At 44.9% G+C, this 72089-nt stretch overlaps 1 protein-coding gene across 1 annotated transcript; it reads left to right on the top strand.

Annotated features, from left to right (window-relative positions):
• The first annotated feature begins 15594 nt into the window (after positions 1-15594).
• On the top strand, positions 15595-49454 carry LOC141110565 (urokinase plasminogen activator surface receptor-like). Its single transcript, XM_073601967.1, has 7 exons — positions 15595-15752; positions 22251-22370; positions 24377-24523; positions 26675-26818; positions 42524-42670; positions 47514-47624; positions 49072-49454. The coding sequence occupies exons 1-7, from the start codon at positions 15704-15706 to the stop codon at positions 49236-49238; spliced, it is 885 nt and encodes a 294-aa protein (XP_073458068.1). The 5' UTR covers positions 15595-15703; the 3' UTR covers positions 49239-49454.
• The last annotated feature ends 22635 nt before the right edge of the window (positions 49455-72089 follow it).

The following is a 72089-nucleotide window of genomic DNA, read 5'->3' as shown; positions in this document are numbered from 1 at the left end:
CGCCAACCAACTCCTCACCCTCCTGAAATCTCTGGCTTGGGCAATTCAAAAAGTTTAATATAACAGAAGCTTATAGGCCAGAAGGGGGCAGTGTGGGTTATAATGAAATCAGGGGTGTGGTGAAGGGAAGGCAGGGCCTTCCCTTCTTAGGACTGACACCCAGAGATATACCCCGGAGATTCCCCATGCCAGCCGAGAAGTGGAGAGAGGCAACACAAACACATTTACTTCACCGCCATCCCCCTAACTCTTCACCATCCACCCTCCATAACCTGCATCAGCTACTGCTGCCAACCAACTCCCCATTCTCCAGAAAGCTTGGGCACTTCAAAAAGTTCCCAGGTATGCTCACACAACCTAATTATTGGTAGCTCTAAATAAGATGGTATAATAAGATTGTAATGTCTATGGTCAACTTAACATCAGCCTGAGCTTTGCCCATGAAGGTTCCCTTAACTGCCAAACTCCCTCCAGCAGCACGAACTTACCTTTCCTTCCTAATAACACAGCATTGTAATTTTTTATCGGTCTAACTAGTCTATGTTACAGAATCCATTGTGTTCATTTATTTATATATGCAATGTCTATAGTGAATTTAACTTGCAAGCCGTGTAACTGTTAAAGCTATTAAAAGTGAAAATTCCACAAGAAACCATTTTGTACTTTTTTTTTTTTCCATTATCCCAGAGGGAAAAACACAGTTATGCAGAGTCTCTGTGTAGATTGCAGTTTTTAAAGCGAGTAAGCCATTACTGGGTTGGAAAAAGTGAACCCTAAATCCCATGGCCCCCAACCTTGGCTGATCCTAATGCTAAACCCTCCCCTCAACTAAACCCTAAAATGTAATCGTGCCATGAATTGGAATGTCCTTTGTCTGAATTCTGTCTTGGCAGCTAGGCTGTAGCCATCCTGAGCTTTATATACATCCAGGGTCTCCATATTTCTAAACAAAGGCCTGTTTACTGTCCTTCAGATTTTAGGGGGGGGTGGACTAGGGCCAGGGAGAGTAGAAATTTGGTGTCATCGGGAGGACTAGTGCCTAATTGTTGATGTCAGTTGGAGGAATAGTGCCCCATCGTTGATGTTAATGGAAAGAATTCTGCCCCAATGCTGATGTAAGTGGGAGGAATTCTGTCCTTTTGTTGGTGTCAGTGGGAGGCATAATGACCCATCATTGGTATCAATAGAAGGAATTATGCCCCATCATTGGTGTTAATGGAAGGAATTGTGCCTTTTTAATGGCGTCAGTGGAAGGAATTGTGCCCTTTTGATGGTGTCAGTGGGAGGAATTGTACTCCATTGTTGGTGTGGTGTTAGCAACAGGAATTATGCCCCATTGTAGGTGTCAGTGGGTGGAATAGTGCTCCAAGGGCCAGATAAAGGCAAGCAAAGAACCGCAGTTTGGAGACCACCGGTCTACATTATCTAGGTTTGTTAGGTTTTTACCTAAAACCCAAGGGCATTGGTTGCTTCTGCCTGCTCCTGGGGTTCCAGTAGACAGTTCTGCTCCTGTTCTCAAGTAGACAGAGTAAAAATATACAAAGTATTGGGTTGTGAATATTTATTCTGCTCTGGTCAATTACTAAGGGGTTAATGCCAGTGATGTGGGGCTAAGTAGAGGATAAATCTTTGGAGGGACATTCTTGAAGGTCCCTGGCCTCCTAGTCTTTGGAGGGACATTCTTGAAGGGCCTGTCTGCACAGGATGTCTGTGTGAGAGGCATGAAGGTCCTTGCCTCCCAGGACTGCTGCTTGGGTAGGGTGTAACTGCATAAATGTCCAGTCTGTGCCTCCCATACTTTTGGCTTGGGAAAGGAAGCTCAGGTAATTGCCCATCCTAAAAGCTGAAGCTTTAAGGTCCACAACTGGCCTGTGGGAGAGGTCATTAAGCCTCCAGGTTTACTTTTACGTTCAATAGTTTGTTTGGGCCTAGCTGGCCTAAACAAATTATTTGCTTTACTAATTACCTTTCCTTCCTTTACTAATTGCTGTGGCTTCTGTCAGTGAACATGAACTTGAAGGTAGCTGCCCACGTGGGCCTACAGGGTTTTCATAAACCTGTCGCAGAGGGAAAAGAAACTAGCAGATACCACAAAGCAGAGAGAAGTTTTTCCGGCTGTTTTTGGATACCCTGTACCCCTACCCCTGTCTCCCATAGGCAATCGAGCCAATATACAGTATTTTGAAGAAATAAAAACATTAGAAGCCTTGGAACCTGACTGATGGTCAATGAGTTTCTGGGTGCAACTCCAGTGCAGGTCACTAGTAGGAAAAGCAGGGGGAGGGGGCTGTAAAATCCAGCAGCTCCAATAGTAAATATATGGTATTCATTAAATACGTACTGTATATACTTTGCCTGGGCTGCAAAGTACATTACAAGATAACGTATCAAATGTAAAATGGTGTGACTGGAGATCATTCAATGCCCATCCCAAAGGAAATATAGACCAAAAAATGTAGGATGGCCAGGATGTTAAAGGACAAAAACAAATACATGATTATAAAAAGGAACTACTTTATTAAACTTGTATTAAGCTAAGAACACATAGAAAAGGCTCATAATTTAAATGTGAACAATAACCAAAGGCTCACACAGAGCCAGTTGACCATATGATGTAATTTTGAACCCCTTAACAAAGCATAGGTTTGGGAATTGGTTATGGTCTAGATCGTGTAATGGAACCATAACCAATTCCCGATCCTATGCTATATTAAGGGGTTCTGCATTACATCATATGGTCAACTGGCTCTGTTTGAGCCTTTGGTTATTGTTCACATCTTAAATATGAGCCTGTGTTTTCAACTTAATACATGTTTAAAAAAAGTAGTTCCTTTTTATAATGATGTGTGTGTTTTTGCCCTTTAACATCCCTGCCACCCTACATTTTGTGATCTACAGGATAAAGTAAAGTACAGAAAATATGAGAGTTCCTAACACATTTCCTGGCTTAACATACAATTCTTCAGAGGAACAGGAACAAGCTCAGCATGGTTAACAGATGTCCACCTTCATAAGCATCCAACCACCCCACAAAAAATATTGAGGTGGTGAGAAAATAGAAAAGCCCAAACCTGCAATTACAGAAAAATATCTGTTGATCTGCCAGAAATCCAGTGAGCTCCTAACTTTCTGTAGTGAGCTGACAACGCTGGTTCTGCTGCACTGAAATTCCAAGCAGTGTTGTCAGCCTTGACTGAGCTCCTCCATGCTGGACAACAGAACCCCCCCCCATGTTATGGAAACAAGTGCAGGTGGAAGTTATACTGTAGTCCAGTTGGGGAGAATCCAGGCAGGGATGGCAACACTCCTCTGGATTCTACTGCAGCAGCTTGCCAGCTCACTTTAACCTCTTCCCGCCCGGCAGTCATTCTGCTATAGGCAGGTGGTTCTGTTATCCTGACTGGACGTCATATGATGTCTTTCAGGATAACACACCAGCGGGCGCCCGCGGGGGCACGCAGCACGGCGATCTGTGGTGCTGTGTGTCACTCTGACACTGCATCTCCGATCGTGGCAAGGAGCCTCTGTCCAATCACAGCTGATCACATCGTGAACCAGGAAGTGTCGGTAAATGGCTTTCCTCGGTTCGCGCTGACAGGGAGAGTCGATCAGCGGCTCTCCCTGTCAGAGGTGGGGGGTCTGCACTGATAATCAGCACATTGATTATCAGCGCAGCCCCCATAAGAGGTGTCCATCAGCTGCCAGTCTGTGCCCCATTAGCAATGCCTGTCAGTGCCCATCAAAGTGCCAATCAGTGCCCCATCAGTAATTCCTGTTAGGTCCCTTCAGATGCCAATCAGTAATGCCTGTCAGTAGTTCCTCATCAGTGATGCCTATCCAGTGCCATCTATCAGTCCCGCCTATCAGTGCTCATCAGTGCTGCATATCTGTGTAGCCTATCGGTGCCCATCAGTACTGCATATCAGTGCTGTCTATTAGTGCCCATCAATTCTACATATCGGTGCCCATTAGTGCAGCCTCATCAGTGCCCGTCAGTGAAGGAGAAAACAAAATTGTATAACAGAAACGAAGAAAAACGTTTTCTTTTTCAAAAATGTCAGTCTTTTTTAGTTTGATGAGCGAGAAATAAAAACCCCAGAGGTGATCAAATACCACCAAAAGAAAGCTCTATTTGTGGGAAGAAAATAGTAAAAATGTAGTTTTGGTACAGTGTTGTATGACCGTGCAATTGTCATTCAAAGTGCAACAGCGCTGAAAGCTGAAAATTTTCCTGCGCAGGAAGAGGGGAAGGTGCCTGGTATTGAAGTGGTTAAGAAGTTAGGAGCATACTGGATTTCAGGCAGATTTCTGGAATCTCTGCACTCGGAATCCAGTTGGGTCAACATTATGAGCCAATTAGGCTCTCTTCCATTACACAGTGCTGCCATTTTAGCACTTGACCACCAAAGAAGAGGGCTGTGGGAGGACAGTGACAATACCATAAGCAGGGTGATGCTTCTTCATAGTCTAAACAGCAGCCTGGTGCAGGTAGGTAACCAAGATGTATTCCTTTAATGCCAAGCAAAAAAGTGTAGTCGCTGCCCTGACTGTGTTGTTTTAGCAGGAGGGCCTGGATCATAAGAATGGTTGAACTGAATTCCAAACCTTTTGTCAGGTAAGACATTTTTATAGCTGTTTTAACTGTGTATTTAGCTTCTAGCTCGGAGTTCAGCTTTAATTTGAACTCTGCTTGTATGTGCAGCGCATCGTTTTTAATCTAATTGTAGAAAAACAATAGCCAGGTTTGTATCTTTAGCTCCTCATTATCCAGACTTGTTCCATTCTCCGGAATCACTGATTCACTTTCTATCAGGGAAGATATGACAGCATGTAAGTGCTGCTGGGATCAAGCTGAATAAATAACAATAAGCCGACAGACTAGAACAAATCCACAACGAAATAAAAACAAAATCAAGCAAATAAAAGGCAGCAGGAGTGGAATTCTCAATGTGATATGTATTTATTGACTTTGCAGAAAGGTTACGAAGATATCTAAGATAGGGGTGATGTAGAATCGGCAACCTCCGTGTACAGTGCAATCCTTCATAAACCATGACTACACAAGGACCGTCAATCCGTCATGGCCATTATGTCTTCCGTATACTTTACTTTAGTCTTTACAAACACTTTATCCATCATACTGACAAATTATGTTTTTTCTTTCAATAAAATAAAACTGTAGATTACTGATGGAAATAAATGGGTTTTCTCTTCCGATGAAACATTGATGTTATTCACTGAGGATTTTTTTTTTTTTATATAAGGCAAAGGTTTTAAAGGGAATGTATAGTGTTTTTGTTTTTTATTATATTTATATGCTGAGAAGAACATATAAAGATGCCATTGCTGAGCTCTTCTGAAAATGGGATGCCGATTTTGAAATGGTCCAAGGCAGTGGTGGCCAACTTTTATGAAATAGGAGGCCTTGAATATGGTCCCTCACATCACCAGGGGGCTGCATATAATATTTCGTAGATGTAATACTTAGGGTTGTCCCGATACCACTTTTTTAGGACCGAGTACAAGTACCGATACTTTCTTTCAAGTACTCGCCGATACCGATTACCGATACTTTTTTTTTAAATGTCACGTGACAATGTTTTTTGGGTTTTTTTTTTTTTTGGTTTTTTTTTTTTAACAGTGCTTGTTTTGGGGGGGGGGGGGGGGGGGTGAATGGTGTATGTGTGTGTGTTTTGTTTTTTTTATTATCAACTTTTATTTTTTACAATAATATTTTTTTTTTTTTTTTTTTTTTTAATCAGCCCTTTTGGGGGGCTTTGGTGAGATATCAGGGGTCTTAACAGACCTCTGATATCTCCCCCTTGAGACAGAGAAAGAGACAGAGGTTAGAGATTCCCCAGTCCCTTTCTCTGCAGCCTCACCTGCACTGAGAATGAATGGAGAGAAGACAGCAGCTTCTCTCCATTCATAAACTGACACATCATAATCACAGGAGATTACAATGTTTCAGTTATGTGAATAGACAGAGTCAGCTGACTCTATCCATACACAAAGGAAGGAGGAGGGGGACTGAGGAACAGAGGGGGAGAACGGAGGGGACAGATAAGGAGAGCAGAACGGAGGGGACAGATAAGGAGAGCAGAACGGAGGGAACGGAGGGGACAGATAAGGAGAGCAGTACGGAGGGGGACAGCGGAGAGGCACAGAGGAGGAAAGAGGAACGGAGGGGACAGCGGAGGGGGACAGAAAAGGAGAGAAGAACGGAGGGGGACAGCGGAGAGGCACAGAGGAAAGGAGGGGGCATGGAGGAGGATGCAGTGACAGTCAGCGGTGAGCGATCACCGCTGTATGTCACTAAAGCTGGTGAAAGCCGCTGGGGGAGAAGCTTGTAACTCCCCCACGCGCCGATCACAGCTGTCTTCCAGGTATCGGGGGAAGCATCGGGAGCATTTGCCCGAGTACAAGTACTTGGGCAAATGCTCGGTATCGGTGCCGATACCGATACTAGTATCGGTATCGGGACAACCCTAGTAATACTATAAAAAAACTATCAGAAACTGCAGACATGCAACAGGAGATGGTCAGAAACTGCAAATATGGTATAGAAGATGTCAGAGACTGTGGACATTGTAGAGGAGAAGGTCTGTTGGTAGCCTTGATTCACCATCAGCTCCCACTGAACTGGCCAAGGGCACCCTACCTCTTCTTCAGGACACACACAAACCTGTAAAGGGAGAAACTCTACGATATTTTTACTCACACTCTTCTGATTGGCGGCCCACCTTCATTACAGTACTCCAATTCTTCTGGCTTGAGGCCCATCTCCATTGCATTATTTGCATTCTTCTGGCCTTAGGCCTACCTCAATTGCAGTATTTGCATTCTACTGATCTTAGGCCTACCTCCATTGCAGTACTCACATTCCTCTGGTCTTAGGCCCACCTTCATTGTAGTACTTGCATTCTTTTGGCCTTGGGCCCACCTCCATTGTAGTACTCGCATTCTTTTGGCCTTGGGCCCACCTCCATTGTAGTACTCGCATTCTTTTGGCCTTAGGCCCACCTCCATTGCATTACTCGCCTTCTGCTGACTTTAGGCCTACCTCTATTGCAGTACTTATATTTTTCTGGCCTTATGCCCACTTTCATTGCAGTACTCACATTCTCCTGCCCTGAGGCCCACCTTCATGAATGAAGGAATGTTGACATGAGTAGACTTTTAACATTTTACTGAAGAAATAACATTTCCATGACTCTGTACAGGAAAACCTTCCTCTTCATACTTTCAGTGAGTTGCAGTAGAACAGGACACAATAGAGTAATAATACTGAGCCAAAACTGTCCAGCCCTCTCTCCCGCACTTCACTGTAAGTTCTGCAGTGGGTCCTTATCCCGAGTCACTCTGCAGCCTAGTCTTTAAAGAGCCCTCTCCTTCCAGGTTACAGACCTACATACTTTATATTGCGGTATCCTATTCACCATGTTCCTTCTGCCTAAGACTCCTCTCACCAGATTATAAAGGGGCACAGGGTTCCTCCTACTAGCATCACCCAGAGGCGGGACCTCAGTAAAAAGGTTAAATAAATATTTAAAAATGAATGCTTCTACATCAGGGCTCCCAGGGCTGGACCTGTAGCAGAAGAGTCACCCACTGTGGGAGCCATGCTGTAATAAGAGCCCAAGGTTGGTGTTGCCTCTGCATTTCGGGGCCATCTCCTGCACTGTGCAGGACTGAGCTGTCATACCGATAGCTCAGTCCCAGAGATTTTATTGGGAGATCGCAGCTGATGCAGCATGTCACTCTCTGCCCATTCTGACATGTTGCACTCCCAAGCCGTCACCGATCGCTAGGCCCTATACTATCACCTGGGACCAGAGGAAGAGTTCTTAGCCTTGTGGGAGCTGTAACCTGACCCGAACTTACACAGGGATTCTTCTCTCCACTCCTGTGGGCAAATGAGGGGCAGGATAGCAGGAAAGGAGCACAGCCAGGGGCGTTGCTAGGTCTACAAAAGATCTGGGCCTAGAGCCCATAGCAACGTAGTAAAGAAAGTCATACGCGTGGGCGGGCATACACATGTATAAAATATACGTGTGTGTGTGTATATATCCCCAGAGAGCCCCCCTTACATTAGGATCCCCAGAGAGCCTCCCCCTTGCATCAGGGTTCCCAGAGAGCCTCCTCCTTGCATCAGGGTTCCCAGAGAGCCTCCCCCTTGCATCAGGGTTCCCAAAGAGCCTCCCCCTTGCATCAGGGTTCCCAGAGAGCCTCCCCCTTGCATCGGGGTCCCCAGAGAGCCTCCCCCTTGCATCGGGGTCCCCAGAGAGCCTCCGCCTTGCATCGAGGTCCCCAGAGAGCCTCCCCCTTGCATCAGGGTCCCCAGAGAGCCTCCCCCTTGCATCGGGGTCCCCAGAGAGCCTCCTCCTTGAATTGGGGTCCCCAGAGAGCCTCCCCCTTGCATTGGGGTCCCCAGAGAGCCTCCCCTCCCCTTGGGGACCCCTGCAGAGACTCAGGGCTATGGGCCCCAGATTCGGGGCTGTAGCCCCAAAAGCCACCCCCTAGCGACGCCACTGGGCACAGCCAATTGATCCAAAAAGTGATCTTGTTGCTTTGGACAAAACTCAAAATGCTAAATTTGTGTCACTTGTGGCAGAGCAAGGCTCTGTCCCTATGAAAATGGGGTTAGAGTGGACACAGATTCTGCATATCGGCTGAGTGCAGAGCTACAGAGCATAAATTTGAAATAGAGAAAACTGCTCTGGCAGTTTTCTCCAGGTTTTGCTAGTTCCCTATGGGGCTCTGTAGTGTGGAGATACTTCAGAGTCTTGGGTGGGACGGGATCTCCAACCCTTTGTCCGGGTCTTGTGGACAGCCAGCAGGGTGTATGCCCAGGTGCACACAGCCCATATAACGAAGGGCTGGTGAGAGCAGAAGAAGGAAGGTGGAGTTGGAGCAGTGGCTGCTAGTAAGTGTCTCTGTGTGTGTCCAAGGAGCCCAAAGCTGTGTGCGTCCAAGGAGCCCAAAGCTGTGTGCATTGAAGGGCTTAAAGCTGTGTGCAGCCAAGGACCCTAAGACTGTGTGCATCCAAGCAGCTCATTTGAGGGGCCTGTACCTATAGCAGCAGTACTGCTGAAGAGTAGCCAGGTGGGCTAGCATTTTCATTTGGATTTTGTGTATTTAATTGAAGCTTGGACCCCTGCCTGGGATTCCTGGATGGACTTTTGTTTTGTTTTTCTCTTTAATAAACGTGGGCTACCAGGCCCTTAACTATAAATGCCTCTCTGATGTGGACTCACTGCACCAAAACGCATCTATCCACTTGAGCTGAATAATCCCCAATGCCACACACTCTATATTAAATAATTATTTGTAAAACAAACAATTTTATACATGATATCAACTAAAAAAAATGTATAAACTAAAAAAAAATTATGGTTTCACTTAAAAATATCTGAAACTTCCAAAAAAATATTATTGTAGTTATTGTGTAGCCTAGTGCCCCATGTAATCAGCAGCGGAGAAGAAGCCGACATGTTTTCAGTATGAATACTAGACATCAAGTCGAATGTGTTCAAAACATATCTCCCCTGCGTATTAGAACGTTATCTCAAATTCATACCACGATAAACGTCAGAAACTTATTTTTAATAATCCCAAATAAAACGTGTTTACTGCTGTTGAAGAACGGAAATGTCCCTGTGCAGATGTATGGAGTATCTCAAACCTTCACATAAAAAAATTGCAGGAATGGACCCAGGCAAACAAGCATTCCCCTGCGAAAACCTCCAGTGAGGTGATAATATATTCCCTTTTACAAGAAGAGGCTCATTAGAAAGGAAAGAACGTGTGATGATGATGCTTTAAAATATTTATTCTTATCCTTAGCTACATGTAGAGGAACCAGAAAACTTCTAGTGCTCTGCTAAAAAAGTATTTTTATGTATACATAACAAGCACGGTAAAATAGAAAAATTAAAAAAAAAATTTTGGGGATCTCTATTTTTATGGCAATATATTCTTTGGACCACAAAACAATCCACTCCCATATCCAACACTCTCATTGCAGAGTGATGGTCTCTTGCCCACCTTTCTTAAAAAATAAATTATGGCCTCCCAATAAAAAATATGTACTGTAGCACTTCGTTATAAGTGCATCCACTCTCATAGGTTACTTTTAGTCACCATACCTAGGAGATTTTGAAAATCAGTGGGAATGGGAATGGGACATAAAGTAGGGCTGAAATGTGGATAATGGTGCAAATAGTTATAAATGCTGTTGCATCGTTGGGAATAAAAAAATGTTGCTGCATTGATGATAGTGGAAGGTAACAATGCTGCTGCATTTGTGGGAGGGTAAAATACTGTTTCAGTGTCAAGGGAAGTAAAAACTTCTGCTATGTTGGTGTCAGTGGGAGGAAAAATTGTTACTGCAACAGTTTCAAAATGCTGCTGTGACAGCGTCAGCGGGAGGAAAAAATGCTGATGTGTTGGTGTCAATGGGAAGAAAAAGATGCCACTGTATCTGCATCAGTGGGAGGTTTAACTGCCTCTATGTCAGTGGAAGTAAAAATTGCCGCTGTGTCGGTTTTGGTGTCAGTAGGAGGAAAAAATGTTGCTGCAACTGTGTCAGTAGGAGGTTAAAATGCCGCTGTGCCGGTGTCGGTGGGAGGAAAAAAATGTCGCTGCATTGGTATCAGTGGGAGGTGACAATGCCACTGTGTCGGTGTAATTTAAAAAATGTGAGAGGTAAAACTGCCATAGTGCCAGTGTTAGTGAGAGGAAAAAAATGCTTCTACATCTGGGCATCCATGTCAGTGGGATAATGGGAGGCTAGGTTGGGCTGGGGGGTTATTTGGGGTGCACTCAACTAAGGATGCCCTGTGTGGCTCTGGAGAAGGGAACAGGGCTGAAGGGATTAGAGGGAGGTAGGGTGACTAAAGATCATTTTGGGGCTTTCAGGGGTACATAGGAGCTTTGGGGTGGAATTTCTCCCCATAGTTCTCATAGACCTCATTCTGAGTGTGGCACCCACCTTGGAATGAAGGCATCTCTCCTTTTTCCCATTACTGGTCATGTCATACAGTATGTCACATGGCAGGATGAAACAGGTAGAAGAGCAGTCCACCCTCCCTCCCAGGTCCAGACTGAGAAGGAGGTGTGTTCTCAGTAGCAGTGGTGTCGGGAGGGGGTGGCTGGGGGGGGCTAAAGCCCAGAGTCTATTGAATGCTGATGAGGATCTGATCGCGACTGCGGCCGAAAGTGGCCGAGTGCCATAGCTGCCGAAAGTGGCTGAGTGTGGCCGAGTGCCATAGCGGGTCCCGCCTTCTGGAGCCTGCAGCGCCAATGCCAGGACCGCGGGACGTGTGAGTGACGTGACGTCCATCTTAGTCTGCAGGCTCCAGAAGGCGTGAACGCCACATCCCCACTCCCCTCTCGGGTGGGCGGCTCTCCTCTCCTCCTCAGCTCGGCTCCTCTCTGACGAGTGACTGACTGACTGCCTGCTGTGATCGCACACCACGGCTGAGCTGAGGTAGGTCAGTGTGTGTATGTATGTCATTGTCAGTGTGTATAGGTCAGGCAGGTCACTGGTCAGTGTATGTAGGTCAGGCAGGTCAGTGTATGTAGGTCAGGTAGGTCAGTGTATGTAGGTCAGGCAGGTCAATGTAATGGTCAGTGTCAGGCAGGTGTGTTTAGTGGTCAACAATGATGGCCACTGCTAAGTCACACAACACAATCCCACCGCCCAGCCCAAAAAAAAAAAGCCACCCCACATACAACACACCCCCCCCCCCGGTTTTGGGACTTCGGGCTGAAGCCCCTGGTCTTTTTGCCACCTAGCAACGCCCCTGCTCAGTAGGCACCCTCCTCTCTCTGCTCTGCACACAGTAGGCTGCTATTGGTGGGAAGGGAGATCAGAATCATCCCTCCAGGAGCTATCCCGGCCCCTGCTCTGCCTCACAGGAGTGATGCTGCAGTCCCTACTGCCAATCAGAAAGAAACCAGAGAAATGATCACAGCCGGCAACCAAAGCAAAAGCCGACATGTGTAGCCAAATGCTAGCAAGTTCTCTCTCAACTAATCTTGGTGATCATTGTCACTGGGACTGAAAGTGATGGATAATCCAAAATTAACCTGCGTTGGGGTTTCAAACCTATGGCCTGATACTTGCACATCAGCAGCTTTACCACTGAACCACAGTTGCAATGCAAAGAGGTAGGGGTACTATACTAGTGAGGGGATGTACAAGTTAAAAAGGGGCACTAATGGTAAAGGGCATAGAAGTTCACAGGAAGAAGAAGGTGGGGGGTTACTGGTTGGGTTGTGCAGTGATGAGCAGAAAAGTAAGTGCTGGTGATAGGAAGTACATACTGTAAGGTAGGGTGGGGGGATACAAGTACATACTTACCAACATTTCAGTTGTGGTCCCCAGGACACAGTTAACCCCACCCGGACTCCATCCACTTACCAGAATGGCTCACCAAAACCATGTCTTTAATTATGCAGAACCATCCACTCGTGGCCCTCAATATACCTTATTGGGTTACTGTGCATTTGCAGTAACTCAAATAAGGGTGACACTGTGATCCCAGGACATCGCCCAATACACAGCAGCATTAGGACTCAGGTCCAAGATGTGGGACTGTCCCGGCAAATGCAGAACAGTTGACATCTATGCAAGTGATCGGGACCGTGGTAAGGAGAAGACAAGGACAACTCCAATGTTGTGGTCAACAGAAAAGGTTCATGCTGACTAGTATCATGCAGATTTAATCATTTCGTACTTTGACGGAAATTGGTTCTCAGTCAGTATCAAATCAGGAATATGACAGCCAGGCGATTAGCAGCTTTAAAGGGAGAGCTCAGCAATGGCAGCCTCCATGTTTCTTTTCTTGAAAAATTTCCATTAAGTACAGTCAGGTCCATAAATATTTTGACATCGACACAATTCTAATCTTTTTGGCTCTATACACCACCACAATGGATTTGAAATGAAATCAACAAGATGTGCTTTAACTGCAGACTTTCAGCTTTAATTTGAGGGTATTTACATCCAAATTAGGTGAACAGTGTAGGAATTACAACAGTTTGTATATGTGCCTCCCACTTTTTAAGGGACCAAAAGTAATGAGACAGATTAACAATCATCCATCAAACTTTCACTTTTTAATACTTGGTTGCAAATCCTTTGCAGTCATTTACAGCCTGAAATCTGGAACGCATAGACATCACCAGACGCTGGGTTTCATCCCTGGTGATGCTCTGCCAGGCCTCTACTGCAACTGTCTTCAGTTACTGCTTGTTCTTGGGGCATTTTCCCTTCATTTTTGTCTTCAGCAAGTGAAATGCATGCTCAATCAGATTCAGGTCAGGTGATTGACCTGGCCATTGCATAACATTCCACTTCTTTCCCTTAAAAAAACTCTTTGGTTGCTTTCGCAGTATGCTTTGGGTCATTGACCATCTGCACTGTGAAGCGCCGTCCAATGAGTTCTGAAGCATTTTGCTGAATATGAGCAAATAATATTGCCTGAAACACTTCAGAATTCATCCTGCTGCTTTTGTCAACAGTCACATCATCAATAAATACAAGAGAACCAGTTCCATTGGCAGCCACACATGCCCACGCCATGACACTACCACCACCATGCTTCACTGATGAGGTGGTATGCTTTGGATCATGAGCAGTTCCTTTCCTTCTCCATACTCTTCTCTTCCCATCACTCTGATACAAGTTGATTTTGGTCTCATCTGTCCATAAGATGTTGTTTCAGAACTGTGAAGGCTTTTTTAGATGTTGTTTGGCAAACTCTAATCTGGCCTTCCTGTTTTTGAGGCTCACCAATGGTTTACATCTTGTGGTGAACCCTCTGTATTCACTCTGGTGAAGTCTTCTCTTGATTGTTGACTTTGACACACATACACCTACCTCCTGGAGAGTGTTCTTGATCTGGCCAACTGTTGTGAAGGGTGTTTTCTTCACCAGGGAAAGAATTCTTCGGTCATCCACCACAATTGTTTTCCGTGTTCTTCCAGGTCTTTTGGTGTTGCTGAGCTCACCGGTGCGTTCTTTCTTTTTAAAGCGGGGTTCCACCCAAATTTTGAACAATATCTGTATGTATTCTCTTCCTTGCCTAGATGCTGACATGCCGTTTAAAAAAATTTAAATCGCAGTAATTACCTTTTATTTTTCTATTCTTCTTTGCACTTCCTGGTTCTCCTCCTGTGGGAGTAGGCGTGTTTCTAGCCTCTCCCAGACTCCTGGGAGCTAGTCTCAGGCTTCCCAGGATGCCACTGAGCATGTGCGGGAACGAGCGGTGAATACTGGGAGCACAGCCTTCACCACATCCAGGAAATAAATGCTTGTGGGCTTCAAATGCCCACAATGAAGATGGAAACCGCCTGCAGTGAATAATATAAGTTATTCTTTCCGACGAAATCTGACACAGGCGGACATATTACACACAATATGTGAGTATGTAATGCTGAGAAGAAAAGTTTGTGAATAAACTCAAAAAAAAAAAAAGGATAGATAGGTGGACCCCCGCTTTAAGGATGTTCCAAACTGTTGATTTGGCCACACCTAATGTTTTTGCTATCTCTCTGATGGGTTTGTTTTGTTTTTTCAGCCTAATGATGGCTTGCTTCACTGATAGTGACAGCCCTTTGGCTCTCATATTGAGTGTTGACAGCAACAGATTCCAAATGCAAATAGCACACTTGAAATGAACTTTGGACCTTTTATCTGCTCCTTGTAAATGGGATAATGAGGGAATAACACACACCTGGCCATGGAACAGCTGAGCAGCCAATTGTCCCATTACTTTTGGTCCCTTAGAAAGTGGGAGGCACATATACAAACTGTTGTAATTCCTACACCGTTCACCTGATTTGGATGTAAATACCCTCAAATTAAAGTTGAAAGTCTGCAGTTAAAGCACATCTTGTTTGTTTCATTTCAAATCCATTGTGGTGGTGTATAGAGCCAAAAAGATTAGAATTGTGTCGATGTCCCAACATTTATGGACCTGACTGTATAAAGCTGTCTGACAGGTTTGCTTAGATAGGGAGCCCCTTTGATATAAAACTCAGGAGTTTCGGTATTACATTAGAGGCTCTTCTCCATCCTCCGAGCCCTCTGGAACAAGGATTAGGGAGGTGGTGATGAGTCAGACAGTGTCACGTATCAGTAGCTGCCAGGTGGAAGTATGGATACAGCACAGGTGCACAGAGGACGCAACAGCAGGTGCTACAAGCTGCCAGCATTTGGCCCTTTAAATAGCTGACCGGAGTTCAGCATTAACCAGCCTGCCTTTACTTACTATAGGCTTTGAGTGGGCTATTTCGGTGATCATCCATATTCAAACAGCATATATTGGCAAATTTAGTCATTTTTACCATGCACCTCAAGTTCATATTTAATATTGACAAAAGTTATATACTGTATATAGTATATAAAATGCAAATTAATACATACAATACCATATATACAACATATAAAACAATAAAGATGCAATGACCCATTAAATGATAGGGTTAATCAATAGAGTGCCAATTAGGAAGCAGTCTGGCAAGGATGTAGATATCAAGCCTAGACTCGCAGGTATCAGTAGAAAAACCATCGCCCTCGCTGTCACCCCTCCCAAGTCCTCCCATAAAAGGAGTAGAAAGACCTGTATATAGTCAGCATCAGCCAGCCAGCTGACACACACATCTTCATCAGTCACCCAAGCTGCACAGCAGTATGAGACCACTTCTCCACTTCGTGCTCTTCATCACCCTTGTGGGTCCAGGTAAGTCTCTATTTACTATATTGATGGTGGCCAATAACGATTTCTAGAGACATTAGGAGGCGCCATTTCACTGCCCTCAGTCTTTTTCATTGGCTAAGCCAGTCTTCTCAACCTTTTTACCATGGAGGAACCCTTGAAATTATCTTTAGTTGTCAGGGAACCCCTGCTAAAAAATTATTCTATCTACACCTCAAAATACAATAGCATAATCAATACATTGTAGGTACTGTATATTTATAAAAGAATAAGATATGTACCCAGGGCTGGGACAAGGGGTGGGCAGGAAGGGTAGCCACCCGGGGTGCCGCTTCATGTCTACTCTGACAGCTAGTGCTCCAACCTGCCTGCTCTCCACTCCATTTGCCCAAATTGACACAAAAAACATTCCATGAATGCGATACGTAACTACCTTCTAGCTGCTAGGCAGCAAGCAATTGGCCACACATGTGCAGTCCACACTCCATGCCAACCCTGAGTAGCCAGAGCAAGGGGGGCTGTGAATGGGCTCAGGGCTTTACATCCATTCTACAGCATGCATTAGCAGCGGGGAAGGGGGAAGAAGTTCCACATCCTTGCCCTGCGAGATGGACAAACCTGTCCCAATACTACATGTACTATCCCTAGAACACCTAGAATGGCTCTATATGACAATTTTGTATGCACTCATCATCCTCATGTTTATGTGCAAAGCACTGTGTGTGGTATGGAGGAGGCTCCCTTTAGGCTGGTGGTCAGCTGAAAAAGGGATCTTCATGAACTGTCGTTCACAAGATGAAGGGCCCATAAGACTGCTGGTCACTAGGCCCCCTTACATTGGTGGCCAGTTAGGAAAAAGCCCCATTACATTGGTGATAAATGGGAGAAGGACCCACATAGGTGGCCAGTTGAAGGAGGGCCTCCTTATATTGCTTGTAACTGGAAATAGGGCCCCTTACATGGGTGTCTAGTTAGAAAGGAACCCTTTACACTGGTGGCTAGTGGGAGATGGACCCCCTGCCCGTGTTTAGTAATGTACCTTTTTTTGGCTCTCAACCAAACATGTTTTGTCACACAAATGGGATGCCACAAAAAAATAACATTAATAATGTACGTTTTGCCATGTTTTTCACATGTTTCTGGAAACGCAGACAGAAATGTGGATTTCTGCCCGTGTTCCTGGAACTAGGGTTGCAACCTCATCCCCTTAAACCTGAACACATATTAATTACACAGATTCTGTGGCTGATTAAGGTGCCAATTAAACTCACTTGGTGCCCGATCTGCATTAACTTAGCCACTGAACCTGTGTAAATCATATGTGTTCGGGTTTAAAGGGATGAGGTGGCAACCCTACTGGGACTGGAACGCTTATGTGTAAATGTGGCCTAAATGCTATGTAAGCATCCATCACTGGCCTCCTGAAAATGCACGCTGCAAGGCTAAATCTGGCTACAAAATGTCTGAGTTGCTGAGTTTGCTTCCAACAAGGTAAGGCTGATGTCACATTGGCGATCTGGACTCTGGCAACAAATCACCAGCATCAGGATCACTAATAGCCTGCAAGTCTTTATGGGATTGCTCTCTCGCTAGCTGAGCCAGCCAGATGCCGCTGCCACCACTCGTGATCAAGAATTGATAATTTTCGGGGCCATCCAGGGAGCAAGTCCATAAAAATAAGTGGAAGACCTTCCTGTGTGCCATCAGCATATTAGGAACAAAGGTCGGTGACTCAAGTATTGATTCCACTGGATCAGCATTGGAGCCAGGCAGATGGCTTTTGTCCAGGAGAAGCCAACCATAGTAATGTTCATGTATTTCCCAGTACAGGTCCTCTTTATTCTCTCTGCATTGCAACAATGAAGATCTATAAAGTAAATTGAGGTTTCTGAAAACCTGCATTGCTTTCTGTTGCCAGTAAGGCAATTATCCTTTAATGTTTGGATACAATGATGCCGCTTAACCTCCTCAGCCCCGGAAGATTTAACCCCCTCCCTGACCAGAGCACTTTTTGCGACTCGGCACTGCGTCGCTTTAACTGACAATTGTGCGGTCGTGCGATGTTGCACACCAAACAAAATTGATGTCCCTTTTTCCCACAAATAGAGCTTTCTTTTAGTGGTTTTTGATCAGCTCCGCGGTTTTTATTTTTTGCGCTATAAACAAAAAAAAACGACAATTTTGAAAAAAAAAACGCAATATTTTTTACTTTCTGCTATAATAAATATCCCCCAAAAATATATAAAAAAAACATTTTTTTCCTCAATTTAGGCCGATATGTATTCTACATATTTTTGGTAAAAAAAAATACAATAAGCCTATATTGATTGGTTTGCGCAAAAGTTATAGCATCTACAAAATAGGGGATAGATTTATGGCATTTTTATTGTTCGTTTTTTGTTTTTTTTTTTACTAGTAATGGCAGCGATCTGCGATTTTTATCGTGACTGCGACATTATGGCGGACACATCAGACACTTTTGACACATTTTTGGGACCATTGGTATTTATACAGCGATCAGTGCTATAAAGATGCACTGATTACTGTAAAAATGTCACTGGCAGGGAAGGGGTTAACACTAGGGGGCGATCAACATGTACACTATTATCTCCTGTATACAGTAAATATATCTGTGTACAGGGCTTATACATACCTCCCAACTTTTTGAGATGGGAACGAAGGACACCTACAGACAAAGGTATGTAGGCATAGGACACACCCTCTGCCACGCCCCCTTAAAGGGGAATTCTACAAAAAAAATTAGTAAAGCCCACAAGCGCTTTTTTACCATTACTATTCCTTTATATTGGCTTTTGAAATTTACAAATGCAGCAATTTAGAAATCAGATGAAAGGTTTAGCGATGGGAAACACATTTTGAAAGATAAGTAGTGCATTTAATATACAACTATATAGATCAGACCAAAATGAGGGACAAATGAGGAGGAATGAGGGACAGAGGGATATTGCTCCAAATCAGGGACAGTCCCTCCAAATCAGGGACAGTTGGGAGCTATGCTTATATAGTCATTGTTTAGAGTGTAAAACCTTCACTGTCACTCAGGAGTCACTTTCTAGTAAAAACGAATTCCATTGTTGTTCAGAAAGAAAAAAACATCATTAAATCCCGCCCCTTTTTATTTGGGTAATAGTGATAGTTGCTGTACTCCTTCTATAAAATGTACAACATGGCCTCCTCCCATAGGCGTAAATCTGACCTCCAGGTGGCAGTGTGAACCAGAGCATCCAAAATGAAAAAAAATGCCTTTATTTCTAATTTACACTGTTTATTAATAATTTGAAATTGTTCTTTTTTTGGTAAATGTTGTTATTACATCTTAAAATATTGTATGCTTTATACAGAGTATAGCAATACTGCAATATGATGTATACTTCATATTAATGAATAAAGTAGTCAATATTTGTCCTAATATTTTATATTATAAAGAAATGATAAACCCTCAGAAAAGGAAATAGAGGAAGTGAAGAAAAAGGTAATAGGATGGTGGTAATCTCCTGTGGGAATACCAGTTAATAATACTTAAAGGAGAAGTACAGCCAAAGCTCATTTGGCTGTATTTTTGTGGATCACAGGAGTTCAGTTTGTTCTGCATTCCTGTGACCTGTTTTCAGCAGACAGCAGGCTGAAATGCGCTGTCTGTTGACATCACAGAGCAGGTCCAGGCTCCGGAAAGATAACAACAATATGGTCGGGATTCGCCCACATGCCTGGACCGGCACCCGGCTCAGCCTCTCAGCGAGCGACTGAGAGCCGGTGTTCTGCCGAGAAAGTTCCGCTCGGCGGCTAAGTTCCCCCCTGTACTGCGCAGGCGCAGCGCCTGCGTAGTACGGACTACTGTCAGCCGCCGGATCCTACTGCGCAGGCGCAGCGCCTGTGCAGTAGGATCCGGCGGCTGACAGTAGTTCGTGCTGCGCCTGCGCAGTACAGGGGGGAACTTATCCGCCGAGGGAACATTCTCGGCAAGACACCGGAACCGGCCACTCCCGCCCCCTCCACAGCCCAGCGTTCCTGTGAGTGCGGTGGGGGAGCAGAGCAGAGAGCCAGTGACTGACAGTCTCCAGCTCTCTGCTCAGGGAGCTCTGGGAACCGAGCGATTGGCGGTGTTTGATCGCTTGGTTCTCAGTCTTAGAGCCAGCGGGGCACAAATGCAGCATTGGACCGATCCTGCCTCCACTTAGGTAAGTATAATTCTACAAAAAAACAAAACCCATACTTCTCTTTTAAAGCATTTGTTACCCCAGCATTTCATATTCCTGATACGTGCCTGCTGTACCATGTACTTGTATGAGAAAGTATCCTGTTCTCTTTGTATTGCTTCTCTTGTGTGAAATCTCTGGTGTTCCTGACAGTCCCTCTGCTTTCCTATTAAAAATTGATAACACTAAGCTGGAGAGCACAGCGTGGTCAGTTCTCTAATGTGCTGGAACTCAGCCTGCTGCCCCCCCCCAGCACAGCCTTTCTCTGTGAAGATTAGTGTACTGCTGGTTTTCCTTCCCCCAGCTCTTATGCAGCTGAGAACAGAGGGTAAGTGATCACTTATAAGAAAGGGGGAAAAAGGTAATGAAAGGGCCCCGACCCATAGAGGCCTAATGGTGACCTCCAGAGTCAGGGAAAGCTGACATCCTTCTTTGTAGAGTGGGTTATCAGGCATGGTGGGTGAGGTGCAAGAAGAAATGCTGAGCGCCAGTCACTTTTTGAATGCGAGCAAAGAACTGGGGGAGAGGGTTAGGGCCAGGACACCCTTGAGTAGATGCAATGCTAATTGTCAGACTCCGAGACTTCTATAGGTAGAGAGCTACCTGAAGGCCTCCAGCCGGATAACACTTCTGTATAGGTAGGACCACTGTCTCCTATGGCAACTAATCTTGCAAAAGTCACTAGAAGGTAGTTGTATGTAACTCTTGGTAACACAGAATAGTTCTTCTCTTATCTCACAGTATCTCACTGTAGATCTTCACTCGCTGAGCTCCCAGTCTCTCACTAGACTTCCAGATCCCAGTCATCACTGGATCCCCCTGAGCTCTTCTACAGCTATCCCGCTGTATACTCCTCAAGCGTCACCCCCATTGCTATCCTGCTGGGTCCCTGGTTTCGCACTTGCTGAAGCTTCCCCACTTCTTCACCGTCCCCGGTTGGTGAGAAGACTTCTCTGGTACTTGCTCAAGCATACTCACTGTAGGCTCTGGTAGGCAAATAGATGGTCCCTTTAGTGGCGACAGCTTCCCTTCTTCCTCCGACCACAACTGGTTCCGCATCCGGCTGAACCTTCTCAACTTGGTTGGACTCCAATCCTGCAGTCCCAACCCTACGCTGCTTCTCCTGCTCCTGGATAGGCCTCAAACAGCCTAGCAGCCAGGTGTCCCCGGGATAGGCCTCAGGCCCCTGGCCTAGCAGCCTAGGGCAATATAACACACGTCCACCCAGACAGCCATCCAGGTGGCACAAAACCCCGATCACATAACTCCACCCAAATAAATAGGCTCTCCCAGCAGGCCAAGGGACTAAAGAAATCCCTGCCGTTTGGCTGAGACACCCCATCCATTCATAATCTGACCTTGCGAGGCCCCCTGTCATTCTAATGTCACAAGCCACAGTGCCACTTAGTGACAGAAGAGAAAAGGTGCAGCAATTCCAGAATTAGAAGGGAATCAATTGATCTTCTAACAATTAGCCAGGAAAATTACCACCTGGAAAACAAACTTTATTAGCAACCCTGCCTAAACACCAGGGTGCTACAAAGGTATTTATAATGTTTTTTTATATCCATACACAGATGTTTTGCCTTTCATTTCTATTTTAAACTGAATGGGTTGTTTTACAAAGTGGTAGTTTACAATCACTGTAAGTATCCAAACATAAAAAAAAAGATACAACAAATTTTGATAACATAAATACATATACAGTAATGCCCCGTACACACGGTTGGATTTTCCGATGGAAAATGTCCGATCGGAGCGTGTTTTCGGAAATTCCGACCGTGTGTGGGCTCCATCGGACATTTTCCATCGGATTTTCCGACACACAAAGTTTGAGAGCAGGATATAACATTTTCCGACAACAAAATCCGTTGTACTCGTGTACACAGATCCGACGGACAAAGTGCCACGCATGCTCAGAATAAATAAAGAGATGAAAGCTATTGGTCACTGCCCCGTTTATAGTCCCGACGTACGTGTTTTACGTCACCGCGTTCAGAATGATCGGATTTTCCACTTTGTGTGACCGTGTGTATGCAAGACAAGTTTGAGCCAAATCCGTCGGAAAAAATCCATGGATTTTGTTGTTGGAATGTTCGAACAAAGTCCGACCGTGTGTACGGGGCATTAGACAACAAAAGTAAGGAGGTGAAAATAGTATATTTTAGAGAAGAAATGATTAAGTGATTACCACGTTGAAGCCAAGGAGTCCATATTTGGTGAAATAGATTAGTTTTTGGATATACTGTAGCATCATTTTTTATGTTTGTGACACTAACGTATACATTGCTTCTTGTTTTACTAGCTTCCAGCCTCCAGTGTTTCCATTTTAATGGCCTGCCAGACCACGCCCATGAGGAACAGTTGGTGAAAACTTGTGAGAGCACTCACCAACACTGCTCCTCCTCACTTTTTACTTATAGGGGTGAGTATCAGACCCCTTCAAGTCAAACATGTAATGAGACAAGTCTTGTACCGGACTGCTGCTGTCACACATGAAGAAGGAGGAGCTTATGCTAATACATTCTTATCAAAGTTACAGCATGACTGTAGGAGATACGAATAAAAAGGGATCATGTGCTCCTTGGGGGGTCAACAAAAGTGCAGTGAGAGGAGATCCAATTAGAGATCCAGTGGGGGAGGAGCTTGCGATGGCTTGCTGTTATCAACAAATTAGTGGGAGGAGCTTGTACTGCCTATAATTATTAAAAATGCATTTAGGGTGAAGTGTATGCCCCCAACCTGCATCATAGCAGTCATGCACAGGGGAGGGGCCTGTGTCGCCTGCCTGTTGGCAGAGATGTGATGGGGAGAAGCTTGTGATTTCTACCTGCTAGTAGAGATATAGTTGGGAGGAAATTGTGCTGCTTACCTGTTAGAGGCTGCGGGGTGGAGCTTCTGTCTGTCTGGTAGAAAAAATTTAATGTGGATCATCTCCTGTATCTGCTAGCAGAGATTCAGTAGGGATTTGCTCCTTTCTGTCTGCTAGCAGAGATTCAGGATTAGCTCTTGCCTGTCTGCTAGCAGAGATTTAGTGGCAAGGAGATCCTGACTGTCTTTTTAGCAGAGATTCAGTAGTGAGGTGCTTCTGCCTATCTGCTAGCAAAGATTCAGTGGTGAGGTAATCCTGCCTGTCTGTTAGCAGAGATTCAGTGGTGAGGTGCTCCAGCCCCTCTGTTAGCAGAGATTCAGTGGTGAGGTGCTCCTGCATCTTAGCAGAGATCCAGTGGTGAAGAGATCCTGCCTGTCTGTTATCATAGATTCAGTGGGAAGGAGCTCCTGCCTGTCTGTTGGCAGAGATTCAGTGGGAAGGAGCTCCTGCCTGTCAGCAGAGATTCAGTGGTGAAGAGATCCTGCCTGTCTGTTATCATAGATTCAGTGGGAAGGAGCTCCTGGCTGTCTGTTATCAGAGATTCAGTGGGAAGGAGCTTCTGCCTGTCAGCAGAGATTCAGTGAGAAGGAGCCTGTCAGCATAGATTCAGTGGTGAAGAGATCCTGCCTGTCTGTTATCAGAGATTCAGTGGGAAGGAGCTACTGCCTGTCTGTTAGCAGAGATTCAGTGGTAAAGAGATCCTGCCTGTCTGTTATCAGACATTCAGTGGGAAGGAGCTCCTCCCTCTCTGTTAGCAGAGATTCAGTGGTAAAGAGATCCTGCCTGTCAGCGGAGATTCAGTGGGGAGGAGCTCCTGCCTGTCTGTTAGCAGAGATTCAGTGGGGAGGAGCTCCTGCCTGTCTGTTAGCGGAGATTCAGTGGGAAGGAGCTCCTGCCTGTCTGTTAGCAGAGATTCAGTGGTAAAGAGATCCTGCCTGTCAGCGGAGATTCAGTGGGGAGGAGCTCCTGCCTGTCTGTTAGCAGAGATTCAGTGGGGAGGAGCTCCTGCCTGTCTGTTAGCTGAGATTAATTGGTGAGGAGCTCCTTCCGGTCTGAGATTCAGTGGGAAGGAGCTCCTGACTATCAGCAGAAATCCAGTGGTGAGGAACTCCTGACTGTCTGTTATCAGAGATTCAGTAGGAAGGAGACCTTGTCTTTAAAAGGATTAAGCATCAAAACAAGAAGCCTTACTTGCAAGATATAAGATTGAAGGGCCAGAGAGCTGCTGCTTTCCTGGGTTTTCAAGCACGTCTGTAGGGATATTGTCATTACTTACCAGGGTAAAAGGAGCGGGGGACAGTATCAAGGGGTGTATTGTCTATGGATATAGAGCAAGGATGGGCAACTACTGCCCTCCAGCTGTTGCGAAACTACAAGTCCCATCATCCCTCTGCCTCTGGAAGTAACTGTCAGTCTTCCCATCATGCCCCTGCCTCTGGGAGTTATGCTTTTATCTGTCAGTCTCCCCATGCCTCATGGGACATATAGTTCCACAACAGCTGGAGGACTGGGGTTGCCTACCCTTGGTATAGAGTAACTGCTATTATTTTCACCTCTAGATCTATTGATTGGAGATGTGTTGGTGAAGGGCTGTTCTACCGGGAATACCTGTAATCAAACGCAGAGCGGCCCTGTGAAATTCGTCCACACCAAGGAAACCGTCCTGTGCTGTGACACCGAATTGTGCAATGAACACTTGATGCCAGGTGAGTACCGATTCTCAACAAACATGTAGGATTGGCTGCACAATGGTGGGGTATACAACTCAGGAACCAGCAAGGATACAAATATGGAAGCTGACATCTCTGACTTCCCTGAGGTTGTCATCTCCATCTTTGTTTCACTGGGAGCTTTAACTTCACTGGTGCATACTGTGTATATATATATATATATATATATATATATATATATATATATATATATATAATAACCAAAAACGTAAATGTATTTTATTGGGATTTTATGTGATAGACCAACACAAAAGGGCACATAATTGGAAAATGATAAATGATTTTCAACATTTTTTACAAATAAATATCTGAAAAGTGTGGTGTACATTTGTATTCAGCCCCCTTTACTCTGGTACCCCTAACTAAAATCTAGTGGAACCAATTGGCTTCAGAAGTCACCTAATTAGTAAATAAAGTCCACCTGTGTGTAATTTAATCTCCGTATAAATACAGCTGTTCTGTGAAGCCGTCTGAGGTTTTTTAGAGAACCTTAGTGAACAAACAGCATCATGAAGGCCAAGGAACACACCAGACAGGTCAGGGATAAAGTTGTGGAGAAGTTTAAAGCAGGGTTAGGTTATAAAAAAATATCCCAAGTTTTGAACATCTCATGGAGCACTGTTCAATCCATCATCTGAAAATGGAAAGAGTATGGCACAACTGCAAACCTACCAAGACATGGCCGTCCACCTCAACTGACAGGCCGGGCAAGGAGAACATTAATCAGAGAAGAAGCCAAGAGGCCCATGGTAACTCTGGAGGAGCTGCAGAGATCCACAGCTCAGGTGGGAGAATCTGTCCACAGGACAACTATTAGTCGTGCGCTCCACAAATCTGGCCTTTATGGAAGAGTGACAAGAAGAAAGCCATTGTTGAAAGGAAGCCAAAGGAAGTGCAGTTTGCAGTTTGTGAAAAGCCATGTGGGGGACATAGGAACCATGTGGAAGAAGGTGCTCTGGTCAGATAAGACCAAAATTGAACTTTTTGGCCTAAAAGCAAAACGCTATTTGTGGTGGAAAACTAACACTGCACATCACCCTGAACACACCATCCCCACTGTGAAACATGGTGGTGGCAGCATCATGTTGTGGGGATGCTTTTCTTCAGCAGGGACAGGGAAGCTGGTCAGAGTTGATGGAAAGATGGATGGAGCCAAATACAGGGCAATCTTAGAAGAAAGCCTGTTAGAGTCTACAAAAGACTTGAGACTGGTGCGGGGGTTCACCTTCCATCGGGTTTAGATCAAAGCATATTCATGTGTTAGAATGGCCCAGTCATAGTCCAGACCTAAATCCAATTGAGAATCTGTGGCAAGACTTGAAAATTGCTGTTCACAGACGCTCTCCATCCAATCTGACAGAGCTTCAGCTATTTTGCAAAGAAGAATGGGCAAAAATGTCACTCTCTAGATGTGCAAAGCTGGCAGAGACATCCCCAAAAAGACTTGCAGCTGTAATTGCAGCAAAAGGTGGTTCTACAAAGTACTGACTCAGGGGGGCTGAATACAAATGTACACCACACTTTTCACATATTTATTTGTAAAAAAATTTGAAAACCATTTATCATTTTCCTTCCAATTGTGGAAAATTGTAAGGGGTATGAATACTTTTTCAAGGCAGTGTGTGTGTGTGTGTGTGTATATATATATATATATATATATATATATATATATATATATATATATATATATATATATATATATATATATATATATATATATATATATATATATATATAAAAAACCTTTATCCCAAAAGGGAAAAAAAAACAGCTGTAACTAATTATAAAAGTGCGAGCCGGAGTTTAAACTCCCTTACCCCCAGACTGATGATGCTGCTGTCCAAAAGTGTCTCTGTTGCTCCTTCATCCAGAGTGGAGGGAATGTAGGAGCAGCAGCAAATTGATGCGTTATCATTCTGCTCTCCTCCGCCCAAGGAGCTTACAGTCTCTACTAAAAACACCAAGGTTAAGGTGAAAGTTGACTGCCCAACCAGTGTGTGGGAAAAGAAGAGCGCCCTGGTAAAGCCTGCACACACAGGGATAGCATCCCTGGTGGAATTTTATAACCCATGACTCCACAGCTTCAAGCCAAGAGTACTAAACACCAAATTACTGTTAATATTGCAGATCTAGGAGAAGATCCACGGATAGAGTGTCTGGCATGTCAAGGAAATCCCTCATCTTGTGGAGGCAGCAATCATCCAAGCCTGAGATGTGGGCCGTCCCAGAAATCCTGCATTGAGGTCTCCATCACCACTGCACTCGGTCAAGGTGTGTACCATCTTTTACTACAGTTAGAACAAAAAATAATAAATAAATAATAATTAAAAAAAAAATATATATATATATATATATATATATATATATATATATACAGTATCTCACAAAAGGGAGTGCACCCCTCACATTTATGTAAATATTTTATTATATCTTTTCATGTGACAACACTGAAGAAATGACACTTTGCTACAATGTAAAGTAGTGAGTGTACAATGTCCAAGTTGGGCCCAATAAAATATTTTAAAAAATGTGAGGGGTGTACTCTTTTTTTGTGAGATACTGTAGATTATATATATATATATATATATATATATATATATATATATAGGTGGAGCTCTAGGCTCCTTTTTTATGTGGTTTACATGCTATCCTTGCTTGCTTTGCTTATAAAAATCCTGTTGTTTACAGAGATCAGTAGCTCAACATGAAATATTCCTGTGTATGAGCAGTAAATCATCCCCTTCTGCCCATTCACACATACACACACGCTAGTATTGTAAGCAACTACCTTTGTTGTATCTTAGTGCTGCAGTCTCCTGCAGCCCTTTTGCAACCACTTCTTTTCTACATGTGATGGCTGCATTGCATTTCTCAGGACAGGTTTCCTGATGGTGACAGCAGTGGACCTAGCCTTTGTACAGTATGTGTTGAAATGACCATTTGTACCCTCAATCAGTTGCCTGTGTGTCAGGATGACAACACAGGAGCACACAGGTAACAAGGATAGAGCATTTTACTCTTATGTTACTAAAGGAAACTTAAAGCTGAACTCTGGGATAAGCAAATGTAGCGCGCTGGGGTTTAGTCAGTGAGCTCCTCACCAAATTCCTTAGCAGGGGTAGCTGCCATAGTTAAATTGTTAGAAATTCTCCCTAAGTTTGGCCTTGTTGTACTTTTCTCTTGGGCCTATTCCGGGGCATCTGGCTGCCAGGGCCGTGTGAGGGCCTATCCAGAAGTAAGAGGGCAGCGCAGGGTTGCCCCTAGATATTCCTGCACCATGTAATGCAGACGCTGGCGATAGTTGCTTGAATCGATCAGACCTTGGCGCTGGGGACTAAAAATTGTTTAAAGCCATCAGTCAGCCGGCCACCTTCTCCTCCTCTGACTGAATGAAGCCTCAGCAACACGTCGTCCAGCACCAGGAAATTGTAACCTCTCAGGGTCTGGAAATGCATTGCACAAACCTTTCTTTAAGGCCTCCTGAAGATGTTTCATCCACTGCTCCCACTACGAAGGCAGGATGAGTTCTGCAACCTTATCCTTGTAACGTGGATTAAGAAGGGTTGCCAGCCAGTAATGATCCCTCTCCTTGATACCAGGAATCCTAGGGTCCTTTCACAGGCTTTGCAGAATCAGGGAGGCCATGCAGCGTACGTTTGCAGAGGCATTTGATTCTGAGTCCTCTGGGTCGCTAAGGATCACATGATGTGTAACTACCTCCTCCCAGCCACGTAGAAGTCTTTGAGTTTCTGGGGACTGAAAACCATCCCTTACAGACTGCTGCTGAATGTTATCCTCTACATCCATGCTGACACAATCCTTCTCCTCTTCTTCTTCCTGTGTGTTTGGTGGGCCTGCAGGAATGCTATCTAGATAAAGGGGGCCTTGAGAGGTAAGGAAGTCCTCCTCTTCCTCCCACTGTTTGGCCTCAAGTGCCCTGTCCATGATTTCACGAAGCGTGTGCTCCAACAGGAAGACTAGAGGGACAGTGTCACAGATGCATGCATTGTCGCTGCTCACCATCCTTGTGGCCTCCTCAAATGGTGACAGGACAGTGCATGCACCCTTGATCAGTAGCCACTGGCATGGTGAAAAGAAGCCAAGCTCCCCTGACCCTGTCCTGGTGCCATACTCGGACAGGTACTCATTGATGGCCCTCTGCTGTGTGTAAAGCTGCTGCAGCATTTCTGGCGTTGAGTTCCACCTGGTGAGCATGTCATAAATGAGGAGGTTGGTGGGCAGGTTGGATTCCCTTTGAATGTCAGCCAGCCAAGCACTGGCATTGTATGACTGGTGGAAATGACCACAGACATTTCTAGCCTGCCTCAGGAGATCCTGAAAGCCTGGGTACCTGCTCAAGAACCACTGAACCACCAAATTCAGTACGTGTGCAAAGCATGAAACATGGGTCAAGTGTCCCTGTCGGAGGACAGAGAGAAGGTTGGTGCCATTGTTGCATACAACTATTCCTGAAGCTGGCGTGGCGTCAACCACCCCTGAGCCTGCCCCTGCAGAGCTGACAGAATCTCTGCCGCAGTGTGGCTCCTGTCCCGTAAACCGACCAACTCAAGCACTGCATGGCATCTTTTTGCCTGACTGCTTGCGTAGCCCCTTAAACGCTTTCGGAGCACCGCTGGTTCAGAGGACAGATCTGCAGAAGAGGCCATAGAGGAAGAAGATGAGGAGGGGTGGAGGAGAGAGCTGTGGCAGAATCACCACTAGCATTTTGGAGGCGTGGTGGCGGAACAAGCTCCAACAATCCTGAACCCTGTCCTGCATCCTTCCCAGCTGCCAGCAGAGTTACCCAGTGTGCCGTGAAGGAAAGGTAATGTCCCTGCCCATGCCTGCTGGACCACGAGTCAGCAGTAGTATGCACCTTACTGCTGACCGCCCTGTCCAACGGGTCCAAAACATTGCCTTCCACATACCAGTAGAGAGCCGGAATGGCCTTCCATGAAAAGAAATGGCATTTTGGAACCTGCCACTGAGGTACAGCACATTCCACAAATTCACGAAAGGGGGCAGAGTCTACCAGCTGAAAAGGCAGCAGTTGCAGTGCTAGCAATTTGGCCAAGCTAGCATTTAGACGCTGAGCATGTGGATGGCTGGGACCAAATTTCTTTTTAAGGTTCAGCAACTGGGGTAGGGAAATTTGCCTGCTAAAATCACATGGTGGTGTACTGCTAGCAGATTGGCTACCTTGGGACACCTGTTGCTATACCTTCATTCCTCTCAGTGCAGGTTTTTGAGAGGACCGGAAGTATAGTAGGGTTGGAGATCCCAGATGAGGAGCAAGGAGAAGTCCGCCTTTTTCTTTGATGTGGGTCTTTCAAGTGCTGTTGCCAAGGGACTGCATGGCAGGTCGTCATATGTCTTGTCAAGCATGTGGTGCCCAAGCGGATGCTGTTCTGGCCACACTTGATCCACTTCAGACATAGGTTGCAAACAGCAGCGGTGCGATCTGCTGCACACATGTCAAAGAAGGCCCACACCAAGGAACATTTAAAAGTCAGCGGGGAGTCAGCAGCGCCCTGCACCTGCGGAGCTCTGCGGTGTGATGCAATAGGGTGGCTGCCCTTTAAGCTGCCCCCTAGAGGACATTCTGCCTCCTTGGAGTTGTACCTCCTCCTCCTCTCTTCTCTCAGGCACCCAAGTAGAGTCAGTGACCTCATCATCCCCTCCCTCCCCGTCACTGGAGCAAACTTGGCAGTATGCTGCAGCTGGGGGAACATGACTGCCAGTTTCTTGTCCTTCTTGGGCACCCCCTCTCTCTAGGCTCACGTTACTCCCTTCCTCTACCTGGGAACCAACATTGGAGCCTTCAAATCGCTGTGCATCCTCCAGCAGCATGTACCCGACACAGTGGTCGAATAATTTTGGGGACTCCTCCGTGCATGATGGTGGCGCTACGGAAGGAGTGACTGTGGACAAGGAGCCGGTGGAATAGGCCGCTTTGGCAGCTGCATTGGAAGGCAAACTACTCTGAGCCTGGGTGACAGCGGATGAGGAGGATGAGGACGGCTTTGTTATCCACTCCACCAACTCTTCTGCATGTTCTGGCTCAATAACACGGCCAGCAGCAGAAAAAGAGGACAAGCGTGTCCCACAGCCACCTGCACAGGATGCACCATGTCCACGACCAGCACTGTTGACTGTAGACACAGAGGGTGCTTGCCCTCATTTAGTGGCCTGTTAGCGTCTGCCTCTCCTTGGTGGCCTTCCGGACATGATGTATATTTTGTTTTGCAACACCTCACTACACTGTATTGTGTACTGTGTACACCACCAGAAGTGTAGTAGAAACTGTACACACTGTATTAGATACTGTGTACACCGCCTGCACTGTATTAGCAGCTGTACTGTGGCTGCACTGTATTGTATACTGTGTACACCACCAGAAGTGTAGTAAAAACGATATATATAATATATATATATATATATACACTGTATGTATGTATGTATGTGTATATATATATATATATATATATATATATATATATATATATATATATATATATATATATATATATATATACAGAGAGAGAGATACACTGTATGTATGTATATATATGTGGGTTTGCAAATGCATTTGGTGCACATAAAAGGGATTTATATCCTCTGTGGCTGTTGGGAAATATATATTTAGATTAAAGTTAGCCAATAAAGGGTTATTCCAACTGGACTGGGTTATTTTCCATGGGGCCACATATTTGCATACCCCCCTTTGCGCTGGGCGCACGGCGCACTCCCAGCACAGAGACCAGCGTCTCAGCAGGAGGTCTGGGCCCTGTACTAGTGATGGAGACCCAGAACTCCTGATTCCGGGTCACCTGATCGCTGTAATAGCCTCTGATTGGCTATCACAGCGATCATTCACTGTGAAGCCCACCCCCACGTTTCTCTCTCTGTGAATGGAGGAGAGAGATGCATTGTATCCCTCTCTCTCCTTGCAGAGAAAAAAAAGTGTGTGTAATAAATATATAAATTATATATAAATATTATTATTATTATTATTATTATTAAAATATTTAGATCAAAGTTTTGATCTAGGTCAGTGCCAGGGTGTTTGGGTCAAGGTCAGGGTCAAAGGTCAAGGTCAGTAATTTTTTGGACATGATTTTTAATTTTTTTTAAATTAGTGTCGGTAAAGCCCCATACACACCATCGGATTTTCCAACGGGAATTGTGTGTTGAGAGACTGTTGGCCTAAAATCCGACCGCTTGTACGCTCTATCGGACAATTGTTGTCGGATTTTCCGCAGATAAATGTTGGATGGCAGGCTTTAAAAATTTTCCGCCGACAAATGTGTGTTGTCAGATTTTCCGATCGTGTGTATACAAGTCCGTCAGACAAAAGTCCAAAGTACAAACACGCATGTTTGGAATCAATGCTCACCAAACACAAAATTAGCAGAAGGGGCCCAAAGGGTGGTGCTCAAGAGCTGAAAAGCCACGTAGTACGACACTACATTCGTGTTTGTTGGCCAACAAATGTGTGCCATTTGTATGCAAAACAAATTCATGGCCAATGCCCTTCAGACAAAAGTCTGACATTTTGTCTGCAGAAAATCCAATTGTGTGTATGGGGCTTTAAGCCCCGTACACACGATCGGATTTTCCAATGGGAAATGTGTGATGACAGGCTGTTGGCGGAAAATCCAACTGTTTGTACGCTCCATTGGACAATTGTTGGATTTTCCGTGGACAAATGTTGGATGGCAGGCTTTAAAACTTTCCACGGACAAATGTCTGTTGTCGGATTTTCCGAGTGTGTGTACACAAGTCCGTCAGACAAAAGTCCAAAGTACAAACCCGCATGCTCGGAAGCAAGGAAGAGCCAGAAGCGGTCTGTCTTGTAAACTAGCGTTCGTATTGGAGAATTAACGTTCGTGACGTGGCAAATTATGAAATCTCGAAATGCAGCGCACAATTCTCTTCTTCTTTAATGGGATAATAATGAAGCTGCTTTGCTGGTGATACTGATGGAGTTATGGCAAACATATTTTAAAAGGCTTTTATTTTCTAGTGATATCAAGAATAATATTATTATGCTTTCTTCTTCTTTTTTTTTTGGGCAAGTTACCCCAACACCATTATCCCGTAGTTTTTAAGATCAAAGATACAACTATGTTGGTGTCCCTTGTCAATTTTACATTGTATTTTTTTAAAATATAACTGCCGACTCCCAAATTGTCATTTGAAGTAAGACACATATCCAAGTATTATTCTCCACAATTTTTTTTATTGTGCATTAAAAAAATAAAAAAATTAAATTAGACATGCTATCTGCCAATATAACTTAACAAAAAAGTGCATTCTATGCATCCAAAAATATAGAAAATATAACAAATCAAATCATTATTCAACCAAAAAATAAAATAAAAGCCTCATGCATGTGTCCTGCTTCTTAATATAAGGGGTCAACAATGCCAAGAGTTGGTGAAAGCAGAGGTCCGTCATCCGGAGATAATTCCGAAAATCATCCGGATTATTCTCCTGGAGCTCCTGCAGCAAAGGCATATGACATAATTGGTCATGATTAATAAAGCAACCGATTTTTGGTCCAAGAAATCCTCCTCCTCCTGTTCCTGGACTGGACTTGGGTCAAAACAATAACTCCAAGGCCAATAATAAATAACACAATATCTGATTAACGAACTGAAAAGCGCAAAATGAAAAGCGCGAATCAACACTCACCAAACTTCTACTAACACAAAATTAGCAGAAGGAGCCAAAGGGTGGCTCTAAAGAGCTGAAACACCATATAGTAAGTCACTACGTTCGTGTTTGTTGGCCGACAATTCCTTGCCGTTTGTATGCAAGACAAAATCCAGGCACACGCCTTCAGACAAAAGTCAGAGGTTTTGTCTGTGGAAAATCCGATCATGTGTACGAGGCTTAAGTGTCAGTGTGTTTTAGGTAAGATAAAAAAATGCGCACTATTGTTTCTGGGCTGTGCTACGGGTACAAACAACAACTAACATACACAAATGTGGTATCGCTGCGTTCGTCAGGAGCAGGAGAATTAAATTTTGGGTGGTTCTTTGGTGGAAGGTTAAGGTAGTAGCAAAAAATATACAGCTGTATTTAAAAAATAAAAATATATATATTTAATTTTTTTTTTTTTTTTAAGTTTTTTTTTACTATTTTGGGTCAGTTTTCCTTTAATAATATAAACAAATCAGGAGAAATTCAGTACCATTTGCCACCAAATGAAAGCCCAATTTGTCCTGAAATAAACGCGGTATAATCCACCTGGATGCACAAAGTAGTTGTGATGATATGTACGGTTTTACTAACACATGTCAAAATTGCAAAATTGTGCTTAGGCATTGAGATTTGTTTTACTCTTAGGCGGGAAGGGGTTAAACTTCAAAATGTCTGCATTATTCAATGGCTAAAATGGTACAATAGTCTTCTACTGCTAAGGTCAGGGACATAAAGTACAACATGTTTATGGTGTTTATGGTACAGAAAACTAACTTACTCTAAATAGGGAACCAGTAAGTGATCACTTTCCACCGAAAGCCAACACATAGCTTTTTTGGGTGGAGTTGGCCTTTAAAAAAACACCAGCCCGATGATGATTCAGAATTCAGCCCCATGAAACACAGAAAATGGTTTTCTTTTATTGCCTGCAAGCTGTTTATATAGCAGAGAAACTGTTAGAACTTTTATTGCTGCGTTTTATGTTTGTGGGACCCGCCTCTCGCGTCACACTACCTGATGGAGCTTTCTAATAGAACTTGTTTATTGGAGGCCGATTCATTTATAGGACTGAGCCTGTAGCCATGTATACAGTAATAGATGTATGAAGCTGAAATGGCATTTTTTTTCCTGATATCGCACTTTTTTGTTTTTCTGAAATGACGCATGCTTTGTACGGTGACACCCGGCGACTTTTTATTGAAGCAGTACCGGGACAAGCCCTTCTGGTGCCCAAGGCAAAGATGCCAAAGTGACCCGCCCACCCACCAAGCTCTTTAATTCAGAGCTACAAAATTGAACACAAGTTTCAAAAATAAAAACGTAAAAAAAAAAATGTAAGGTTAACTAAAATAAAACAGCATATTTTATGGTTAAAAAAATAATTACCATAATAATTAATAAAAAAAAATTCCTGTCTTTTTTTTAAAGGTGATTGTAGTTCAAGTTTTAGTTAACTCCTCAAATCCCTATTTTTTTGCGTTTGTTTTTTTTAGCTCTAAATTAGAAAGCTTGGGGGGGGGCACACTTTGGCACCCCCGCCTTGGATGCAAGCGGACCTTATCTCAGCAGATTCTAGCGCCTTTTTTTTAAAGTCAATTAGCAGAAAAAGTTTAACCCTAAAACTTTTTGTTACAATTTTAGTTAACCCCAATAAATATTTAGCTCATCAAATCTGTGTATGTTTTTGTTGCATCGAATTTTAAAAGTTTGGGTGGAGGGGCACACTTTGGCATCCTTGCCTTGGGTACAGGAGGACCTTGTCCAAGCACTGATTTGAAGATGTCCTTGTACAATTTGTACCTTTGTACATTTGGTGCAAATATCTCAGTAAAAAAGGAGTTATCCAATAAACATTTGCTATTATACTGTATAAGCCAAGTGTGACTCACCACCCCACTCACCCAAGTTTTTCAATTTAATGCTAAAAAATGAACATAAATAAAAAACAAATACAAAAAAAACATAAATAAAAATAAGAGGTAAGGGAATTGAGGAATAAATAAAAATATTTATGGTAAACTACATTTTTTTACTACAAATTTTAGTGTTAAGATAACTAATTAGGGTTAACTATATTTTTTTCTGCAATTTGACCTTTTTAAAAGGGTGCAAGAATCTGCCTAGACAAGGTCCCATGCCAGCTAATATGTGAGGATGTTAAAGTGTGATTATAAAGGGATTGAACAATTACATTGTAACATGTATGGCCAACATTAAGAAATAAACTCTATTGGAGGACTAACAGTAACATCAGTAAAGTTTTCTAAGCCATCTGATGACTTCCATCAGACAGTGGCCAGGCAAAATCAGCTATGATGGACAGCAGTCATTTCACATCTATGGGCACGTTTAGAACCATGTGGAAGGAAGAGTGTCTCCTCCACAGAAATTTTTGTTTCTCCCCATCTTTTTCCGTATGTTATTAAAGTGACTTTTCCATTTTACCCTTATTCCAAAAAAGAAATTATTTTCCAAAGTGTTTATCCCCTGCTCTTGTAATTGTCTCACCTCCATTCCAAGAAGTTTGCACAGAGCTTGAAGGCAAAATATAGGTATCCCCTACAATGTTTTTTAGTTTAGTGCATTGAAACTTTTATGTTTGGATAAATACTTCTAAAAAAAAATAATTAACAGCCAAGTACTCATCTGTATACTCATTTTGGGTTAGCGTTTCCCTTCCTTATAAGCATGACAGCCAGGCAACTTGAATTTGCAGAATGGGAAGTCAGCATTTATTATCTGCAATGTTTCATTCATGGTATTTTACTATAATTGCATTATTAGGGGTGTGTTTTGTTATATATGCTTTTGTTATTATTGAAGAGATCTGTTTGTTTTTGTTAGTCTTCCCATATCATATATAAAAAGCAAACAATTTCTATAAACACTTATGATTTGACGAGGTCAGAATATTATATGGAGGTCAAGTTGCTCTCCGCAGCTTTCGCATGCAGGTACTTTTGCTTTTCTGAAGCCTAAATTGCTCTTAATAACATGCTATGGAAGCAGTGCATTAGTCCTGACAGATTAGGATGGCTTTAAGAGCAGTCTTGCCCACCTTAATAACCCTTCGCCATTAGGGCAAAAAAATTGCTCAGTGTTAGAAAAATACCAGGAAAATGGTCAGCTGTGCTCTGATTTGACAGGTATATCAAGGCATAAATAAAAAGAATAGTCTTTATGCACTTTGTTTGTAGGCATACCACATCTGACAGCACTCAACAACCTTTTCATGCTGCACTAAAGGTTTACTGTTAGGCAGCGCCGTCTAGTGGGAGAATTAGGGTAGTACATGCCACAGAACCAAGGCTGTTGTTCTGCAGGTCACATTCCTCATTTTAAGGGAGAAAAAAGTAAAATGAGGTAAAAAACCTCAAAAAACATATTCATTATTGATGCTGAAGCTCTGTTGAAACTGAACTATGAGTACCTGTAATCCTTGGTTTATATGAAAGTGGAACTCTGTGCGTAAAAAAGAATACACTCTGTAGTTATATCTCAATCAGTGATCTCCAAACTGTGGCCCTTTGATTTGGCCCTTGGGGCACTATTTCATCCAGTGATACCAACAATGGGGCATGATCCCACCCTCCAACCCCCCCCCACCCCCATGACCTCAATGAAGGGGCACAGTTCCTCCCACTGATACCAATGATGGGGCACTATTCTTCCCAATGACACCAACAATGGGGCACTATTCTTCCTAATGACACCAATGATAGGGCACTATTCCTCCCACTGACACCAACAATGGGGCACTATTATTCCCAATGACGCCAACGGTAGGGCACAATTCCTCCCACTGATGCCAACGATCGGGCACAATTCCACCCACTAACAACAACAACATATGCACTATTTCTCTGGGGCAAAATTCATTCCACTGAAACCAATGATGGGTCACTATTCTCCCCACTGACACCAATGATGGGGCACTATTCCTCCCACTGACACCAATGATGGGGCACTATTCCTCCCACTGACACCAATGATGGGGGCACTATTCCTTCCACTGAGATACCAATGATGGGGGCACTATTCCTCCCACTGACCCCAAAGATGGGACATGTTTTTTTCCCACAGATGTCAGGATCTTATCTACTGCCGATGGCCACAGTCACCCCCCCCCCCCCCCCCCAAAGTAAACTGTCCCCTTGTTTAGAAAGTCTGGAGACCCCTGCTCTAAATTAATAATGACAGTGAGGGGCAATGTAATAAATAGAGATGCAAACAACAATTAAACAACCTTTTATTATAGTACAGTAGGGAGGAATTGGAGGCTATGTAAGATTTTTATTACTGTCTGAGACCCATTTGGGAGATTACATCCTTACGTTCCTGTCAAACCATGGTGTCACCGGGAAAGGAATTGAAGGTAAATCTCACCAAAGTTGTAAGCCTATCCTACTCTATCCAAAACTTAAAGCTTAAATTTAATCTGCTTATATTAAGCCTTTCCTGGTTCCTCCTACCCCCCCATCAACATGATAATGACATTTCTTAAAATAAACCTTTCTTCTTCCATTACATACCCTATTTAAGACTCAACAATGTTATCACTGGGTCTCAGTGCATCTCTAGGCAATGCCGGCAGAACATGGCTGTGGGAGGGGCTGGCGGGGTGTTGTACGTATCACAGCACCCTGCCTCCCAAAAGCTCTTATCCCTGATGTAAGCATTGGGCTGACCCTTGGGAGGAGTTATTCAAATATCAAAATGCCTCAATGGGCAGTTGTCAGCCTTGAGGAATGAGTGCATAGCTCCCAACTGTCCCTGATTTGGAGCAATGTCCCTCTGTCCCTCATTCCTCCTCATTTGTCCCTCATTTTGGTCTGATCTATATAGTTGTATATTAAATGTACTTTTTATCTTTCAAAAAGTATTTCCCAGTGCTAAACCTTTCATCCAACTTCTAAATAGCTGCATTTGTCCATTTCAAAAGCCGATATAAAGGAATAGTAGTGGTAAAAAAAAGCACTTACCTAATAATGTTTTTGTATAATTTTCCTTTAAGGGGGCGTGGCAGGGGGTGTGTCCTATGCCTATATACTTTTGCCAATAGGTGTCCCTCGTTCCCATCTCAAAAAGTTGGGAGGTATGAGTGAGTGTTCCAAAGAAGGTCACATTTGCATGCAGACTGCCCTAAGTAATGCCCACATGTGATTCTGAGCCTCCGTAACTGAATAAAACGGAAAATTGTATACTCACCTTTCCGTAATTTTCCTTTCCTGTCGTATCTTCATGGCAGCATACACTTTGGGTTGTGACTCCGCCCCCACAACCTGATAGGACTACATAGCTATAAATTGTAGAGGTGGCCCCTGCCCAGTATTCTCCGTATATATATCACCTTAGACGGGTGGGAGATTGTATGCTGCCATGAAGATACGACAGGAAAGGAAAATTACGGAAAGGTGAGTATACAATTTTCCGTTTTTCTGTCGCATCATGGCAGCATACACTTTGGGGAGTAACTCGCAAAGACTGGGTGGGAATTCAAACTAAGTTTATTTAACAAAGAATAGAGGAATTGGCCTGGATAACGGATCTTCCGAAATCCACCGTGGATAAGCAGGCGGAATCCACCTTGTAATGAGACATAAAGGTGTTCCTGGAGGACCAGGTAGCCGCTCTGCAAATCGTCTCCGCCGAGACTCTACAATATGCCGCCCAGGAGGTTGCCACTGCCCTGGTGGAATGTGCCCTTAAGCCCTCAGGTACTTGATGGTTACTCAGTGAGTAAGATCTCTTGATGGTCTTTACTAGCCATGAAGCAATGGTGCGTGAGGATGCCGCTTGACCTCTCCTGAAACCATGTGGGATAATTAGGAGGCTCTCCGACTTTCTGATAGATTTTGTTGCCGAGAGATACTCCATGACGGTACCTTTAACATCTAATGGATGGAGATCTCCCTGATCCGTGCTGAGTGCTGGAAGATTAATCTCCTGGTTAAAATGGAAAGATGAGGATACCTTGGGGATGAATCGATCCGAAGGTCTTAGGACTAGCCTGTCTGGAAGAACAACCAAATATGGTTCGCTAACCATTAGAGCTTGCATCTCTGACACTCGCTTCGCCGATGTTATGGCTATTAAAAATGAAACTTTCAGCGTTAGATCCCAGAGGGATATGCTCTGTGTTGGAAAAAAGGGTTCCTTGGATAATGCCTCCAGAACGATTGAGAGATCCCAGACCGGGAATGACGGTTTCCTAGGGGGCCTCAGCTTTAGACAGGCCCTCTGAAACTGAATCACCAGAGGCTCTTGCGCCCATTTAACTCCTGTCAAGGCGGACAGGGCCGATACCTGGACCTTCAGGGTGCTTGACCTAAGGCCTTTTTCTAGGCCTAGCTGAAGGAATTCCAAGATCTGAGACACCGACGGAGAGGACGAGTCCCAACCTTGCTGCTGAGAGAAGGAGACAAATTTTTCCCAAACTCTTCTGTACGTGATGTTGGTAGTAGACCTTCTGGCCTGGAGTAAGGTATCCACCACCTTCTGGGAACAGCCCTGCTCTAAGTACCTAGCCCTTTCAGCCTCCAGGCCATCAAGTGTAGCTTCCCCGGGTTCGGGTGAAGAAGATGTCCCTGGGAGAGTAGGTCTGTCGTCAATGGGAGAGGCAGAGGCTCTGCCGTGTTCAGCTGCATGAGGGTAGTAAACCATGGCCTCCTCGGCCAGAAAGGGATCACTGCTACCACCAATGCTGTTGACTTCTTGAGCCTCAGGAGGAATCTCGCTATGAGAGGCGTCGGGGGAAAATGTACCCCAGGTGAAAGTTCCAGGGGTGTTGGAGGCAGTCCGTCCCCTCTGCCGAAGGAAACGGTACCCTTGATAGGAATCTCTGGCATTTTGTGTTCTCCGGAGTTGCTGCTAGGTCTATCTCTGAAGAGCCCCAGGTCCGGGATATGAGAGCATAGGCTTGTGGACTCAGAGACCATTCGTTGTTGGAGGAGAAATTCCTGCTCAGCGAGTCGGCTAAGGTGTTCTGGACTCCCGGAACATGAACCGCCCTTAGGTCCAGTAGATTAAGCTGCGCCCATTCCAGAACAGGACGGACCTCCTGCAACATGGACCTGCTTCTGGTGCCCCCCTGCCTGTTGACGTAGGCAACAGCCACCTTGTTGTCCATCCTCAGGAGGACGTGCTTCCCCCTCAAGTGAAAACTGAAGGCCAGGAGAGCCTGGAATGCTGCTCTCATCTCCAGAACATTCGACACTGTATCCTGTGCCCTGAAAGGCCAACGACCCTGAGCCGCAAGGTCCTGATAGTAAGCTCCCCATCCCTGTAGACTGGCATCTGAGGTCACGATTTCTTGATAGGGAGTGATTATATGCCTGCATCTTCCCAAGTTGTGAGGTCGTACCCACCACTTCAATCGATGAATGGGAAGGCCTCCGGGACCTTCTTGAGGTTTGGGAAATACTTTCTCTGTTTTGGCTGTGTCTCCTCAAGCTCCTCCCAGTTAATCGCTTCCTTAACCGATCTGATGAACGGTTCTATGAGCGCAAAATCAAAGCCAGCTGAAGCTTCCAGCTCCTCACCATCCGACGGGAGTTCTTGATCCCTTGATACACTGGGAATGGTGGGTGAGGTGCTATAGGCCGTAAACTCTACATCAGGAGTTGAGACCTGGGGAGTAGAGACTCCAGTGGGTTCTATGGAATCCGGCTCTTTCTCCCTGGTGGCTTCATCCATGCACTTGCGGCAGGCTAGTTTGTCTGGGAGGGCCGTGGCCCCGCATACCCAGCAAGCGTTCCCGGCTGGGCGGGAAGGATGCGCAGAGGATTGGTGTCCTCGTGCAGGGGATCTTCTGTGGTAAGAACGGCTATGTCTTGAATGGGATCGACTCCGTCTACGACTCCCCTTGTGGCCTGAGCGACTTCTTCCGCGTGAGCGGCTGCGTCTATGGCCGGAGCGGCTTCTCCTGTGCGAAGACTCTCTTCGTCCTGACTTGGATGATCTTGCGGACCTGACAGGGCTGACCAATTAGGTAGCGTTAATACGGTCCTGCTCTCTTTTTCAATCTTCTCTACTTACCACTGGAATCCCCCCCCCTTACCTATTAGGCTGGTGGTGATCTGCTGGGGCAGCGGCCTCCATAGGAGAGGAAGGTGAGCACCTGAGAAGGGTATAGGAAGGTAAGAGCATGCAAACAGGCCCCAAAAAGACAGTGCATAAGTATTAGACACTTACCCAGAGAGGGGATACTTTAGGGATGCAGCAAGTCAAAATACAGCAGTCAGAAGTCTTCCAGGAAGCAAGGAGAGCTCAGAAAAGACAAACAGGGCTTTTAAAATTGCCGCCATGGCCGCCGAGGTCACGACCCGCTCGCGCATGCGCAGTAGCGGCGCGAGGCGCCCGGCGCCATCTTGGAAACTGGCAAAATCGAAAGGACGCCCTGAGGGTGCGCACTGCGCATGCGCGGAAGCGCCGAGACGCCCGGGAAGCCTGAAGGGAGGCACAGAGGGACCACAGAGCCCAGCAAAGGAGGAGAAACAAACGAAAGTGAAACAAAGTGACATGGAGACCGCTGCACAACAACTAAGCCTGTTTAAGGCTTATACTGGAGCCGCAACATACCCCCGAGATCACCAGAGCGGGGTTCCTTCCATCTAGCTCGTTTAGAGGCTGTACAGGTAAGGACTTCCACCCAGGAGAGGCTAGAACCTGGCTGGGGCGAATTCGGTAAGGGGGTGCTTCTGATATGTTCAGTCCTTCAGGTGAGGAAAAATAAGAGAATACTGGGCAGGGGCCACCTCTACAATTTATAGCTATGTAGTCCTATCAGGTTGTGGGGGCGGAGTCACAACCCAAAGTGTATGCTGCCATGATGCGACAGGAAATATGAATGAAAAGGACAGGAAGAGACAATCAGGCTAAGGAGCAAAGGCCTAGATGATGCTGGACATCCTCCAGCCAGGAAACGAGGCAGGCTCTGGCTGCACATTTTAATGCACACTGTGAGAAGCTCGCAGTGTGCAGTGAAATCAGAGTAAGCCGTTTTATTAGAGGAGCTGTTACAACTGTACAAAACTGAAGAGAAGGCTGGAGCTGAGCATTCGGAATTAAGTCATATAACTTGCGGGACACTTTCAAGGCCGATCACTGGCTGTTTATGCAGTAAGAACGCTCTCCTTTTACGCCCGAAGTGTCTTTTTAATACCATATTACATTGTTTATTATCAGCCTATTGCAGTTTTCTTTTGATGCATCGGCCCCAGCTGTGCCAGTATAGCGTTTCTATTGTTTTGTCTCTTTTTATTGCAGGCATCCATCACACTATGATGAAGAGCTGTAGCAATAGTTCATCATGTCCGGGACTTGCTGCTTTCAGTAACGGGCAAAATCCAGTTTCGTATTCTTGCAACCATCACTGCTGCAATGGCAGCCTGTGCAATAAGGGAAACTTTGCAGGTAATACCGTCCGCATGGAGAATGTTTATTTAAAGTTTCACTAAACCCACATCATAAAAAACTATCAATAAACTGTGTATTGCATGCTGTTCATACTCGCTCAGTCACTATGAGATTTGTTTTCTGTATTCTGCAAAAAAACTGGTTGATTCTACTGCTCTCTATCTCCCCCTTCTGTCCATGTCCCCACTACAGTTGGAGATTTTGCAGTGCAGAGTTGGCAGCTCTGCACATGCTCAGTTTTCAGTGAGTTTCTATGCTGAGCATTTCCTCCCTATCTGTCAGGAGGGACATTCCAGCAGACAGAATGGCTCTTCTAGACAGATTCCTGCGCATAGGCACAGGCTAATTCGTATTCCTGTTCGTGAGGGCATGCGCATGTTCGTGCCAAGCGGGCTATTTAAACTGAGCCTGTGCTATGCTTCAGTGCTGCCTTGTCTACAGCTTTCTCATGCATACCTGCAACCTGTTACTCTGCATCTGACTACTGTTACCGACCTGGCTTGTCTTGACTTCTCCTGAACTCTGCCTTTGCCCACGCTTCTGCATACGCATCTGCACCTGATCTGTCTGCCTGTGTGTGACCCAGTTCGTCTGACTCTGCTTCTGTCTCTACTGCTGCTGGACTGCCTGCTGCGAGCCCCTGTCTATGTTCCACTGGTGTCCATTCGGCATTCCTGCTCCACTCTGAGCTACTGACGGTCTCAGCCTGCTCCTGTCTCCTGCTTACTGATGTCCATCCGGCACTCCTGCTCCACTCTGATCTACTGATGGTCTCAGCCTGCTCCTGTCTCCTGCTCACTGATGTCCATCCGGCACTCCTGCTCCTCTCTTATCTACTGACGGTCTCAGCCTGCTCCTGTCTCCTGCTCACTGATGTCCATCCGGTACTCCTGCTCCTCTCTTATCTACTGATGGTCTCAGCCTGCTCCTGTCTCCTGCTCACTGATGTCCATCCGGCACTCCTGCTCCTCTCTTATCTACTGACGGTCTCAGCCTGCTCCTGTCTCCTGCTCACTGGTGTCCATCCGGCACTCCTGCTCCACTCTGATCTACTGAAGGTCTCAGCCTGCTCCTGGCTCCTGCTCACTGGTGTCCATCCGGCACTCCTTCTCCACTCTGATCTACTGACGGTTTCAGCCTGCTCCTGTCTCCTGCTCACTGGTGTCCATCCGGCAGTCCTGCTCTGCTGCGGTCCCCTGATTGATCTCAAGAGTCTGTGAAGCCCGGCTGCTTGCAGGACCAATAGGCACTCATGCCACTCTGCACTCCTGCACTACCTGTCTGCTCTATCAGGGGCCCTGAGTCAGAGGTGCAAGAGAAGCCTTCCTCATCGTATCAGACTCTTCCACCAGTTATGTGACACTATCACATCTGAACAGCCCATGTGACTATAGAGTCACACATGTGGGCGTATACACAGTGGTAAATGACAGCCCACTCCCTCCCCCCTTCTCCATGTCCAGTAATCAGCTAAACACATTGGGGGTGGGATATTACCATGATTGATGGAGGCTTCACCTCTCTTTTATTCTAAGACACAGGCTGAAGGGGCGTGAGGCAGCCTGTGATTGGCAGAATCCACCCACACCATGTTATTGCCAAAAAACAATATAGATTTGATTTCAATTATATATTTAGTGAATGATGATTTAAAACAGTTTATATGACGATTTAAAACAGTTTATTGATATTAATTTATTTTTACTCTGTATCCCAAAAGCTGTTTTTTTTGTTTGTTTTATTTTGAACATTTGACCGGCAGCAGAGCACTAGAAGCACCTCCTGTTTATGTTTCCCTGCAGACAGGCTGGGAGAGAGCTGGGTCATGTGACACCTGCCACAGCTCCAGGAACTTCCTGCAACCTCTGAAGGTTTCCGCAGAAACCTGGTTGAGAATGGTTGGTTTAGGCCAGTGATGGTGAACCTTGGCACCCCAGAGGTTTTGGAACTGCATTTCCCATGATGCTCAACTACACTGCAGAGTGCATGAGCACAGACATCCCAACCTGCAAAAACTCATATCAGGGAGGTGGCGCTCTGCGCCCGCCCACCACAATTTTTCACAGTGTTTCTGGGGAAGCACTGTGAAAGGGGGTGGGGGGGGGAGTATGTGGCAGTAGATGTTGTCTGTAGTTTTTTATTTCTACGTATTGATTTTTTTACAATTTTATTTGTTTTTAATTTTTTTCACAATGCTTTTTGGGGGAAGGGGGTTGGGGCAGCGGACAGTGTTGGCAGTCTTTTTTTTTTAATTATTTTTTTAGAATTTAAATATATATATATATATATATATATATATATATATATATATATATATATATATATATATATATATATATATATATATAAAATTTTCCATTTATTTATTTTTTGTCAGCCCTGTTGGTGGGCTTTGGTGGTGAGATACCTGGGGTCTAAACAGACCCCTGATATCTCCCCTTTGAGACAGAGAAAGGGACTCAGGACAGAGATTCCCCAGTCCCTTTCTCAGCATTGAAGATGATTGGACAGGAGACAGCGGCTCCTGTCCATTCATAAACTGAAGCAGAGTAACACAGTTTACTCTGCTCGGTTATCACAGGACACAGGAGCGAACACTTTCTATGTCCCATTCAGAGGAGGAAGGGAACAGGAAATGACATGTATACCGGTCCCTTCCATCCTGACAGATCTCCACCAGCATCCGGTGGGAGAGGAGAGGAGAGGAGCCGGCTGCGGGTGGACGAGGGGGGGCAGAGGAGGTCACAGAGGGGGGCTGAAGGAGAAGAGGGGGGGAGGCAGAGAAGGACACGGAGGGGGGCCCGGAGGAGAACAGGGGGTGTGGAGAAGGACATGGAGGGGGGCCAGAGAAGAACAGGGGGCAGAGAAGGACACGAAGGAGGGCTGGAGGAGAACAGGGGTGGCGGAGAAGGACACGGAGGGGGGCCGGAGGAGACCAGGGGGGGCGGAGAAGGACCCAGAGGGGGGCCAGGGGAGAACAGGGGGGGATGAAAAGGACACGGAGGGGGGCCGGAGAAGGACAGGGGGGACAGAGAATGACACAAAGGAGGGCCGGAAGAGAACAGGGGGGGGCGAAGGAAACGGAGCGGGGCTAGAGGAGAACAGGGGGGGCGGAGAAGGACCCGGAGGGGGGCTGGAGGAGAACAGGGGAGGCGGAGAAGGACACGAAGGGGGCCAGAGAAGGACAGGGGGGCAGAGAATAACAAAGAGGGGGGGCGGAGGAGAACAGGGGTTGAAAAGGACACGGAGGGGGGCCAGAGAAGGACAGGGGGGAAGAGAATGACACGGGGGGGGCGGAGAAGGACACAGAGGGGGGCTGGAGGAGAAAAGGGTAGGCGAAGGAGGGGAGGGGGGCCAGAGAAGGACAGGGGGGCAAAGAATGACAAAGAGGGGGGACGGAGGAGAACAGGGGTTGAAAAGGACACGGAGGGGGGCCGGAGGAGCACGGGGGCGGGCGGAGGAGGACACAGCGGGCAGGCCGGAGGAGAACAGGGGGGTGCGGAGAAGAACACGGAGGGGGGCTGGAGAAGAACAGGGGGGCGGAGAAGGACATGGAGGGGGGCCAGAGAAGAACAGGGGGCAGAGAAGGACAGGAAGGAGGGCCGGAGGAGAACAGGGGAGGCAGAGAAGGACACAGGGGGGTCCAGAGGAGAACAGGGGGCGGAGAAGGACATGGAGGGGGGCCGGAGAAGAACAGGGGGGGGGGCAGAGGACACGGAGGGGGGCCGGAGAAGAACAGGGGGGTGGAGGACACAGAGGGCGGCCGGAGGAGAACAGGGGGGTGGAGGACACAGAGGGCGGCTGGAGGAGAACAGGGATGGGGCAGGGAAGGACATGGAGGGCGGCCGGAGGAGAACAGGGGGGTGGAGGACACAGAGGGCGGCTGGAGGAGAACAGGGATGGGGCAGGGAAGGACATGGAGGGGGGCCAGAGAAGAACAGGGGGGCAGAGAAGGACACGAAGGAGGGCCGGAGGAGAACAGAGGAGCGGAGAAGGACACGGAGAGGGGCCGGAGGAGAACAGGGGGGAGGAGAAGGACATGGAGGGGGGTCGGAGAAGGACAGGGGGGGCAGAGATTGGCACGAAGGAGGGCCGGAGGAGACTGCGGGGGCGGAGAAGGACACGGAGGGGGGCCGGAGAAGGACCCGGAGGGGGGCTGAAGGAGAACAGGGGAGGCGGAGAAGGACAGGGGGGCAGAGAATGACACGAAGGAGGGCCGGAGGAGAACGGGGGGGCGGAGAAGGACACGGAGGGGGGCTGGAGGAGAACAGGGGAGGCGGAGAAGGACACCGAGGGGGGCCGGAGAAGGACAGGGGGGCAGAGAATGACACAGAGGGGGGACGGAGGAGAACAGGGGGGTGGAAAAGGACACGGAGGGGGGCCGGAGGAGGACACATCGGGGGGTGAGGAGAAGAACATGGAGGGGGGCTGGAGGAGAACAGGGGGGGCAGAGAAGGACACGGAGGGGGCCGGAGAAGGATAGGGGACTAGAGGAGCGGCCAGAGGAGCAAACAGGGAGCAGCTGGGAATGATCGGTGCGGCGGGAGGGACATCTGTGATCACACTCCTAAACCTTGTGGACAGCCTTACCGGAAGAGTTGAAGCTGTTATAGCTGCAAAGGGTGGGCCAACTCAATATTGAACCCTACGGACTAAGACTGGGTTGCCATTAAAGTTCATGTGTGTGGAAACGCAGACGTACCAATACTTTTGGTAATATAGTGTAATTACCATTTCTGTAAGACAAGAAATCCTTACTTTTGGAGTTCAGGTTCACCTTAAAGCTCAGCCATTAATACCAAAAATAATAAAACAAGTGTGTGATTCTGTTCCCTCTCAGTTGAAGACCCCGGAAAGGAGAATGGATTGGAGTGCTACAGCCGATCGTCTCCAGAAGAGGCTGGAACTATGCGGTGTAGGGGGCCGATGACGCAGTGTGTGGACTTGATGGGTAAGACGTGACAAGACCTGGTGAGATGCGAGTTGATTAGTCTGAGGTTGTGGGTGTTCCCACCTAACTTTGTGAGTTCCTGCTCATCCTTTTCTGGCCATATAGATCTGCCCCCCAGTCACTCCTCCCAGGAGGCAGTATTTTGTGCTTTTTTTTTTAATACTTTTTTATCTTCCAGCTGGTCACATGATGGGCTGGCCACCATTTCTCTTAGACCTTCTCCCAGTGGGTGGTCCTTGGTGATGTAAATATAATGACAACAGTACAGTTGACCACATCACTATACATATGTATAGGGCAACATGATGACCCCCCTCCGAAGGTTCATGACACTTCACACTCACATGATGTCCTCAATCTTCTGCGGTAAATGACTCTAAGGCAGGGGTGTCAAACTTAATTTCATTGTGGACCATTATGGTTGCCCTCAAAGGGCCAGTTGTATCTGTAAGACTAGATATCCAGTACACCCCCCCCCCACATCAGATGTCAAGAGCCTCCCCACCATCAGAAATCAAGAGTCCCCCCACCCTCCATTACATCACAGTGCACCCCCCTTACCTGGTGCTGCTGCATGGAGGAAGCTGGGGGGGCAGAGTTGGGAAACAGAAAGTGCAGGGTCTGGAGGAGGACCAGAGGAGGGCTGGAGTCAGCCGCAGCAGTTTGCTGAATGCTGAGACCAGGGAGGCGGAGACAAGGGGGTGCTGTGGCTGCACAGAGAGGTGCAGAATCTGTAGGATGAGTTCTGTCCTCCTCTCTGCTGCCAACTGCTGAGACGGGGGCAGAGACGAGCCTCTAAAACAGTTGCACGGAGAAGCACAGGATCTGACAGGGGAGTTCTGTCCTCCTTCCTGCTGCCAACTGCTAAAACAAGGTGGAAAAGAGACGAGGGGGGTGCCACAGCTGCAGCAGAGGTGCAAGGGCCACATGCAATGGCCTGGTGGACCAGATTTGGCCCCAGAGTGGGCCTCGTGTTTGACACATGTGCTGTAAGAGGTCAAACATCCACACAATCAGGACTTCCTCTACTATGTGTGCTTTCTATATCATCAGTACCATCTAGTGGCCTCAATTCCTGATTGAGATATTTCTGGAGAAAAACACATTATGGCCATTAGGTGGTGCTGATGATATGGGAATCACACATATTAGGCAATGTTCTTGCTGATTGTGCAGATATTTTATGCATGGACCCCTAAGTGCCATTCAACTTGAAAGATTGAGGACATCTAGTGGATAAAATGAATTACTGTGGGGGGCAGCATTGGAGAGGAGGTGTGTGTTGCAGCAAGAGCTGCTTTTTTTTATCTGTTTTCAACCCCTGCTGCGGGATAATTTAAAAAAGTTGGGCTTCAAAATAGATGGACTCATTTACACCCAGTGTAAGGCTCCTTTTTTTTTAAAAAACCTTGCTGACAGTCAGTTAATTATATATTTTTTTCATCAGGCACAGCAAATTACGGTATACCAGTTATGAGTGGATGTGCCACCGAGGCCTTCTGCCAAGGGCTCTACCCAACATTTCCCATACCTGGATGGACAAGAACTAAGTGCTGCACAAAGTCACTCTGTAATCATGGCAAGAGCACTGCTACCCAGGATGTAAAACATTAAAAGCACAGTATACTCTGCTCATTGAGAATCAATCAAGAGCCCAAACAGGGCTGATTTAAATTACAAGTGGGCCCAGGCCGGTGACCCCCACCTGCGAGCCCTCGATGCCTTTTACCAGCAAGCATTGCATTGCCTGCACATTGAAATAAGCTTGTATTAAGCTTCCTCCAAACTTTAGGTCAGAAAGAATAAAGAAATCATTTTATATTCACAGAACCAAACTGAAGTGTGATGATTATTGCATTAGCATGCCATACAATACTGCGAAAGCTCAAAAATCTTCAGAGCAGGTAAAGCCTGCGTTTTCCATGCAAAGCTGCTAACATAACAAGATGATAAATGTTTCAGTAATAGAATTTCCAAATATGTAGTGCTGTTAATGGAAAGCTTCCCCAGTGAAGTGTGATCAAACACAAATATGACTTCCACCGTAGTGTTGTAACGGTAACTCGCTAGACCCGCCATTCTCAAACAGGGTTTTGTGGAACCCTAGGGTAGCTAAGGAATGTTCCTCCAAAGGTAGCTAGGGGTTCCTTCAGCTGTAGTTGACTGACCTCCCATCTGATGGTGCCCGAATAGTTTCGGGTCCAGGACCACTTGCCACCGCCAGGACACTAATGATCTTTGTCCTTGTGCCTGGAAGGGAGGCATTCTAACCATCACTGTAAGGGGGTGTTTTCCCACTGGCTGGCAACGTAAGGGACATTTTCCCACTGCCCTCTGATTTTAGCCAGGATTCCCTGAGACTTCAAAATTATTTCAAGGGTTCCTCTTGGGCAGGGGTCTCCAAACTTGCTAAACAAGGGGTCAGTTTACTGTCCTTCAGACTTTAGGGGGGCCAGAATGTGGCCATTGGGAGAAGAAAAGGTGCTGCAGTGAGTGGGAATAAACAATAGCCCACCTGTGGTGTCAGTAGGAGGAATTGTGCCCTATCGTTGATGGTGGTATTGGGAGGAAATGTGCTCTATCATTGGTGTCAGTGGAAGAAATTGTGCCCCATCGTTGGTATCATTGGGCCCAATTGTTAATGTCATTGGGGGGAATTGTGCCTCATCGTTGGTGTCAGTGGGAGGACTTCTGCTCCATCGTTGGTGTCATGGCAAGGAATGTGTCCCCCATCATTGGTGTTAGTGTGAGGAATTGTGCCCCATCCTTGGTGTCATTGGACCCAATTGTTAAAGTCATTGGGAGGAATTGTGCCTCATTGTTGGTGTCAGTGGGAGGAATTGTGCCCCTTTAATGGTGTCAGTGGAAGGAATTGTGTCCCAACGTTGGTATCAGTGGGAAGAATTGTGCCCCATCATTGGTGTCATTGCAAGGAATTGTGCCCCATCATTGTTGTTAGTGGGAGGAATTGTGCCCCCATTGTTGATGTAATTGGGCCCAATTGTTGATGTCATTGGGAGGAATTGTGCCTCATCTTTGGTGTCAGTGGGAGGAATTCTGCCCCATTGTTGATATCAGTGGGAGGAATTGTGCGCCATCATTGGTGTCATTGGGTCCAATTGTTGGTGTCATTATGAGGAATTGTGCCCCATCGTTGGTGTCATTGAGTCCAATTGTCTGGTCATTGCAAGGAATTATGCTCCATCATTGGTATTAGTGGGCCCAACTGTTGATATCTTTGGGAGGAATTGTGCCTCATCATTGTTGTCAGTGGGAGGAATTGTGCCCCATCGTTGGTATCAGTGGGAGGAATTGTACCCCGATATTGCTGTCATTGAGCCCAATTGTTCGTGTCATTGCAAGGAATTGTGCCCCATCATTGGTGTCAGTGGAAGGAATTGTGCCCCATCATTGGTGTCAGTGGGAGGAATTGTGCCCCCTTAGTGGTGTCGGGAGGGGGGATTATGCCTCATTGTTGATATCAGTGGATGAAATAGTGCCCAAAGGGCCACATAAAAGCAGGCACAGGGCCACAGTTTGGAGACCACAGCTCTTTGGTAAAAGGTTGGCAAAAGTTGCATCCTCCGATGTCAAAAAGAATAGGAGGTCAGTATGCATTTTATGATATAGAACAGTCTTTCTCATTCTTTTTACCCCAGAGGAACACTTGAAATTATTTTCAGGTCCCGAGGAAACCACTCCTGGAACTATGCAGGCACCATCAGATGGGAGGTCAGTCAGCCAAAGTTTAAGGAACCCCTTGTGGCCTCTGGAGGAACGTTAGAGTTTCACAGAACCCTGGTTGAGAATGGCAGATAAGTGCGCATCCAGAATGGACCATTCAGATCCCTCATACCTACAGCAGCTGAAGATATTCCCATTTAGTCGAATTGTACATAGAGTTGGCCCTGAAAAAATTAACACTCTGCCTATTTACCAGACAAAGGTGCTTTGTTATGTAAAATGTTTAAAGTTGTTTTAACTAGTATATTAAATCAGATTTTCTCCTTTTCATTGAAAGTGTAAGTTAAAGTTCTCCTATTCAGGTCATGCTATATCTAGTAGTAGTTAATTACATTTAATTGGACTTGTTGAGGATGTTTTGTAGCTTCTTCATTCCACTTCTTCAGGTCCAGGTGGAACAGAATACATTTAGTTAAATATGACCAACTACTACTAGATATACCATTGAAAGGGTTCTTCTCCTAAAGTACTGTGCGGATCTAGTGTCATACTGAGCTACTGATCTTGTCTGTGGCCAGAGCTGGTAATAATCTAGATTTCTAGTCCCTAAACCTCTCTACCTGAACTCCTACCTCATTATCCTAGGCACTGACCTATGCAGGGACAGGACAAGGGGAGGACAGGAGGGGAAGGTGCCCTGGGCATAGCAGAGCATTGGGGCATAGAATGGAAACAGGACAGAAAAACCCATTCAATGGCATGCATTAACAGTGGGAGAGGGGATGCAGTTCTGCATCATTGATCTGGGTGCTAGATGAACTTGTCCCGATACTGGACCTATGGATACTTATAGTAAATGCAGTCAAAATGGCTACCAGTCAAATTTGCAGGATTGGTGCACCCAACAGTAATGTTTAACATATCAGTGGAGCTTGGTGGTCTGAGCCAGCCCCTCACTTCTTATATGCCTTGGTTACTCCAAAAATGAGATCTCCCTGCCATAATTCCTAACTCTGCTGCTGCCCACCTAAGAATTTTGGGTGTTCTTTCCAGCAATGTTTGTTCCAGGAGGTTCATAAATTAATATGAAAAATTCAATGGGGATAGCAGGAACCACCATATATTGGTCATAGCAGGTGTGCAGAACTAAAAAAAGTACCCAAAATTAATGCGGCTTACCTCTCCAGCATCTGAAACATCAGCTTTGGATTGACTAACCCTTTGAACTGTGGACATCATGAATACGGATTTAATAGAACAAGATGGCTAACAAGCAGAGATGCGTATGGATGTCTTCCAAAGTTGTTTCTAGCTGAACTTCAAACTCTTTGTTTGTTTCAATGATATATGGTCCTGGGCAACGCTGTATCCTGGCCTAGGCCGACAAGGCCTAGGCCTAGGGCAGCACTTTGCAGGGGGGCAGCACGGAAAGAGTTCCCGTTGGCTTGCGCCGTTTATTTTTTACCATCCCTGTCCCATTGCAGAGATTTCCCTTCAGTTCCTGCCCCATAGCCAAACAGGAAGTGGCAGGAAATCTATGCAAATTAAGGGAATCTATTGCCTCCCCACCAGGCCCTCAGAAGCAGTGTCCCCACTCGAAAATTTCAGGGCGGGTCTTAAACAGCAAGGGGTGTGGCCTTGACAGGAAAGGGGGGGTCATATTTAATTAAGGGGGTGCACGAGTTTAGTCAGGCCTAGGGCAGCACAAAACCTAAATACACTACTGGTCCTGGGTCATTCTCGCACATGTAGCTCATTGAATTGAAGTAAAAAAAGACTGGAGTTCGTCTAGAGATGGACACCAAAGCTCATCCCTAGTAATAAATATTTAAACTTTACTATCTTCCTGCCCTTCACTACAATGTGAAATTTGTTAGCTTTGTGAAAAATGAAGTCCATATACAAGGAGTACAATTATTCCTAAAGATTGATATGTTTCTTCACCTTTGTATTCCTTCCTTCTAAGGATCCGTGTACCCATTAGTTATGGTTATCAGTGGAACTTGGTGGTCTAAGCCAGTCCCTCATTTCTTGGCTCATCAAACAGTTAGATCCCCCTGCCATAATTCTTGACCCTGCTGCTGTCCACCTGGGGGTTTTGTGTGTTCCAGTTCTTCCTGTTACATTCTCCGTGAATACGAAATTCAGTGGAGAGAAGGTCCACTCGTAATGGGTGCTGCAAGTGTGTAGACCTTGGAAGTAGAGTTCCCAAAAGTTAATAAGCTTGTCACGTGGTTTAACTCTCCAGCATCTACCAACACTGAAATACAGTATTAGCTTTGGGTTGACAGACCCTTTAAGGATAGGGAATCATAAATATTTAGTATCTAATGGTATTTCTCAAACATTTTACCTTGGAGGAATCCTTGAAATAACTTTCAAATTCCAGGGAACCCCTGCTAAATAATCCCTATGTCTACAGCTCACAGTACATTAGCTTGAGCGTCACTGGGAAGTATGCTCTTTACATTTGTGCTCATTGGGAACAATTCCCCCTTACAGATAGCTAAAAAGATAATTGGTGTTAGTGGTTACTTATCTGAGATGCAGGAATTGTCCATTGCCTAAGGAATCCTGGCAACCTCTGGAGGAATCCTAAGGTTCTACGGAACCCTAGTTGAGAAAGGCTGGTCTTTGAGGACAAGTGTGAAGCCCAGTGGTCTCACCAATAGAGTTCCCAAGAGTCACAAAAATTGTCATGTGGTTTAACTCCAGCATCTATGGACACTAAGAAATTCAGTGGAGAGAAGGTCCCCTCGTAATGGGTGCTGCAAGTGTGTAGACCATAGAGTGCCCGAAAGTTAACAAGCTTGTTATGGTTTAACTATCCAGCATCTACCAACACTGAAATACAGTATCAGCTTTGGTTTGACAGACCCTTTGAGGATAGGTCATCATGAATACTTAGATCTAGTCTATAACAGCCTTCATCAACCTTTTTAACTTGGAGGAACCTTTAAAATAACTTTCAATTCCTAGGGAACCCCTGGTAATTATTTACTATGTCTACAACTCACAGTACTTTAGCTTGAGGGTCACTGGGAACCTGCCTCTCAAATGCTAACATTTGAGAGGCAGGAATTGCTCACTGCTCAAGGAACCCCAGGCAACCTCTGGAGGAACCCTAGTTGAGAAAGGCTGGTCTATAAGGACATAATAGAAAAAGATGTTAGTGAATAGAGATGTCCTTGGGTGTCTGCCGAAATCTCTAGCCAAACCCTGAACTTGCACTTTTTGTTTACAGTGAGCTACGGACCTGGAGATTCCCACACTGCAACTCATAAAAAAAGTTCCAAAATGTGCTTTAACTCTCCAGCATCTACTAACTCTGAAACATCAGCTTTGGGTTGACTAACCCTTTGAACATTGGGCACCATGAATACTTAAATAGTCGAAGCTTGGCTAGAAATGGACACCCAAGCTAATCTCTGATAATGAATATTTAAACTTTACTATCTGCCTGCCCTTCTCCACGATGTCAAATTTGTTAGCTATGTTAAGAACAAAGTCTATCTACAAAGCGTAGAATTAGTCCTAACGGTTGATATATGTCTTCACCCTTATATATCTTCCTTTACAAATACACATCTCTCATCTAGGCAATGGGCCAAATTGTCTGTTGTTTTTACACATTGACATATCCTATCCAATAGCAACAACCCAACATAACGTCAGACGCCAGGTGTAACTCCTGAACGTTGCACAATCCGTGTAACGTCATTTATAGAGATGAGAGAATCAATTTAATCAATCAATCAATTTACTAATTTCCAGCTACAGAGAAGGTTTCCGTGTCTAGCTTACATTGTCAGAATACCAAATTCATCTTGTTTTCATGCACTCCCCACCCGACACGCCCAGCCTTTATGTCTTACCTCTCATCCAGCTGCATTCCACAAGCACAAAAAAAGATTTTTCATTCAGGTTCCTGAGTGACCCTTCCACTTCTTTATGACCTTGTCGGGCCAGTGTATTTGAAGACGCATCAAAAGGACCACTCAAATGGTTATTTAATAAAAAACATATTTTAGAGCTAAAATTTCCAGTCAGTATGCAACTTCCTCAAAGAAAAAAAAATGAGTACATAGGTGACATAGATTGTAGCTTTTGAATGTTAAAGTGACCCTGTTGCTATAAAATTAACTCAAAGAAAGAAAAATATACGCCGCACATCACTACAAGTGAAACCGCCTCAGCCCGTGCTCCATCCAGGCCCCCCCCCCAAGGCCGCCGATACAGGCGTAAGGGGACCTTCTGTAGGGGGTCTGGGCAGCAGGGGGTTCGGTGCTTTAGGAAGGGAGGACAATTACAAAACAATGCACTGTGTCTGTGTCTTTCTCTCCAGCAGCTGAAAGCCGGTTTCTCCCCCTCTCCCTTCTGCTGGCTTTCAGCTGCTGGAGAGAGAGACACAGACACAGTGACTATTTAAAAAATTATTTTAAATTGGTTAATGTAAAAAAAAAAAGTGTAAAAAATCATCTTCAAAATTGTAAAAAAAAAAAAAACATTTTTAGAAAATTGAAAAAGTAATTTTAAAAATGTTCCATGTGATTTCCAACGACAGCTCTGCGCCCCCCCAATGCGTTTCGCCCACCCACAGAGCTTATTCAATTGTGCCACGTTTTGCGGCTGGCAGTCAAAACGTTCCTATCCTGACCGCGATTCTTCCACGTTCAGCAGAGGGTGGTTAGGGGAAGTGGTACCTTCCCTAACTGCAGCAGCTCCTATATGATCCTAAAAGCCTATGTGTACATGGACACAGAGGCTTTTATGGAGTTGAGTTTAGGAGGTTTGGCAAAAAAATGCCAACAGCTCCTAAACTCAAGTTTAGGAGCTGTAGTGCACATGAAGCCTAACGGGGGCACAGACAGAAATAAAAACCTAACAGGGGTTCTAACTCTTCTTCACTGCATCCAAAACTGAAAAAAATTAGAAAAGTGGAGACTTACACAGTCCACATCTGAATAACTATAGATCAAAAAGATTATTTGTGGGCAGAAAAACCTTAGTCCCTCAAAAAACAATACCGGACTTTATTGGCACAGCAAAGAAGATGATAATAATTAATAAAAAGTCGAACATTTATTTGTAGATGTTGAAAACACATACATACAAGATATACAAATACAAATGCACAAGGCATAATGTAAATGCAAATGGCCCTCTCACAGCCTGAAAGTTGGTTAAGGCTTAATATCAAAAAGCTGGTTCAATGAATACAGAAGTGTAACTATACAATCGTATAGAGATGATAAGCATAAACAGAATACTGTCATTTATACACTTCCAGTTGTAGAGGTCAACGTGTTTCACCAGAATATGGCTTCTTCAGGACCTAATAACATCAGCAAAGATTACACAATGTGGTGGATCATAGAGCCCAAAACACTAGCCTCAGGGGCAGGAGCAGGGGCATCAAAGGCAGAACACCTCCCTGGAAACAGGAGGGCACATGGTGAATAGCATAGGAATAAAATCTGGAATTACAAGGCAGAAATACACTCACCGGCCACTTTATTAGGTACACCTTGCTAGTACTGGGTTGGACCCCTTTTTGCCTTCAGAACTGCCTTTATTCTTCCTGGCATAGATTCAACAAGGTGTTGGAAACATTCCTCAGAGATTTTGGTCCATAGTGACATGATAGCATCACGCGCTTGCTGCAGATTTGTCGGCTGTACATCCATGATGCAAATTTCCCGTTCCACCACGTCCCAAAGGTGCTCTATTGAATGAGATCTGGTGAGTGTGGAGGCCATTGGAGTACAGTGACCTCATTGTCATGTTCAAGAAACCAGTGGTGAGATGATTTGAGCTTTGTGACATGGTGCATTATCCTGCTGGAAGGAGCCATCAGAAGATGGTTACACTGTGGTTGGACATGGTCAGCAACAATACTCAGGTAAACCGTGGCGTTTAAACCATGCTCAATTTGTATTAAGGGGCCCAGAGTGTGCCAAGAAAATGTCCCCCACACCATTACAGCACCACCAGCCTGAACCATTGATACAAGGCAGGGTGGATCCATGCTTTCATGTTGTTTACACCAAATTCTGACCAAACCATCTGAATGTTGTAGCTGAAATCGAGACTCATCAGACCAGGCAGCTTTTTTCCAATCTTCTATGGTCCAATATTGATGATCCTGTGCGAATTGTAGCCTCTGTTTCCTGTTCTTAGCTGACAGGAGTGGCATCATGTATGATTTTCTGCTGCTGTAGCCCATCTGCTTCAAGGTTCGATGTGTTATGTGTTCACAGAAGGTATTTTGCATACCTTGTGTGTAACAAGTGGTTATTTGAGTTACTGTTGCCTTTCTATCAAATCAAACCAGTCTGCCCATTCTCCTCTGACCTCTGATATCAACAAGGCATTTTCCTCCACACAACTGCCGCTCACTGGATATTTTCTTTTTCAGACCATTCTCTGTAAACCCGAGAGATGATTGTGCGTGAAAATCCCAGTAGATGAGCAGTTTTTTTAAATACTTAGACCAGTCCATCTGGCACCAACAACCAAGCCACATTCAAAGTCACTTAAATCCCCTTTCTTCCCCATTCTCATGCTTGGTTTGAACTTCAGCAAATCGTCTTCACCACGTCTAGATGCCGAAATGCATTGAGTTTCTGCCATGTGATTGGCTGATTAGTAATTTGTGTTACCAAGCATTTGAACAGGCGTACCTAATAAAGTAGCCAGTAAGTGTATATGATCTGAAAATAGAATCCAAATAGGGCTGGGAATGCCAATGTGTACTAAATAAATAGATATATATATATAGGCTATAATATAGGTGGCCAGGGCGTATAGTTTTAAATACAGTAGTGAAGAATGGTTACCGCACAAGTAGACAAACCAATGGACATTCATTAAGTCCCAAAACGAGCAAGCAAGGACAACAAATCATCAAGCTGCTCTCCAGTTTGCCACGCCAACCGCCATACTGCACCAAAAAATTAGTTATATTTAAACCACTTGATGACCGCAATATGTACAATATATAAACGTTGTGGTTTGCAATGGTTTATCAGGATTATGGCTGAAGATAATTATAATGCAAGCGGTCTGATCGGCTCATGAGTCACTGGAATGCTTTCCGAAGTGGCAAACTGACGCTCACCTGTGTTTCTCGGGCTTACCGTTTTCACCGTTTCGCCCAAGAAACGATCCGACAGTGCCACCAGATGGAGATCAAAAAGCAGATCCACTTAGATTGCCTCTATGGCCTTGGAGGACCGTAGTGACGTCATGACGTCACTTCTGGTCCAGGCTGACAAGTAAACAAGTCAAAAAAGTAAACAATCACATTTTTTTTTTTTTATCTTTTGCTCTTAAAGGTAAAAGAGAGATTTTGGGTCTTTTTGACCCCAGATCTCTCTATAAAGAGGACCTGCCATCCCTATTTCTATTTCAAGGGATGTTTACATTCCTTGTAATAGGAATAAAAGTGATCAATAAATAAATAAAAGTAAAGGAACAGTGTAAGAAGAAAAAGAAAAAAATGTAAAGCGCCACACATGTTGGAGCGGAGGTCGCCGTAAGTGCCACAATGTCAGAGCCGTGCGCGGGGGGGTTCTGCCAGAGCCACGAGCCCCGAGCCCCGCGAGTGGGGGGGGGGGTCGGTGGGCACAGTGGCTGCATATGATGGGCACAATTGGCTGCATATGATGGGCACAAGTGGCTGCATATGATGGGCACAAGTGTCTGCGTTTGATGGGCACAATGGCTGCATATGATGGGCACAAGTGGCTGCATATGATGGGCACAAGTGGCTGCATTTGACGGGCACAAGTGGCTGCATTTGATGGGCACAAATGGCTGCACATGATGGGTGCAGTGGCTGCATATGATGGGCACACGTGGCTGCATATGAGGAGCACAAGTGGCTGCATTTGATGGGCACAAGTGGCTGCATATGATGGGCACACGTGGCTGCATATGACGAGCACAAGTGGCTGCATTTGATGGGCACAAGTGGCTGCATATGATGGGCACAAGTAGCTGCATATGATGGGCACAAGGGGCTGTGTTTGATGGGCACAATGGCTGCATATAATGGGCACAAGTGGCTGCATTTGATGGGCACAAGTGGCTGCATTTGATGGGCACAAGTGGCTGCATATGATGGGCACAAGTGGCTGCATATGATGGGCACATGTGGCTGCATATGATGGGCACAATGGCTGCATATGATGGGCACAGTGGCAGCATATGATGGGCACAGTGGCTATGTTTGATGGGCATAATGGCTGCAATTGATGAGCACAGTGGCTGCATTTGATGAGCGCAATGGTTGCATTCGATTGGCACAGTGAGGCTGCAATTGATGGGGGTGGGTTCAGTATTTTTCAGTTTGTTTGCGCCCCCCCAAAAATTTTGAGCACCAGCCGCCACAGCATTTCAGAGACAATGGGTTATCTCTACACCCCCATTTATGCAGCTGTTGGCATGTTCTATAAGTTCTGTGGAGAAGGAAGAGATGAGATAGCTTCTGCGTGGCAGACACTGACACCAACCGAGCAGCAGTTAGGCAAGCCTCCCAGATTCCTCCATCTATATTGCCCACGTCTCTCTCCCAACCCTTCCTGCAGGGCAGTTCTGATGTCCCTTGCAGTGGACTCAGGATCATGGAATAAGCCTGAGAGATCATGTCTTTCTTGTCCGAGACCATGGATACCTCTTCTATGAGTGTTCTGTCAATATGAGTTTTGAAGTCCGAGCCTGCGCATTCAGGGTGTGTCTCAATTGTTAGTATTTGTAAAATTATTTCATCTGGATTTTATAGTCATGTTGTGGCCCTATAAAGGCTTTAAGTACAGTCCCCTGATATCATTGAGAAATATATTTAATCCCCTTTTTCTCCCATTCGCAAAATCCCTCTAACTTCAGTATTTCCCTAGAGTTACGCCAAAGTGGGGTACAGGACAGAAAGCCTGACACCTTTAAAGTTTTCTTGGTATAGTTCCACAGGTTTTTCAGTAGAGTAACTACAATGGAGGTTTGGGACTTTGAATGAGGCCATAGACAGTGTGGAGGTAGATAGAAATGGAAGTACATGATCATGTTTGTACGCTGTTTCATGAATAAAGTATATGTACTTCCATTTCTATCTACCTCCACACTGTCTATGGCCTCATTCAAAGTCCCAAACCTCCATTGTATTTCCTGCAATAGGGATGGAGGCACACTATATACATATAGGTGCCTCATTTAAAGTCCCAACCTTCCCCCTCTCTCGTATAGATATAGGGATGGAGGCCATTAGACAGGGGTGACAGTGTTCCCCTGCCTCCCATGCTGTGAGGGTTATCATATCCAGATGGCGATGCACCATGTTGGGCATTGCTCTCTGGAAATACCATTCCAGCACACTGGCTTTGTGTTCTAACTTCCAATATGGAGTATCGTATGTCCAGAGCTGTTTTTACTGTGTCTGCTACTCGGGAGCTGCGATGCGCTCTGCATGGCCACACACCCCCTATCGCCCCTCTTTTTGCCCCCCCTTGTGACTGGGAGGTGCGTGTGGGGAAGGTGGCCGGTCACAGCGCATCGGCGCCACGCACCCTTCTCCACATGTGACGTCACATCCAGGCGTCATGTTGCGGCAGTATGTGGTTCATCCATCTCGGCCGACGTAGTGGGGGAATATGAGCGTCTCACGTGGGCGGGGGTTACCGCCGACGTCGGACCTCCTCCCCGCTCATCACGTGCCGGCGTGACACTGGTAAGATTCAGCGTGCACGTGCACAGGGCGGCTATATCTAGCCCCCCAGGATGCAATTTTTTTCTTGCTATCACCCATTGGAGATGTCTAGCTCACCATCCCACAGCTCACCTTTAGTCCAGCTACACAAGTAAGCCTTTATTAAATTTAACAACCTATTGGTCATGTACCACTGGTTACCTGTTACTTTTGGGTGAACAATCAATGTGACATACGATTTTATATATCTTTTTAGACTCTCTCTGGTAGTCACCAGTGGCATACCATCCAGTCTTTTCAGATTTACTAACAACTTGTTTGCCATATCCTGGGGAGGCCTTTCTACTCGGCACCCTGTCAGCGCGCTGCCTTCTCTTACCTCAGCTCCCGGTAGAGACCACGTGGCCCTGGCTCCATACTTATTACATCTTAGCACAAATGACCTTCTGTAAGTATCCAGGGCTGGTTTATTTTGTCCTCCCCTGCTATGTTTTATTACATTCCCATTTATTATATTTTGTTATCCCCTGTAGATGTCCCCAAGCATCTGCCCCTGATGAGTGTGTTATCACACGAAACGCGTCGGACACTGTGGGGATGCAGACACATGCCCCCATCAAATCATCTATCTTTGGTCTTTGGGAATTGTCATATATCTTGCTCCTACCATCTACTTTGAATACCATCTCTCAACTAATTATGGTCTTATGGTTTTTGTGATTTTTATTCCGGCTAGTGTTGTTTTATAATTTTATATTATATGTACATACATGAATTTTCTTGGAATATGTGTCCACTTATCTAATCAGATTGCCATGGGGCACATGGCTACTATATATTATGTACCCTAGATGCTTGTACTGCACATGCACATACATATGTGAGTGTAAATATTGATGAATTGTCATTCACTATAATGCTTTTCATTTACGTGGTTTCTGGTATTGATCATGTTTGTACGCTGTTTCATGAATAAAGTATATGTACTTCCATTTCTATCTACCTCCACACTGTCTATGGCCTCATTCAAAGTCCCAAACCTCCATTGTATTTCCTGCAATAGGGATGGAGGCACACTATATACATATAGGTGCCTCATTTAAAGTCCCAACCTTCCCCCTCTCTCGTTCAGTAGAGTAACTGTCGGGAAATCTGAAGGTAGATGAGGAAAGCCTCCTTCGAAATGAACAAGAGCGGAATAGTCTGACTCCTCAGGGAGAAGCAGGTCCCTGAATGAATCTAATGGATCCATTAGTCCCCAACCTCCCAGCTGCTTCAACTGAGATGCTATATAATAGGCTCTAGAATGTGGTACCCCCAGACCCCCCTGTTCCTTTCTCATTTGTAAAGTAGTCAATCTAATGCGTGCCGTCTTTTTACGCCAAATTAATTCTCTAAACTGTGAATTTATCCGCTTGAACCACTTACGTGCAATCCCCATTGGAGAGTTATTAAAAGCGGATAGCAACCGGGGGCCCCCACACCATTTTTATTAAATTGATCCTTCCTATCACCGATAAGGGAAGCTTGCACCACAAAGGCAAATCCACTTTGCACTGCAAGTGCACTTGAAAGTGCAGTTGCTCTAAATCTAAGGGGTAGATCTAAAATGAGTGGAAGCTCTGCTGATTTTATCATCCAATCACGTGCAAGCTAAAATGCTGTTTTTTTTATTTTCCTTGCATGTCCCCCTTGGATCTACAGCGACTTTACTTTCAAGTGCACTTGCAGTGCAAAGTGGATTCTCCTTTAGTAAATAACCCCCTTTGCACGAAAACTTAGGATTCAGACGGATATATTTGGTTGGGTCAGGTGAGATCTGTATTCCCAGATATTTGAAGTTGGAAACCACCTCCACTGCTCTCGCACACTCCAAGAGTGGACACGGAAGTGGGTCCAGCCGCAAAAGTACTGACTTATTCCAATTTATGGAGAATCCCAACAGTTTTCCAAAGTGATCAATGAGCGTCATTACTGCCTTTAGTGACTCCCGTGTATCACCTGGATATAATAGAGTGTCATCTGCGTATAACGAAATAACCTCATCTCTCCGACCCCTTTTAAACCCCACTATCTCAGGTGATGCACAAATACGAGCAGCCAAGGGCTCCAATGAAAGGGCAAACAGCAGAGGAGACAAGGCACCCCTGCCTAGTACCCCTGTGTAACGCAAAGGGCTCAGAGAGCTCCCTGTTAACTCTTATGCGAGCAGAAGGGGCAGCGTACAGTACTTGTATCCACTTGATAAAGCTTTTACCCCCTCCAAAACGCTCCAAGACCTCCCACAGATAGTGCCATTCCACACTGTCAAAGGCCTTGGCAGCGCCAAGCGAAAATATCGCTCTGTTTCCTGTCTTAAGTGTGCGCAATTTTAAAGTGTGACATGTTAGGTATCTATTTACTCGGCTTAATGTCAGCATTTTAGAAAAATGAGGGTAAATATTGTGTTTTGTTTTTTTTTATATATTTTTTTTTTATTAGTAATGGCGGCGATCTGCGATTTTTATTGTGACTACGACATTACGGCGGACACATCAGACACATTGGACACTATTTTGGGACCATTGTCATTTATACAGCGATCAGTGCTATAAAAATGCACTGGATTACTGTGTAAATGACACTGGCAGGGAAGGGTTTAAACACTAGGGGGCGATCAAGGGGTTAAGTGTGTCCTAGGGAGTGATTCTAACTGTGGGGGTGGGGCTACCACTGACATGACAGCGATCACTGCTCCCGATGACAGAGAGCAGTAGATCACTGTCATGTCACTAGGCAGAACAGTGAAGTGCCTTGTTTACATAGGCATCTCCTTGTTCTGTGGCTCCATGACACGATCGCGGGACACCGGCGGACATCGAGTCCACGGGTCCCGCGGGCACAGTCACGATGTAAGCGGCGGGCAGGCGCACACCCGCTAACCCTGCCAATTAAAGGGAACGTACAGGTATGCCAATTTGCTCACCGCTGCCATTGTGCCGACGTATATTGGCATGCAGCGGTCGGCAAGTGGTTAAAGTGTACAAATAAAGTAGAAAAACTAATGCGCAAAACCAAAGTGAATAAAAACAATTAACGAGGTCTAAGAAGCCGCCACACATAAGGCAGTGTTCCCACACAGAAAATAAATAGGATAATAAGAAATATGTGGCGCTAACTAAAGTGCATAAATAAATAATAAGGATGATAAAAAATAAATACATCAAATACTAACTGAAGTGCATGAGTGAAACAGTATTAACCTCAATACATAAATAAACTACAGTGAGATCACATAAAGGAAGTGACTGTGCATAAAATAATAATAGTTCATGAAATGTGTCAACAAATGGATCGATAGAGGGATCCTCTAAGACAAAATAAAGTTCAATGGTGATCTAAAAGTGCATCAAAGTGAAAGAAAAAATGTCAAAATCCAAAAAAAAAAAATTAAAAAAATCGCATAAACTAAAAAAGTCGCATAAAAATGGAAAAAATCGCATAAAGTGCAAAAAAGTGAAAAAATCGCAAAAAAAATGGCAAAAAATGACTAGTCCAGGTAATGCAATATGGTGCTAACAAATACGAAGTGAATCTTCATATAACAGTTCGTTCAGCAGACAGAAAAGTGCAAGTGCAACAGATGATCAATATGAAATTCCACTAAACATCCATAATCCGTGGTGCGCAGCACGTTTCCCCCAGCCTCTCACCACTAGTAGAGACCCATACGAGTCAAGTCGAGCCTGCAATCAGAAAGTGGGTAAAGACCACTGATCGATCAATATCCGATCGTCACAGCCCCAGCGGGTCTCCAATGGAAGGCTTCAAGCTCAGCAGATGCAGATGCATGTAATAAAAAGGAGTATCTCCATCGTGCAGTATTCAACCAAGATTTTATTAAAAAAAACGTAGTAACTTACATATAAAAGCAGCAAAGTCAGCACAGATTCTAATACTTCTCGGCCGCGACCGGAAGCAATGACACCTGACTCCTCCCTGACGTGTTGCGTCACCGCTCACGTGACTTCATCAAAGGGTGATGAAGTCAGGTGTCTATTTATATGGTCTGTTCCATTAGCAGACAATAAATTGACCCTTATGTTATCCAACCATTGTACATAGTGACAGCTATCCAAAGGTAAGTAACTATTTCTGTCCACGGATTTGAAATAGGTCTGAGTAGTAAGTTTTCTTTCTTCTTTCTTGATTACTAAATCCAGAAAATTGATTTCCTCATTGCTTATCTCCCAAGTGAGTTTTATATTTTTATCATTATTGTTTAGGCCAAACAAGAAATCAGTAAGACTATCTCTGTCTCCACCCCAAACAACAATGATATCATCTATATATCGTTTGAATAAAATAAGCTGTTCACCACTAGATGTCATCTGTGCGCCAGGTTTATAAGATGTTATTGTCCAATTACCATCAGATGACGCTGTCCTATGGAGATTCATATATAGGTTTTTTTTATATTTTTAAATTTTATTTTATTTCACCTTTGATACAAATTTATTTGGATTATATACTGAGATTTTATATCTATTGTAATCACTTAGATTTCACAGAGATATCCTTAGTATTCATCCATTGAAGTTACAACAATTAACATGCCATCTGGTCTGCTAATGGAAGAAACCATATAAATAGACACCTGGCACCTGACTCCATCACCCTTTGATGAAATCACGTGAGCGGTGACGCAACGCATCAGAGAGGAGTTAGGTGTTGTTGCTTTAGGTCACGGCCGAGGCCGGAAGTATTAGAATCTGTACTGGTCTTGCTGTTTCTATATGTAAGTTACTACGTTTTTTAATAAAATCTTGGTTGACTACTGCACGATGGAGATACTCCTTTTTATTACATGCCTCCACCCCATCTGCTGAGCTTGAAGCCTTCCATTGGAGATCTGCCGGGGCTGTGATGATCAGATGACATTGATCGATTGGTGGTCTTTACCCACTTTCTGATTGCAGGCTCGAGTTGACCCGTAGGGGTCTCTACTAGGGGCGAGAGGCTGGGGAAAACGTGCTGCGCACCACGGATTACGGATGTTTAGAGGAATTTCATATTGATCATCTGTTGCATTTGCACTTTTCTGTCTGCTGCACGAACTGTTATATGAAGATTCACTTCGTATTTGTTGGCACCGTATTTCACTACCTAGACTAGTCATTTTTTGCGATTTTTTTGCGATTTTTGCACTTTATGCGATTTTCCCCATTTTTATGCAACTTTTTTAGTTAATGCGATTTTTTTCATTTTTTGGATTTTGAACTTTTTTTTTTCACTTTGATGCACTTTTAGATCACCATTTAACTTTATTTTGTCTTAGAGGATCCCTCTATCAATCCATTTGTTGACACATTTTATGAATTTCCATTATTTTATGCACAGTCACTTCATTTATGTGATCTCACTGTAGTTTATTTATGTATTGAGGTTAATACTGTTTCACTCATGCACTTCAGTTAGTAGTTGATGTATTTATTTTTTATCATCCTTATTATTTTTTTATGCACTCTAGTTAGCGCCACATATTTCTTATTATCCTAAAGTTTACAAATAGCGCGTGACATAAAAAATTGCAATAATCGCCATTTCATTCCCTAGGGTCTCTGCTAAAAAAAAAAATGTATAATGTTTGGGGTTTATAAGTCATTTTCTAGCAAAAAATACTGATTTAAACTTGTAGACAAAAAGTGCCAGAAAAAGCCTGGTCTTCAAGTGGATAAACTGTCACGCCTCATATATAGCAGCAACAATTTACAGCCTGCTGTACATTCACATCAGTCCCTGCTCTCAAGGAGCTTACAATCTATTGTTCCTATGCATATACACACATACCTACTAGAACCAGTTAACCAACTAGCGTGTCTTTGGAATGTGGGATGAAACCCATGCAATCACAGGGAGAGCATGCAAACTCCATGCAGACGGTGCCCTAGTTGGCGGATCTGAAGAGAAGACCTGGGTGCTGGAGTGTTACCCCCTAAGCCACGGTGCTGCCCATTGTTCAGTGACCTGTAAGGAACCCGACACATGATTCATCTTGCCACCAACCACACCCAACTGAATTTGCAGATTTCTGATGGAGATGGCTTTTAAAGAAGCCGAAAAACCATGCAAAGAATACAAAGCAATGATGTCAAAGCGTTGGCAGGCGCGGTGATGTCAGACACTTTTCTATATAAAACTGAACCTTGACATAAGCACAGTTCAAACAGAAGTCATTCAGAAGCTGTCATCATGACATCGCTAACACGTCGAGGGTTTGTGTGGACAGGCGTGTTCTTCTACCTTCTAAGTATTGTGTTTCTAAAAATAATTCAAATATGCGATAATCACATGTTGTCTGAATGCAAATGTCACATTGTATGTATTGTTCCTTGAATCTCGGTGTACTTTGTGTATTTCTTCCAGATCTGTGCAGTAATCCAGTGTGAGACTTTTCCTTCCTGTAATAAAGACCGCTCACTGCTGCTCTCTCTCCTTGTGCAGGGGGACTGGTCTTGTCTCCGCCCCCCTTCTGTAGTTTTCTGCAGGCAGCCTGTAGTGGGTGGAGCCTGCTGGGCCCCTCCCACAGTTCTGCTCTCTCTCCTTGTGCAGGGTGACTGGTCTTGTCTCCGCCCCCCACCTGTAGTTTTCTGCAGGCAGCTTGTAGTGGGTTGGGCCTGCTGGGCCATTCCCACAGCTCTGATCTCTGCACAGGCTATGTACAGCACAGTGGTGATGTCACCACTATATTTGCAAGATAATATCTGGTTTTGCAAAGGCATATGATGCACATATGATTTATTGAGTTCAATGCATTAAGCTGAAGAATTCTAAAGGTGTAATACTACTTCAACCACTTGACCACTGGTAGGTTTTACACCCTTCATGACCAGGGCTGAACCCTGTGCTACTTTAAGGCTGCTATTACACTGATCCTTCTTTTTTCAGTTCAAAAAAGCGGAAGACAAATGCATCCCTGTAAATCCTATGTAGCTCTTAATACCGGTAAGTTGCGTTTAAAAAAAAAATTTTTGGCCAGGTGAAAAAAAAACACACCTCCCCATTGAAAAGAATGGAAACTGCATCAAAAACACATCAAAAACGCACCAGAAATGTGACAATAACGTATATGAATTTTTTCATGCAGTTTTGCTGCAAAGCAGAGTGAAAGTGCCCTAGCTGTCAATTGCCCGGTCATGCAACACTGTACCCAAATTAAATTTATACTATTTTATTAATTATTTAATGTTTATTTTCTTTTCCCCCTTTTTTTCTTTTCGGGCTCAGTTTGATATTTAAGTGGACAAATGGGATGTTTTGATTTAAGCTTTGATCTTTTTTTTTTTTGTTAATATATCTTCTCCTTTTTCTATTTTGAATTAATAGCTGCTATATTATATTTTGAAACCGTATTAATATAGTTTAGGATCAATGTGTATGATGTGTCTTGTTGTGTTTTGTTTGTTTATTAAGAAATTTAATAAAAAGATTTATAAAAAAAAATGTATACTATTTTTTTTTACACCAATAGAGCTTTCTTTTGGTGGTATTTAATCACCACTGAGTTTTTTTTTAATTTTTTTGCTATATAAATGAAAAAATACCAGAAATTTTGAAGAAAAAAAAACAAGTTTTACTTTGTTTCTGTTATAAAATATTGTAAACAAATAATCTTTCTTCATAAATTTAGATCAAAATGTATTCTGCTCAATTTCTTTGGTAAAAATAACCCTGAATCAGTGTAGATTATGTAGTCTGTGTGAATATTATAGAGTCTACAAACTATGGTATATATCTGAAAATTGATTCATCCTGGTGTCCTGGAGGCCCATCTCATTTCTTGAGGTCTAAAATGTCAGGACAGTAGAAATACCCCCCAAATGACCCCTTTTTGGAAAGTAGATCGTCTGAGGTATTTATTAAGAGGCATGGTGAGTTTTTTGAGTTTGTAATTGTTTTTGTCACAATTTTTTGGGGAAAATGAAGAAATAAAATAAAATATTTATTTTCTCACAATTTTTTTTTACATACTTTCACCAGTGCAGTACAGCATCATCATATGACTGTTTTAGCAGTGATCAGGGATAATGACACCATTTTTTAAAACATTTTTTAGCATATTTTTTCTTTTTTTTTTTAAATATTTTTTTACATACTGTGTCAAGGGAGTAGGACTTAGATATCAATTAGACACATAACTGCTTGTTTTAGCTATCTAAAGGCCCCAGGGACCAAAACAAGCAAGCCAAGACTCTAATTGATATCTATGGCCTACTTCCTTGACACAACTGTCATCACCATAATGACACTGTACTACTCTGTGGGGAGGTGATTTTTTTTTAACACTGATTTTGCTCATAACAGTGATAATCACTGTTATAAGAAATAGTTTTACCAGTCATTAAGACTTCCATTCATTACAACTTGCTTACTATTGTGATACCATGATTGGCTACAGCCAATCACATGGTACAGGATGCCAGGTACCATGTGATAGCCGTGGGCCAATCACAGCATCACAATAGTAAGCAAGCTATTCATGCCATTCATGACATTTTTGCCTACATGTAATCATGTGATCACTATAATTGGTCATAGCGATCACGTGATACCACGGCCGCTCACATCGGCTAGGTACCGAGCACTGAAATCCGAGGTGTCCACCCCAGGGGGTGCGCCAGTGCGCATGTGCACTGTGATGGTGCCTGGGGATGCCGCCTGGGTACGTAAATGTACTGTTGGTGGGCAGCAAGTGGTTAAAGTGGTTCTAAAGGCTGAAGGTTTTTTACCTTCACGCATTCTAAGCATGAAAGTAAAAAACCTTCAGTATGCAGCTCTCCCCACAGCCCCCCCAATACTTACCAGAGCCCAGTCGTGATCCAGCGATGTGCATGAGAGCGGCTGCTTTCCCAGGTCTCTGCCTCTTGATTGGTTGAGAGACAGCAACAGGAGCAATTTGCTCCCACTGCTGTCAATCACAGCTCAAAGCCAGTGGGGAGAGAGCAGGGGGCGGGGCTGAGCCCCATTCTGTGTGTCTTATGGATTTACAAAGTGGGGCTCGGGAGTGGGCACGCACTGGTGCCCCCATAGCCAGCAGCTTGCTATGGGGGCACTTAGGGAAGAGGAGGGGCCAGGAGCCCTGGCGGGGGACCCAAGAAGAGGAGGAAATGGGCTGCTCTGTGCAAAACCATTACGCAGAGTAGGTAAATATCATTTTTTTTTTTAATTACCTTCATTATCACTTTAGGAGGTCAACTTGTGATGAGTTGTTTGCTTTCAGACTCCTTTTCTATAAAATTTAGCCTTATTATGACGCTTTATACTGTACATGGCAGGGAGAAAGGGAGAGGAATCACTGCTTTATTTTGTGTGTAAGTTTAATCTCTATCATCACTGTAACCAGGGTTGGTGCAAAGATTTTTGACACCCTAGGCGAAATAACATTTTGCCCCCCCCCAGCTCCACCCCTGATTCCACCCCCTTTGCCCTGCCCATGTATACCCCACCTTTTTAATGAAGGGCTCATCAAATTCAGCCCATCAGCACCCATCAAAGGCAGCCTCACCAGCGCCTATCAAATGCAGCCTCACCAGCGCCCATCAATGCAGCCTCCTCAGCGCCTATGAAATGCAGACTCATCAGCGCCCATAAAATGCAGCCTCACCAGCGCCCATGAAATGCAGCTTCACTAGCGCCCATCAAATGCAGCCTCACCAGCGCCCATCAAATGCAGCCTCACCAGCGCCCATAAAATGCAGCCTCACCAGCGCCCATAAAATGCATCCTCACCAGCGCCCATCAAATGCATCCTCACCAGAGCCCATCAATGCAGCCTCCTCAGCGCCCATCAAATGCAGACTCATCAGCGCCCATAAAATGCAGCCTCACCAGCGCCCATCAAATGCAGCTTCACCAGCGCCCATCAAATGCAGACTCATCAGCGCCCATAAAATGCATCCTCACCAGCACCCATCAATGCAGCCTCCTCAGCGCCCATCAAATGCAGACTCATCAGCGCCCATAAAATGCAGCCTCACCAGCGCCCATCAAATGCATCCTCACCAGCGCCCATCAATGCAGCCTCACCAGCGCCCATCAATGCAGCCTCCTCAGCGCCCATGAATGCAGAATTTTTGCATTCAGGATTTCATATACCTGACCTATAATAAATGTCAAGTTTATGGTAAAATGAAAAAAAAAAGTTTTGCCGTTAGTTCTACTTTAATCATAATGGGTACTGAAGAAAACATGGCTGCCTCAAACGCAGGGCTGTTCTTGGTGGTTACAGACAACAGCTCAACTTTTGTGTCAGTTTTCTCTGCTAAACTTCATACAGATCATTATTTTTGGTTTTTACCCCCCTCTTGGGTTCCTAACATCTGATTAATAAGTTCCGGGAAGGTTATTCATCTGTGTCTTTCTGGAACACGTCTCACACTGGCGCCGGATTCTATTGCCGCCAGAAAGTAGATTTGTGTCATATCTCAGTGCGAAAGAAATTGCAACCTTTTCTCGCGTCTATAAATAAATATATCATCCAGAATACTAATTTTATCAGAACTGTAGGAGTGCAATATATGTGAAAACGGATCCCCTCCCGAGAGCCGTTATGCTTCTGAACGCTTCATTAGCGACAAATAGTTTTAGAGGTAATCAGGGGCGTCAATGGAAATCACAGGGCCCCCGTAACCAATTCTTTAATGGGCCCCCAACAGGAAAAAAAACACCATTGTACGGCGTCCTAATTTCTATGGCAGGTGATGAAGGACTGGAGAGGGCGCTGCAGTGATATTGAGGTAAGTGCAGATCTGTGGAAGGGGAGAGTGTTTTTTATATGTAACAATATCTATTGCTTGAAAGTAGACTTATCCTTAAAAGCAGGGATCTCCAAACGTTCCAAACAAAGGACATGTTTACTTTCATTCAGATTTCAGGGGAGGGCAGATTGTGGCCACTTGGGGTAGAAATGTCTTGGGGCCAGCATCAATGAGAGTAAAAAATGCCGTAGGCTTGGTGGCCAAAGGGAGTAAAAAAAATAAATAGCACCAGTGGTCAGTAGGAAGAGGAATATTGCCCCCCCCTTTGGTATCAGTGGGAGG

The sequence above is a fragment of the Aquarana catesbeiana genome, linkage group LG10 (genome assembly GCF_042186555.1).
Source record: "Aquarana catesbeiana isolate 2022-GZ linkage group LG10, ASM4218655v1, whole genome shotgun sequence".
In the NCBI taxonomy this organism is placed as follows: Eukaryota; Metazoa; Chordata; class Amphibia; order Anura; family Ranidae; genus Aquarana; species Aquarana catesbeiana.
This window is presented reverse-complemented; position numbering and strand designations above follow the sequence as displayed.

What these genes read in the sequence shown, in the direction of transcription:
- LOC141110565 (XM_073601967.1), top strand. Translation starts at nt 15,704, where the DNA reads ATGAGACCACTTCTCCACTTCGTGCTCTTCATCACCCTTGTGGGTCCA. An exon ending in CATCACCCTTGTGGGTCCAG is followed by an intron (nt 15,753 to 22,250) that starts GTAAGTCTCTAT and finishes TTGTTTTACTAG; the next exon opens with CTTCCAGCCTCCAGTGTTTC. An exon ending in CAATAAGGGAAACTTTGCAG is followed by an intron (nt 42,671 to 47,513) that starts GTAATACCGTCC and finishes GTTCCCTCTCAG; the next exon opens with TTGAAGACCCCGGAAAGGAG.